The 70,496-nt window shown below is 47.2% G+C and overlaps 2 protein-coding genes and 1 pseudogene across 5 annotated transcripts; 2 read left to right on the top strand and 1 right to left on the bottom strand.

Moving 5' to 3' along the window:
* The first annotated feature begins 7,976 nt into the window (after window positions 1-7,976).
* On the top strand, window positions 7,977-12,675 carry GOT1L1 (glutamic-oxaloacetic transaminase 1 like 1). Its single transcript, XM_068532279.1, has 9 exons — window positions 7,977-8,082; window positions 8,741-8,922; window positions 9,660-9,771; window positions 10,030-10,139; window positions 10,351-10,443; window positions 10,537-10,687; window positions 11,175-11,340; window positions 12,132-12,274; window positions 12,524-12,675. The coding sequence occupies exons 1-9, from the start codon at window positions 7,977-7,979 to the stop codon at window positions 12,673-12,675; spliced, it is 1,215 nt and encodes a 404-aa protein (XP_068388380.1).
* A 3,885-nt stretch (window positions 12,676-16,560) lies between these two features.
* Window positions 16,561-23,116, bottom strand: LOC137755875 (translation machinery-associated protein 16 pseudogene; annotated as a pseudogene).
* A 16,642-nt stretch (window positions 23,117-39,758) lies between these two features.
* On the top strand, window positions 39,759-70,290 carry RAB11FIP1 (RAB11 family interacting protein 1). Of its 4 annotated transcripts, XM_068532081.1 has the most exons (7): window positions 39,759-40,201; window positions 54,320-54,765; window positions 55,647-56,436; window positions 57,455-59,251; window positions 60,022-60,130; window positions 67,133-67,381; window positions 68,409-70,290. In XM_068532081.1, exons 1-6 carry the CDS (start codon window positions 39,825-39,827, stop codon window positions 67,349-67,351), a joined length of 3,738 nt encoding a protein of 1,245 aa, XP_068388182.1. In that variant the 5' UTR covers window positions 39,759-39,824; the 3' UTR covers window positions 67,352-67,381; window positions 68,409-70,290. The 4 variants fall into 4 exon arrangements, with proteins under 4 accessions (XP_068388182.1, XP_068388181.1, XP_068388184.1 ...); XM_068532080.1 differs by having other exon boundaries at window positions 67,133-70,290; XM_068532082.1 differs by lacking the exon at window positions 39,759-40,201 and adding an exon at window positions 40,917-40,940 and having other exon boundaries at window positions 67,133-70,290.
* The last annotated feature ends 206 nt before the right edge of the window (window positions 70,291-70,496 follow it).

The following is a 70,496-nucleotide window of genomic DNA, read 5'->3' as shown; positions in this document are numbered from 1 at the left end:
TCCGCTCATCCACCCACCCATCCCTTCCAGCAATAGGTGATAATTTTAAAGCGAACAGATTCTAAATATGTTACAAAGTAAAACTGACAGGGTTTGCTGATGGCTTGGAGGTAGGGTATAAGAGAAAGAGAGAGAAATCCGGGATGAGACGAAGAGTTCTGGGCTGAGAACCTGGCAGAAGGGACATGCCACTTACTAAAATGGGGAGAAATGACGGGAGGATATGAAACTATGTGTTAGTTTTTGGATACAGTAAATTTGAAACGTCTATGAATGATTTATTGGAATATTATGTAGGCATTTGGATTTCCAAGTCGGAAGTTAGGAAAGAAGCTGGAGTCGGATATATAAGTGTATGGTCAGGCCACCCAAGATGGCTGTTGTCTTGCTTTCTGTACATCCCCTGCTGGGCCAGTCTCTGCCTCACCTACACCCTACTCACCTGACTGACCTTCCCTCTTAATCATAGAGCCTCATCAGTAAATGCCTATGTACTTACCCCAGCCCTAGCTAGTGATTGTTCTAATCTTTAGATCAGAACTATTTCAACTTTGATAGTTTATCAAAGGGGCCATGAGGGGTGCACCCCTTTGCTGGTTTCCCTGTTAACTGATGAGCCAACCTGACGTCAAGCCCCCTATAACTGGTAATCTATTACCCCGGGAGCGAAGACTACTGCCTTGTCCTGTCTGCTGTCTGCCACACACAGTGGGGTGTCGCTCCAAGACCTTGCTTCAGACATGTAAGATCCCTCGCCTCCATTACACCATTGATGTCTCTGTTGCTGACTCTGGGCTCTTGAGACTGGACAAGTACATGGCTTGCAGGCCTGTGGGTGCAGCTCAACAATAAGTTTGACAGATTGATTCCAGCAGTGAAAAGCTGGAAGAAGAGCCTCAATCCTTGTCTTCTTTGAAGAAAGAATTCAGCAAAGAGACCAAGTTTGTGAAAAAGATAAAAGTGTTTATTAGAAGCAAAGTACGTGGGACTTCCCTGGTGGCGCAGTGGCTAAGAATCCGCCTGCCAATGCAGGGGACATGGGTTTGAGCCCTGGTCCAGGAAGATCCCACATGCTGCGGAACAACTAAGCCCGTGTGCTACAACTACTGAGCCTGCGCTCTAGAGCCCGCGAGCCACAACTACTGAAGCCTGCGTACCTGGAGCCCGTGCTCCACAACAAGAGAAGCCACCGCAATGAGAAGCCTGTGCACCTCAACGAAGATTAGCCCTTGCTCACTGCAACTAGAGAAAGCCCACACCCAGCAACGAAGACCCAATGCAGCCAAAAATAAATAAATAAATAAATATATAAAAAATAAAATTCAGTTGATTGGTTCTTACAACTGCAAAAATAATATCCATTTATTACGCTTTATTTAGTTATTTCCCTCATGAACAGTGAGATTGTCTCCATTTCCACCAACATGAACAGCAATAAAATGAACATCTTTCAGTGTGTTCTTTTATAGGAAACCAAATAGGCTGTGTAATATAAACATGGGTGGCTTTGCTTTCTCATAAAATTTAATAATACTTAATTTGTTAACATCGGCAGCTTTCAAAAATTGTGTATACCAGTTTATATTCCTATTAGCACTTTCTGTCCAACACTTGATTTTATGCAACTTTCTAATGTTCCATCATTAGGCGTGAACAGTGATATCACATCTTTTTAAAAGTTAGAATTTACCTAATCACTACTTTATTTAAGGATCATTTAATTCTCTTCTAGTTAATTCAGTCTTCTCTCCTATTCATAGAATTTGTTCACTTTCTTCCAATTACTTCTACTGTCTCCGGGAAAAGAAGTAAAATCAGTAAGTGAGACTACCGGGAGGCAGTGTGGGATATTTAAAGAGAGAGGAGGGACTTCCCTGGTGGCCCAGTGGCAAAGAATCCGCCTTCCAATGCAGGGGTTCGATCCCTCGGGTTCGATCCCTGGTCAGGGAACTAAGATCCCACATGCCACGGGGCAACTAAGCCCATGTGCCACAACTACTGAGCTCGTGCGCCTCAACTACAGAGCCCATGCGCCCTGGAGCCCACGCACCACAACTAGAGAAGAGAAAACTGGCACGCCACAACTAGAGAGAAGCCCTCGCCCCAACAAAGAGCCCGCACGCCGCAATGAGGGATCCCACATGCCTCAACTAAGACCCGATGCAGCCAAAAATTAAATAAAATTTAAAATAAAATAAATTTTAAAAATTAGAGAAGAGAAGGTGTGATATAACTGTGAAAATGTGTCCTTTTCGGCTGCCTCTTTCTAAGGTTTGGAGAATTCTCCATTTTCTGAGTCTTGGGCAGGAGGCAGAGCCCACCTCTCATGACTGAAGCTGAAAGGAACAGACTTTCACTCCTTCCACCTCTTGGTTAAAGCATGGGGCGGGGCCAGTGTGTCACGTGAGTGGGCTCAGCCAATCAGAACAGCCTCCTAGTCTGTGCTTCGGGAACACTTGAAATTAGGAAGGAAGGATGGTGGCAGCCAAGACCCATCTGTGAGACCTGCAGGGGCAGCGGGGCCAGCAGAGGAACGTGAGGGTGGAGCTAGTCACAACGTTGTCTGTTGTTCCTCTATTTCATCCTCACCTGCCTCCCTCTGTGGTCTGATCGTGGTCGTGCTCCTGCCCCAGAATCTCCAGCCTCCGCATCAAGTATGCGAGCTACCAGATATCCTTTCCATAAATCCCTCTGATGCGTCCATCAGTCAGAGTCAGTTTCTGTTGCTTGAAACCAAAAATCCAAACTGATATGACAGGACCTAGAGGTTGGAGTCCGCCAACGGTCTTCTTCCCTCATGCAGTTGGCAGCATTTTTCAGTGTTTCCCATATGTCAGGGGCCAGTAGGTTCTGCAAGCTTTGGGGTCATTTCCTGAGAACTCCATGACTAGAGGGTAATGAAGGGCTATTCTCTGCCAGTTCCAACAGGACTCCAACAGGCCAGGCTCAGCCACATGCCTCTTCTCAGAGCAAGCCCTGTGACTCCGGATTCGGGAACCGAGGCTGGGGAGCTGGGTGGGATTTGTTACCAGAAGGAGTAGGAAAGGGGGTTCTGGGCGGACTTTGTGACGCACCACCACCTTCTACCTCTTGGCACTCACCATCCCATGTTCTTTTCCCCAAACATGTAATTCCAGGAATTGTCTCACCTAACATGATGCAATTTTTCCATGACAAAAAACTCACACCCTCCTCCCCAAAGGGAACAACCTAAAGTTGCATCCAATATCCAACTCAAAGTTGGATCGCTAGGTGAGGTGCCTTTTCTTCATCTGAAAGTGGCTACTAATGATACTGCAGCTTATGGACTCAAAATGAGTTTACCCACTCCCCAGGACACCTAATGTTCAATGCTGGGAGGAAAACTGCTAAAAAGGCCCCATTTAGAAAAGCGGGGAAGGGAAGTGACCAACAGTAGTCACTGGTCAAGAGCACACACCACATCTATGTGGACACGGACATAAGGTGCAACCATTTTTGGATTCTCGTTCCTAGCAGTGGAGTGAGCTCTTTGGATCAGTTAATGAGGGTATCCTTCTCCTCCAACCTCCCATCAGGAATTTCCTTTATCCTTTGTCCTTCTTGGCTGAGCCTGAGATGGGCTATGGGAAGATAGCCTGGTGGGGCTATTCCACTTTAGCACCTAGCTTCTGTGAATATAGTTACTGGAACCTGGAGATTGTAGGTGGGCCTGCAATTTTCTGGGGGAAAACGTTAAAGCCCTAGTTTGTTCAAATGTCCATCTTATTTCAGGAGCCCTCCCAAAAATGCTATACCATAAACTCTATAATCAAAAATTCTTGCATGTAGACCGTAATTTTGTAGTTCTTCTTTCTTTGTAATGGCCCATTTCCATAATAAACTTCACTCAATTCTATAATGTTTGCTATTCCCATTTAAAAATACTTACACTGAGATGGAGAGATTTTACGTGACTTAAATAAGGCCATGTAGGGGAGGACCTGAAACAGAAGCCTAGGACCAAAGACCCTCCTCTGTCCAAACACCATGAAGCTCTAGTTAGGGGTCTCAATGTTGTGGCCAAGAGGGGAGATAGGTAAAAACCAAAGGAACTAGTTTCAGGGGACGCAGAGGGTGACAGGTATGTGCTGGCTGCTTTGGTAGGTGCGAGTTTGTGGCTTTAGAGGCTTCAGAAGGATGAACCCTTGGCATCCACACTGATGTTGTGTGGATATCAGCATGGTTGCCAGTACCTGTGGCAGTGCAGAAATGCTGGACCCAATGACATCCTGAGAAACAGGTGTCAGTGAGGGGCTAAGACTGGATGAACGTAAGAGTGTTAGCCCCAGAGTCATGCAAGAACACCCCAGGAATGGTCAGAACTTGGGGCCACAAACACTCCATCCCCAGTTATTGGCTGATCAGCTTCCAGGCAGAGCCTCAGGCACAAGCCGACCGCCCCCTCCGTTACTCCCCACATGCTGTCACTCTCCGTAGCCTGGGGTAGACCAGAAAGGAGCCTTCCCTGCTTCCCTCTGCTGCTGAGACAGCAATGGGGACCGTGGATGTTTAACAGGTTTGGAAGCACAAAACCAACACTCATAAAAATAGCCATTAAAGATGGTGGTCCTTGGGGACTTCCCTGGTGGTCCAGTGGTTAAGAATCCACCTTCCAGTGCAGGGGACGTGAGTTAGATCCCTGGGGAACTAAGATCCCACATGCTGTGGGGCAACTAAGCCCGCGCTGCAACAAGAAGACCCCGTGAGGCCAAAATTTAAAAAAAAAAAAAAAAAAAAAAAGATGGTGGTTCTTAAGCCTTGGGAATGGATGATTCAGCGAACACTCTCTGACTGCCTTCCCAGCATCCCTTCTCCCCTCTCCCATTTCTGAGAACACCTGGCATCTCTTTCAGGGAATGCTTCTGTCCATTCTTAGCTGTGCAGTTTGGGAGGGATGAACACCCTCCCTCAGCTCTAGGTGACTGGTTTACACTCACCAGAGTATCCCATCCTTGGTCAGGGATGGCCCAGTGACCCACTGCAGCCAGAGAAAGGAGGCCGGGGGCTTCGAGGAAGGAAACTTCCTCGTTCTTGCAAGGAGCCAAGAGAAGAGACGCTTTCTCTTCTCCTGGATAGTGAAGATGTAATGTCTGGAAAGGCTGCAGCCATTGTTTGAAAACATAAACACATTTTTTTTTTTTTATATGAGATAACCTAGCAGTGTTCTTTTTTTTTTTTTTTAAAGGATTTTATTGTAATTCATTATGTATGGTTTCTTTTTTTTTTTTTTTTTAATTCTATTTATTTATTTATTTATTTTTGGCTGTGTTGGGTCTTCGTTTCTGTGCCAGGGCTTTCTCTAGTTGCGGCAAGCGGGGGCCACTCTTCATCGCGGTGCGCGGGCCTCTCACTATCGCGGCCTCTCTTGTTGCGGAGCACAGGCTCCAGACGCGCAGGCTCAGTAATTGTGGCTCACGGGCCTAGTTGCTCCGCGGCATGTGGGATCTTCCCAGACCAGGGCTCGAACCCGTGTCCCCTGCATTGGCAGGCAGATTCTCAACCACTGCGCCACCAGGGGAGCCCATAAACACTTTTTAAATGAGAAATCATATGCAGGTGGTCTAACATTTCCAAGGGACAAAGTGGTCTCCAGTGGAAAGCAAGTCAGGGTTATTCCCTGCCCTTGTCCACCAGCCAGCCTGTTCCACTTTGCAGAGGTGATCACAGTTACCTGCTTCTCATGCACCCTTCCAGAGATTTTCTATGCATATACATGCAAATGCATCTTTTATTGATATATCCCCCCAAATATTCCCCACTTTGCTATCTATTTGTACCTCCTTTGTTCTTACCTAATGATGTGTCTTGAATATTTTTATACATTTGTACATGTAAGGCTGCCTTTAACATCTGCATGGAATTCCATTATATGGATATCCCATTATTAATGTAAACATTCCTTCAGTAATTGGCATTTAGTTTATTTGCAAATAGAGCTGCAATGTAAATTCCTCAAATGCGTTTCCTCTGCACATGTGCTACATTGGCATTTGCTCCCATGCCCAGAGTCAGCACGAGAACAAAGGAGAAACATCCAGAAGAGCAGAGCCAAGGGAACCACAGAAAATGGAGCTGGAACACTGACAACTCATAACGCTCTGGCTTGAACGATGAGTGAAGTCAGATGTACCCTGGGCTGCCCCGTTATAGAGCCAAGAAATTCCTTCTCTTTCTCAAGCTAGTTTAGGTTGGGTTTTTTATTACGTGCTGCATGAAAAGTTCTCATTGGCACAGATGTTAAAATTCTCACAACTGAAATGTGTAGTGAAAAAAAGTATGATGAAAAATGACACGGCAATTTTGGTCTCCATAATCTTTTTTTTTTTTTTTTTGGCTGCGTTGGGTCTTCCTTGCTGCACGCGGGCTTTCTCTAGTTGCGGCGAGTGGGGGCTACTCTTCCTCGCGGTGCGCGGGCTTCTCTTGTTGCGAAGCACAGGCTCTAGGTGTGCAGGTTTCAGTAGTTGTGGCACAAAGGTTCAGTAGTTGTGGCTCGTGGACTCTAGAGCACAGGCTCAGTAGTTATGGCGCACGGACTTAGTTACTCCACAGCATGTGGGATCTTCCCAGACCAGGGATCGAACCCGTGTTTCCTGCCTTGGCAGGCGGATTCTTAACCACTGCGCCACCAGGGAAGTCCCAATAACCATCATCTTAAAATATAAACATCTTAGAGAAGAAACCAGAGAGGGGTACACCAAAATGTTAACTGTGGTTGTGGATTGATTGTAGGACATTGGTGTTCTTTGTTATTGTTTTTTGAAGTTTTAAAGTTTTCTACAATAATAAGGATAACTTGCACTCTCATTGTCTCAAGGCAGATTACCTGGAAGCACAGGCTGAGACAGAGATCTGGGGCACATGATTTTCAGAGGGAGTGCCCTGTAGGAGGAACCTGTAAGGAAGTGAGGGAAGCAGGATTGTGAAGGGGAGGGGGCCATGCAAGGATGGGGGCCTTGGCCTGATTGGGAGATGGACCCTGAAGTGCAAATTGAGCCACATGCATCCTCCAAGGCAAGAGGGCTGGCTTTTTGTATGCCAGAATCAGGCAGTCCTGGGGGTGTAAGTGATGCTGATGGAGGTGTAACCTGCCAGGTGGTTTCCTGTTGCCAAGGACAATCTGGAAGGTAGATCCGAAAGATAAGCCTTATCCACCAACAGGGCTGGCAAAGGTATTTGAGCGAGACACCAACAACGTCTGCAAGGATCACAAAGTCATTTGGAAAAAAGAAAGAAAGCAAAATGCAAGACTGATCCTGCAGGGGCCAACGCTTTCCGCCTTTGACCTCTGCCTTCGACACTTGCTGCTCGGCCACCACTGAAACAGTTTGCAAATGTAGAAGTCTTGACTGTAAATAACAGAGAAACAGGACTGGCTTAGAGAGTTGCAAATTATACCGTTCTAAACATAGGACTCTTTATGAAAATAACTGTAGAAGAAAACAGTGATTTCTTTCTATTTAAAAAAAAAAGATCTGGAGCCCTGAGCAAAATGAAAGTAGAAGCTTTTAAAATGTTATCCCTCGACTCATGTTACTGCTAGGTCAGAGATTTTCCCATCTGCAGGAGGAGCCCTCACCGGGCTCACGGCTGCCTGCGTTGCCCCATCTTCTAAGGGGCTGACTTGTTATTTTGGATTAGGTGACTAGAGGAGCCAGTGAGTTAGGGAGAGGTGCCTGGGAATTCCAGGTCCTCCCTACGCCCTCCCCCGGCCCCCTCTCTCAGAGGGTTCTCCCCAGTTGTCTTGCAGTATTCCCGTAGCCCTGGAGGATGGCTACCGCGGAGACAGTGAGTGGCGGGGTTCTGTTGCTCTGGTGACCAGTTGTCCAGAGTCTCTGCGTTGGAGTTGCCAAGGTTCTGGGAAGAGGCTGGTCTGTCGGGTCCAGACTTGGAGGAATGCTGCAGAGCAGAAGCCTTCGAGAGCGGAAGCATAGCCTTGGCTCTACTTTCCCTCGACGATGTCTGTGTTCATGGATGTGCCCCTAGCCCAGAAGCTAGAAGGCAGCTTGCTGAAAACCTACAAACAAGATGACCACCCTAACAAGATGTTCCTGGCCTATAAAGGTAGGTGCCTTGTAGTTTTGGAGTGTGAGACCTAGTCTACCATCATTGCCTCTAGGAGGGCCATATCGGGAGAGAGCCCAAGCCTCCCCAGACAGACAGCTCTGCTCCTGTTAACAGAATTGCCCAGTGGGTAAAAGAGCAGAAAACCTCCTGGGTCATTCTGTGCCCTCTGCCCTTCTCTGCGGGTTTCCCGGGATTTGGTAAGAGCTGTATCCTCTCCCCCAGCTCTACGCTTGGGGCATGCGTGGACACTGTACTTTCTTAAGCCTCTTCATTCTACCCACTCCCTCCTCCGCTCCTGAACTGAGAATGGCTCCTAAAATGGACTGTTCGGGGAAGCAGCCAGCCCTTGCCGTGGTGAAAGTCAGTGTCACCTTTGTTCAGTCTCATGTACCTACAACTCTCAAGTTGTCTATCATTTTTGTCCTTTAAATGGCATAGGTTTCTGTTGCCTTTTTTAAAAAGATGAAAATTAGATACATTCACTAACAATACATTGTTTTTATAAAAGGGGGAAAAGAAAAGGAAAGTTGTCTTTTCCTAGGTGACTTCCCAAAGCCCCAAGAGAGGCAGGACAGATCTGTGGGCTTTCTGAAGAGCCCAAACTCACAGATGCTGAGGTGGGCATTAAGAGCCCCCTCTTCCCTTACCCTCACAGTCTGCATGACCAGCCAAGGCCAACCCTGGGTGTCCTCTGTCGTGCGCAAGACCCGAACGCAGATCGCCCAGGATCCCTCCCTGAACTTTGAGTACACGCCAGTGATGGGCATGAAATCATTCATCCAGGCCTCCTTGAACCTCCTCTTTGGAAAGAACAGCCAAGTCATTATGGAGAACAGGGTGAGAAGCAGGGCCCTTTCCTTACTCACCGAGACACAAGGAGTGGAGATTGGGGATCGGGGATGTACAATCATAAACCTGAAAGAGACTTTGGAGGGGCCCCTTGAGGCTCAAAGAGTCCCAAGCTTGGTCACTGGAGGGCAGAGCCAGCATCAGGACCCAAAACCAGGGCTCTCGCACCAGCCCACATGATCATGTGCAAGCTCTTTTAAGAAGGGGATGATCTGAATCTGAAGTGGGGCTGGTATCACCATCACTCTTTTTTTTTTTTAATGGTTGAAAATCAAAGAGGGATAATATTTTGGGACACATGAAAATTATATGAAATTCAAATTTCAGTGTCCAGAAAATGTTATTGGAGCATGGCCATCATCATTTGCTTGCCTTGTCGAGAGCTGCCTTCTGCTATAAAGGCAGAGTTGAATAGTTATACGGCCTGAAAGCCTAAAACATTGACTACTTGGCCCTTTGTAGACAAAGGCTGCCCATGCCTGGTATGGACGTGAGCACCACGGGGGTGGAGGGTGTTCTTTTTGTTCCCTTATGCATCCCAAGTGCCTACTACAGTGTCTGGCACATAGTAGGTGCTCGGTAAATCTGGTTGAATGCGTCAACGGAGGTGTATGTGTTGGAGCATGTTGCTTTGACCTCCATGAGGAAGTGACCCTCCTTCCCCAACTTTTTCTGGGAAACACCAGTGCCTGCAGGTGCTACTTCTGCTTCTGTTTTGCTGGCAGGCAGGGGGTGTGCACACGGTAGGTGACAGCGGTGCTTTCCAACTGGGGGCCCAGTTCCTCAAAACTTGGCGTCGGGATTCTCAAATAGTTTACATCATTTCTTCTCAAAAAGGTGAGTGTTAGGCAAGTGAGGGCGACAGCAGACCCCCGTCCCCTGTTCCTGATTCCTACCCCATTTGCAATCGTCACTGTTGTCCTCCTCACTCTCTGTCATGAGGAACATGGTGGACGAGCCAAGGTATGCTTGTCCCTCTCCTATTATTGCCCTACCTTCGGCCACTGACCCTCCCCCTCAGGCTCACTCTCTGGTGTGTCTGCTTCCATCTTTCCACTTGCCGGGTACCAGCTGGTGGGGGATGTCTTCCCACAGAACCGCATGGACTCGTCTTCCAGGACATGGGCTTTACAGTTTATGAACACACCTTCTGGGACTCCGCACGGCTGTGCTTGGACCCCAGCATGCTCCTCGATGTGGTGGAGGTAGATGTGCCCGCTCAGAAGCAACCCCCGAGACTTAATTCACAGTTTTCCTTTCCTTTCCCGCCCCCTTCAATCACCAAGGCCTTTCCTAGGCTTGGATTCGTAGCCCTTTAGTAGGAACCAACACAGAGGACCACGTCTCCTCCCAATGTCCCGGTGCCACGACTTACGTGGTCAAGGAAGTGCCTGACGAGACAGTCTCTACCCGCAGCGGGCCCCGCACGGCTGTATCTTTGTGATCGGGAACATCAGCAACTGCAAGCTGACACATGGTCAGTGGACACAGTTGATGGTCCTCATGAAGGTGAGCCCACCCTCCTACCTGGCTCCCCTCCCTCTCACCACTTCCCACGCCTCCATCAGTCCCTTCCTTTTCTCATTCTCCTTTCTCCTACAGAGCAAGCAGATATTTCCATTTTTTGACATTCCCTATCAAGGTTTAGCTACTGGTGACCTGGAAGAAGATTCTAGATTCTTACAATACTTTGTGTCTCAAGGCTTTGAGTTCTTCTGCAGCCAGTCTCTGTCCAAGAATTTTGGTATTTACGGTATGACGTGGGCTGGAGGAGAAGGGAAGGCCTGGTGGTGCCCCACCCTGGGCACGAGCGACCCGTTTGACATCTCCTACCCTCTGGAGAGAGCCCAGGCCTCCAGAGGGGGCACCGGTGGCAGAAGGGAAGGGCACTGAGCTACCAGTCAGGTTCTGTGGCATGGTCTCAGCTCAGCTGCTAAAACTGACTCTAGCTGACTCATTTCACGCCTCTCAGGCTTCTGCTTGCTCCACTATAAGACGAGGGGTGGGAGTTAGTGATCTTTCAAGTCCCTTCCACCTTTAAGGCTCTTACCTGTGGCTACTTTTTCCTGCAAGAGGAGCCTGTGGCAGCTTCCCGGGGTGTGGATGCCAGCTTGGCTGGGCTGGGTGGCGGGCGCCGCAGTCCATCCCTCTCTTCAGCAAGGCAAGAGGCAGAGACTGCGGGCACGGCCCTGGAATGGCAGGGGGGGCGCTGAGACAGGCTGTCTGTCCCAATGCTGCAGACGAAGGAGTGGGGATCCTCGCGGTGGTGGCACTCAATAACCAGCTCCTGCTCCGCGTCCTCTCGCAGCTGATGAACTTCGCGTGGACCCTGTGGCTAAACCCTCCTACCACGGGTGCTCGCATTATCACCTCTGTCCTCTGTAACCCGGCTATGCAGGGAGAATGGTAAGGGGGAGGGGTGGGGCAGGAAGGGTGGGCAGAGCCTCTGGATACCCACAGACTTGCTGACTCACAGGATGCAGTGGCTGCTTCTCTTCCTGCCCACATTGCTTCTTTTTTTTTTTTTTTAATAAGTTTATTTATTTATTTTTAGCTGTGTTGGGTCTTCGTTTCTGTGCGAGGGCTTTCTCCAGTTGCGGCGAGCGGGGGCCACTCTTCATCGCAGTGCGCAGGCCTCTCACTATCGCGGCCTCTCTTGTTGCGGAGCACAGGCTCCGGACGCGCAGGCTCAGTAGTTGTGGCTCACGGGCCCAGTTGCTCCGCGGCATGTGGGATCTTCCCAGACCAGGGCTCGAACCCATGTCCCCTGCATTGGCAGGCAGATTCTCAACCACTGCGCCACCAGGGAAGCCCCCACATTGCTTCTTTACTCTTTACTGAGGACCCACTGTGTACCAGTGGCAGCGGCTATGCTGAGGGTTGCCCAGCCTTGGGACAATGGGTAGTAGGATGCTCTTTTTGGACACAGGTCAAATTATTATTGAAATATTTGAGCATTCCCAGATTGCAGGAGGAGATGAGGAAGCACCAAGGGCCTGCTACTCTGGCAGTCTGCCTGAGAGTCTGCTTCGCTTGCTTACATTAATATGGGCTGAAACCCCCTCCCATTTATAACCATCCCAGGTGGATGCCTGGCTCCACCACTTTTGAAGGGAGAAGAGGGGAAAGGCAATGAGGAGGTTGAGAGCGTGGGGAGACCTTATACTCTTAATTTCTTGATGTCCTTCCCTTGGCAGGAAACAGAGTCTGGAAGGGGTTGTAGAGAACGTCATGATGACCAAGGAAAAAGTGAAGGAGAAGCTCCGGCTCCTGGGAACCCCAGGCTCCTGGGATCACATCACTGAGCAGAAGGGGTCCCATAGCTATCTTGGACTCAACTGTAAGTGTCTAGGAAGGGACAGCTCCCCCCTTTCTGACCTTGTATTTGAGCATAAACTTCATGGACTAGGTGACCAGTCCCTAGCTTCACCCCAGATTTTGATCCTTTCCTGAGGAAAGTAGAGCTGCTTTAAAGATTCTTCTGGATCCCCAGAAAGGCTGACACTCCCTGTCCTCCATAATTCACCCTAGGCTAGAGGGGAGCTAGAGGTGGCCACCTCAGCATCTGAGACCCTATGGTCATCACCAGCCCAACAGGTGGAATACTTGGTCAAGAAAAAGCATATCTACATCCCCAAGAATGGGCGGATCAACTTCACCTGTATCAATTCCTACAACATAGATTACATCACTGAGAGCATCACTGAGGCTGTCCTCTTCACAAAGGACTCAGAGAAATAGCTTCCAAAAGTAAATGACTCCTGATTGGAATAAAAGCTTTGGTCTTTAAAAAAATCCTGTGCTGATTATTCATTGCTGCAATTCATTTCTCTGCAAAACACTCTCTGTCTCTCTCTCTCTCCATCAATTTATGAAGCATTGGTCTGGCCTCAGCAAAGAGACCCAGAGAAAAAGGGAATGTTTACGTTCATTGACCATCTCATATTTGTTGAGCACCTACCATATTAAGGCCCTGATCTGGTGTCTTAGTGCATTTGGTCTGCTATAACAAAATATCATAGACTGGGTGTCTTATAAACAACAGAAATTCGTTAAGATTCTTAGAGTTCTGGAAGCTGGGAAGTCCAAGATCAAGTCACCAACAGATTCAGTGCCTAGTGAAAGCCCACCTCCTGGTTCATAAACAGCACCTCTGCCTGTAACCTCACATGGTAGAAGGAGTGAGGGATCTCTGAGTCATCTTTCATAAGGGCACTAATCCCATCCATGAGGGCTCCACGTTCATGACCTAATGACATCCCAATACCATCACATTGGTGATGCATATGCATCTTGAGGGGACACAAACATATGCATCTTGAGGGGACACAACATATGCATCTTGAGGGGACACAAACATATGCATCTTGAGGGGACACAACATATGCATCTTGAGGGGACACAAACATTCAGACCATAACATCTGGGCATCAAAAGGTATGCAAAAAACAGGCACAGTCCAGTTCTTTTTCTCTGGAAGTTTATAGTCTAGTTGGAAGATGAGCCTTAATCACATGAAACAGAAGTGACTATTTGGTGTCTGTTAATATATGGAACTCTGCAAGCCCCCGGGATACTAAAAGGTATGAGACACTGTTGCTGCTCTTATGATGTCCTCCACCCCAGCTGGGGAAATACAACTCACTTGGTAAAAAAGAAGTTAATCATAAAAGGTGGCACGTAATAAGTGCTAAGTAAGTTTCAGGAAAAGGTTAACACAGCAGGACTTAGTTGCCCAAACTCTATACATTCCAAGGGGCTTCAGGACTGGCCCTTGACCAGTTACTGGGAAATGAAGTCTGAGCCCCTGGAGTTTCCTGCCTGACAAGAGTGGTTTTTATGATGGAGCCCTTGGGTCATGCTGTGTCAGTTTGAAGTCTAGGGGCTGGAGACTGAGTAGTTAAGGTGAGTTATGCAGGCACTGCATGCCCATGTGATTAACCCCCAATAAAAACTTTGGATATCAAAGTCCTGGTGTGCCTCGTTGGCAACACCTCACACATGTTGTCACACGTTGGTGCTGAGAAAATTGAGCACTGTCTGTGCAACTGGAACAGGACAACTGGACAGGAAACTGGAAGCTTGTGCTTGGTATCTCCTGCACTCCACCCTATCTGCCTTTTTCCTTTGCTGATTTCAGCTGTATCCTTTCACTGTAATAAACTGTAACCATGAATGTAACAGCTTTACTGGGTCCTGTGAGTCCTTCTAAAGAATCATTGAACCTTGGGGACTCCTGAAACACACATTAAATTAGGTACAGAGCTGCATTTTTTTTTTTTTGGCTGCATCGGGTCTTAGTTGTGGCATGCGGGCTCTCTAGTTGCTTGTCCCACCACATATGGGATCTTAGTTCCCCCATCAGGGATCGAACCAATGTCCCCTGCATTGCAAGATGGATTCTCAACCACTGGACCACCAGGGAAGTCCCAGAGCTGCATATAGCACAAGGATTTAGGCAAGTCCATTCTCAGCTTCCTTGCATTCCCTGAAGATTGTTCTTACAGGGAGTGCAGACAAGTGAGCAGCCTCATGGGGTTGGGCTTAAGATACCCAAACCTGTCTATCAAGGCTGGTGGCTCCTTCCTGGAAAATAATAATACCTTTTCCATAAATTGTAATTCTTATGAGAGGAAGCAGAGGTTCTGTCTACGGGTCTCATAATTGAGGAGGATTGCAAGCAAGCTCATGGAGCAAATGAGGCCATCTCCTTTGGTTTCCTGATGCTTAGAGGTGAATTTATCTTGAGTTCCTGTGTTTACCCACAGGCGAAGATTCTTATTTCAGGTCTTCTGAAGAGTCTCTTGTCCCCAGATTCTAAGGGCTTCTAGCCTCAATGTCAGAAGATCTCTAGAGGAACCCTCAGTGCCTGTGGGTAGCATTTTCAACCATTCTCAAGCATGAGGATAGAATTTATTCAGCCAGGTTCTCTCCAACCTCCTGAGCCTAATAAAATAATTCTAGTGACTTTCAGTTTATGTAGATAAGAAAGCTTTGAACAAGCAAAGCTTGGAACTGCCCGTGACCTCTCCTACTAGCTTATATGAGATATGTGGGCTTTTGGTACCCCCAGCCCAGAATCCCAGCAGGATTTGGGAAGAGAATATCTTTTCACCCTTTGTTGCTAGTTGGCTTCAGGTCTCCGTTTTACATCTCTTTGATGTTCATTTAAGACTTCCTTGAAACTAGTTTCTGCCTTGATCACCTCTTTTTAATTTTTTAATAGAAATAAGTTTTATTTTTAATTTTCCAAAGTAAAAAAGCTGTTAACAAGACTTAGTTGATATCTAGTTACCTCATACAGCTTTTTTTTCTTTCTTGAAAATACTAAAATACACTTGCACTGCATTCTTTAGAGATTAGTCTAGGGCCTTCCCTGGTGGCGCAGTGGTTAAGAATCTGCCTGCCAATGCAGGGGACACGGGTTCAAGCCCTGGTCCGGGAAGATCCCACATGCCACAGAGCAACTAAGCCCGTGTGCCACAACTACTGAACCTGTGCTCTAGAGCCTGCAAGCCACAACTACTGAGCCTGCGCCCCACAACTACTGAAGCCCGTGCACCTAGAGTGTGCTCTGCAACAAGAGAAGCCACCGCAATGAGAAGCCCGCGCACCACAACAAAGAGTAACCCCCACTCGCCGCAATTAGAGAAAGCCCACATGCAGCAATGAAGACACAACACGGCCAAAAATAAAAATAAATTAAATAAATTTAAAAAAAAAGAAATTAGACTAGAAGATACTTGCATTTAGCAAGTTCTGTGAAGAACATTCTATCACATCCATGTTTTTTGTGATACTGGAAATACTGAATGATATTACATATCAATTGAACCTATCTCTTAGAAGAAAAACTAACACAATTGAAATAACTAGTTCTCTAATCTTTGGTTCTGTTTCCACAAATAAAACCTATCACTTTTCACAGTGTGAAAGCAAAACATAATACACAAACCAAAAGATCTAACCTGAAATCATTTATCCCCTTTATCAAGATAACAGGTTAAGTGCAGGAGATCAACGTAACAAGAATAGTTACTGGGTTTTCTTTAACCATTTAACTAACTCTGGTTCAAAGGTAATAAATAACAGCAATGTACAATCCATAAGAGTATATAAATTCTGTATCGCATGTTCCCTATTTTATAAGGAAAGAAAATAGGTTTCATGTGTAAGAGGAAGAAGAGTGAAACATATTACTAAAAGACAATTTTGCTATCATCACAGGTTACTGTGGGTTGAAGAAGTACCCACAGTAACCTTCTAGCAAACAGTTGCTGCCCATGCCCCAAAATGTGAGATTAGGTGATTCTAAGTAAACACAAGGAAAAAAATTACAACATTTTTTTGTCCTCATTCATATTGCTCTCCTAGCCCCAGAGATTCAGATTAAACGGATTTTGCTGATCACTTCTCTCTATTCTAACAACTTAATGTAAATGAAAAGCAACACTCATTTTTAAGTAAAAATCATAGCACTGTTTTTGAAACTGCAAATGGGATTCTCATCATATAAGAGAATAAGCTAAAGAGCAAATTCTTGTATCTAGACAATTATTTACCATAATCAATTCAAGTGTAACTTGAAGTTCTTAAATTATTTATTTTCAACTCAAGTAAAGACAATTAGGCCACTGCAGTCATTTCCTTGTCCGTGTCACCTGATTCATCTTTCAGTTCCAATTCCCCTAAATCTCTATCTACAGCCGTAACAGTTTTCTTCTTGCACTTCTTAGGCATTGCAGCATTGCATCATTAGCACAGATTTTTCTCATTTCAATGTTTGGCACCTTCTTCAGATCAAAATCCTATTCCCTAAGAGTTTTCAGATTACGTGCATTTAAAATGTCTGGAATCTCAGGCCGTATCCTTCATACTGAGGCCCATCTCGCTCCATGGTCTGCTTGATGACCGTTTCCCAGGAACAGTGCTGCCTTCCTGGCCTGTCCTTTATGCTGTTATGTAACTCAGTCTGCTCCAGTTCACTGCTGAATCGAGTTAAATACCTTTCAGTTAATGCGCAAGCATCTCTCTTTGAATATCCTACTTTTTGGGGATCAAGATGATTTTGAAACCACTGCAGTTTTTCACCAATAAGGTTGAGACGCAACACCTTTTCATTCTTCAGTTTTTACATTTTTTCTTGCTTGTGGGTCTCTCTCGTAATTTGAGCCGCTTTTCTTCTATACAGATGGATGACTTTTTTCTTGTCCTGCACTTTTCTGTTCGGTACTTCTGGTATGGCGAAATCCTCGCGGTCCCGGGCCTCCAACCCCACACAGCCGGCAAATCTCCGGCCCAACACACGAGGGGCGCGATCACCTCTTAAGTTAGTTTCAGATGGCTGATTGCTCTTTGTTTAAAGTATTGATGAATTTAAACTGTTTATTACAAACATTTTCAAACATAGTAGGTAGAATTATATAACGAATCCCCTTGCACCCAATGATTAAAGCACGGCCAATCTTGTTACTTCTATATCTCCATGCACTCCACCAAATTACTTTGAAGCAAATCGCCATATATTTTCATCTGTAAATATTTTAGTGTATATTTCTAAAAGACAAGGCCTCCCCTTTTAAAATAACCACAATACCATCATCACACACCTCCAAACCAACAATTACTTAATGTCATCATACGTTCAATGTCATATGTCTATATATGTAGTATCATTTATCTACATTGCTCTGATCGTCCTAATTGTTCTTTTTTTTAATGTTTTTTTTTTGTAGTTAGTTATTGTGGTGGATTTTAAATTTTTTTCTGAAAATTCCTTGATGCTCTTCCCATCAAAATGTAAAATTGAATTCTCCTTGCCTTGGGAGAATTTCTAACAAATAGAGTACAACAGAAGTGATGTTACGTGACTTCTGTGGCTGTCATAGAAGGTGGTACAGCTTCCACTGGCCATCTATCTATCTATCTAACTATCTATCTATCTATCTATCTATCTACCTACCTACCTACCTACCTACCTCTTAGGGCTCTGGCTCTTGGAACTCAGCAGTCGGGCTGCAGGCAAGACATGGGTGGGTGGTCTGGCTCTAGACCTAGAGGAGGTCCCAGGGGACAGCCAGAATCAACCGTTAGACGTGTACTGATTCCAGCCCCCAACCTTCAAGCCATCCCAGTTAAGTGAGCGGAGCAGAGATGAATTGTCCTGCTGAGCCCTTCCCAAACTACAGATTCATGAGCAAATGTAATGTTGTCATTGTTTGAAGACACTAATTTTGGAGTGATTTGTTATGCTAGTAAAGATAGCTGGAACAATTATTTTGTCATGTATGTCTCTTTTAATCTGTAGTTTTCTCTTCCATCTTTTTCTTTTCCCTTGCATCCTTTTTTTAAAAACTGAAGAACTGGGTTTTTTTGTCCTGTAAGGTTTCTCACAGACTGAACTTTGCTAATTTCATCCCTCTGGTATTATTTAACATGTTCTTCTTCGCCCTGTATTTTTGAAAATAAGAATTTAAATTTAGAGGCTTGATCAGAGTAAGCTTTTTTTTTTTTTTTTTTTTTTGTCTTGGCAAGGCCACATCACAGATGGTATGTTGTGTTTTATCAGGAAGCAGGTGATGCTAGTTGTTTTACTGTGATGTTAGCAGTCATAGAGGATCATTGCCGAGCTCCATTAACTCAGTGTTGAAGAATGGTGATACAGGTATTCTAATTCTAACATCATTTATTCATTAGCTGGAATACTTTTATGAATAGAAATTTCCCCTCACTGTGATTTGTTTAATGTGAGGTATATTTTCTATAGGAAAGGCAGAATTAGTTTTGATTCTTTCCCTTCCTTTACCAGTTATTAAATTAATGAAATGGTATACTAGCAATCCCCAAAGGTGGCTGATAAGGTGTGTTTTTAATCTTTATGAATTTATGGATTTAAAACGATTTGTGTTGTAGTCTACTGTGACCATCATCCTTATTGATGTTAAAAATGTCCCATCTTTGACCTGTCAGAGCCAATTCAAATTAGTTTCCAAGATCTTTGATAGAATCCTAGCAGTTTTTGAGAGCTTCTTTAAGCCTTAATCTTAAATCTTCTTTAAGATTTTTGAGAGCTTCTAGCACGACAAGACATTCCAGGAAAATTTGAACATTTTCTGCCCCAGACCTGGAATCAGTCTTTTCTCAAAGGAGCCCTAATCATTTTTAGCAGATAAAAGTATTTATACACCACAATCTGAGCTCTTAAGGTTCTCATTGCTATTGATTAGTCATTATTTCCAAGTGTTTTCAGTAAACTAAAATATATTGAATGAAAAATTTAACTCAAAATGAATCATAGGCCTACATGTATAACCTAAAACCATAAAACTTCTAGAAGGAAGCAAAGGAGACTATCTCTGTGACCTTGGGTTAGGCAAAGTTTTCTTAGATACAACATCACAGCATGATCCATAAAGGAAAGAACAGATGAATTCGAATTCATCAAAATTAAACATTTCTGTTATTTAAAGTCATTGTTAAGAGAACTGAAAATCAAGCCACAGACTGGGAAAAATATTTGCAAATCATAGAGCTGGTAGAGGACTGGTATCTAGAATATACAAATAGCTCTAAAAAAGTAACAAGAAAACAAACAATACAATTTTTTAAATGTGCAAAAGATTTGAACAGATACTTCACACACACCCCAAAGCTATATGAATGTCAAATAAAGCATATGAAAAGATATTCAACATCAGTAGTCAAAAAGGAAATACAAATTAGAAGATTGACCATACTAAAGTGTTGGTGAGAAAGTAGAGGAACTGAAACTCTCATACACTGCTGCTGGGAACATATAATTATCATGTCATCCAGCTATTCCATTGCTAGGTATTTACCCAAGAGTAAAGGAAATATATGTCTATACAGAATCTTATACATGAATGTTCATAGTAGTTTTATTTGTAATAGCCAGATGTTCATAAACAGGTGAATGGATTTGAATGGGTTAACAAATTGTGATATATTTGTACCGTGGGGCACTACTCAACAATAAAAATGAAAGAACTACTGATATATAGGGACTTCCCCGGCAGTCCAGTGGTTAAGACTCTGCGCTTCCACTGCAGGGGACGCGGGTTCCATCCTTGGTGGGGGAAATAAAATCCCACATGCTGCTCAGTGTGGCCAAAAAATTAAAAAAAAAAAGAACTACCGATATACACAACATGAATGAATCTCAAAATAATTATGCTGAGTAAAAGAAGCTAGACAAAACAGTACATACTCTATGATTCCATTTGTATAATATACTAGAAAATGCAAACAAATCTTTACTGACAAAAAGATCAGTGGGGGGCTTCCCTGGTGGCGCAGTGGTTGAGAATCTGCCTGCTAATGCAGGGGACACGGGTTCGAGCCCTGGTCCGGGAAGATCCCACATGCCGCGGAGCAACTAGGCCCGTGAGCCACAACTACTGAGCCTGCGCGTCTGGAGCCTGTGCTCCACAACAAGAGAGGCCACGAGAGTGAGAGGCCCGCGCACCGCGATGAAGAGTGGCCCCCACTTGCCACAACTAGAGAAAGCCCTCGCACAGAAACGAAGACCCAACAGAGCCAAAAATGAAAAAAGAAATAAATTTTTTAAAAAAAAGTAAAAAAAAAAAAAAAGATCAGTGGTTGCCTGAGAGGGAGGGATTACCAAGGGTCACAAGGAAACTTTTGCAGGTGGTAGATACGTTCACCATCTTGATTGTGGTGGTGATTTCACAGGTGAATACAGATGTCAAAGCTTCTCAAATTGCACGTTTTAAATATGTGCAGTTTATTGTTATGTCAATTATACCTCAATTTTTACAAAAGATATGAAAGGAGTGATAATGAAAAAGCCATGGGGGCTAGTGAATTAGAGGTCTTGAAATCAGAGAAGTATAGAAGGTGATGGTCTGCGGGCAGGAAGTATGAAGTCAGTGTCTCAGTCGCAGTGCATTTTCTGGTAATGCAGTGACTTGGGTGTGACCATGTGAGTGGGTGGCCAGGTGAAATGAGAATATTGCTGTACAGGAGGACTATTCGCTCACTTCTTAAGCAGAAGTCTTGCTTTATGTTCTGAAAAAGGGAGGTTTTCCTTGCCACCCTGCCTAAATAGATTACTCTGTGATCCAGCAATTCCATTTCTCAGAGTTTATTCTAAGGGAATAAAAAAGTGCCCAAGAATGTGTGTACAAATATGTTTATTATCAAAGTTTTGTATGATCAAAAATTGATATCTAAGTGTTAAACAAGAGGATTGGTTAAATAAATTATATCTATTCTTCTGAATTCTATGCACTCATTAAGAATGAGAAGGTAAATGTCAGTTTAGTGACCTGCAAAGTGAGGCAGAAGCATAAGGTGGGGTTAAGTACGTGGACCCTGCCACTTCTTACATGTGTGGCCTTTGGCAAGTCACTTAACGTTCCTAGGATTGAGCTTCCTCATCTGTAAAATGGGATATCAATCAAGTGTTACCTCATTGAGCTATTATGAGGATTAAATGAGTTAACATATGTAAAACACTTTAGAATAGGGCTTGGTACATAGTAAGCACCATATTAAGAGTTAGCTATTATTATAATATTTATGATGCCTTAAGTGAAAATTAGGTTACAAAACAGTATGTACCGTAGGACTCCATTTTTCTAAGCAAATTACATTAAAAATTAATATAGGGGCTTCCCTGGTGGCACAGTGGTTGAGAATCTGCCTGCCAATGCGGGGGACACGGGTTCGAGCCCTGGTCTGGGAAGATCCCACATGCCGCGGAGCAGCTGGGCCCGTGAGCCACAATTGCTGAGCCTGCGCGTCTGGAGCCTGTGCTCCTCAACAAGAGAGGCCGCGATGGTGAGAGGCCCGCGCACTGCGATGAAGAGTGGTCCCCGCATGCAGCAACTAGAGAAAGCCCTCGCACAGAGGCGAGGACCCAACACAGCCATAAGTAAATAAATAAATATTAAAAAAAAAAATTAATATATATTTATATTCAGAAAAGTCTGGAAGGATATGCTTCTAAGACATCTCTGAGTGATGGGATTACAAATAACATTCATTTTTTATTTGTATATTTTAACTTTTTATTACTTTCATATAAAAAACTACTTTTATTTAAAGAATATGCATTAGGTGGTTCTCAGTGATCGGATTTGCATAGCTTTTGGAGAAATAAACTTTAAAAGAAAAATATTAAAATAAATCATTGTTAACTTTTATTTTAAAAGTTTTATTAACGAAGATTACATAGCAGCATTATCTAATGAAAATTTGTGAACATCTTAAGAGTCCAACAATAAGGGAATCATATCAATTTAGTGGAATATTATGATCCATTAAAATGATTGTTATTAATACCAATACCAAGTAGTATACTTATGCAACCAGGGAAATACTTATATAATAAGTGATAAAAGAACACAAAATTCCATGCATGTAAGCCAGGGATAATATGAAAGACTGAAAATAGTGATTTTTTAGGAATGGTAGGAGGTGGGCAATTTTGGATTTCTTCATACTGGGATGGCAATAACATGGGAAGGAATACTTTTTCATTTTTTGTTCCTAGGATCCTGTCTTCCTTTGCCTAGGACCCTGGAGACATGGGAGCTTCGATTGAGTACATTGTCAGTAAACGCATCTGGCTCTTCCAAGGAGTCCAGACTGTAACAATGACCATTACTATCACAGCTAATGGTTGTGGCATGCTACCTGGAACTGTACTATTCTAAGCACTTTATGTCTATCTTGTCATTTAATCCTCATAACAATGCAAACAGGTAGGTTATTTTTATTTTATTTTATTTTTTATTATCATTATCACCTTCGTTTACAGTCTCGGTGAGCATCAGTAACCTGCCCAGCCCAGGGCACACAGCTGATAAGGGCTGCAGGGGTCCATGTGCTCGGTGCCTTGACCCCTGCTGCAGGTGCTGCCTTCCCCCATGCCGGCTGCTCCCATCACCCCTTCATTCTCGTCCCCCAAGGGCTCTGGCCCCCAACCCCGAGGAGGTAATAAGCACCCAGAGCGGGGCCCAGAGGAAGGGAGGCTGCTGGGGCCCAGAGGAGCCCCCAGGGTCCGCGCGCCCGGAGCCAAATGTACCGCCTGCTCCTTGCGGAGAATCAAGAGTTGGAGAACTGCGTCCCCTCCGAGCAGGTAGTCCTCTGCGCAGAGGGGAAAGCTTGCTGCTCACCGTGGGGCCGGTGAGGACATGGAGACGAAGGAACGGGTAGGAGGGAGGGACGGGTTCGCAGGCTTTCTTAGGACCGGAAAGCCCTGCGCGAGGACGCGGGCGCCACCAGCCGCTCAAGAGCAGTCGCGACCGGCGAGGCTGCGGGGAGGCCAGGTCCCAGGCCCCGGGTCCGGCGGTTCTGCACCGACACTGCGGCCTCGCCTTTCCTGGTGCCGGGCAGGTTCCTCCTGGGCATCGCTGACGCCGCCGGGGACCTGGCTGGTCCAGGCTTCTTCAAGTATCTGATGTGTGCGTGTTGGGGAGGAGGGCGCCGGGGAGGCAGTATTTCCAAAGTGCAGTCATCTCCGCCCCCCGACCTGCTGTCGGGGATCTTGGTCTTCAAGTGAATCCGCCTCTGTCGGTGGCCCGCGACTCCAAGGTTATCCAAGCCTGGGCAAGCTGGGATTCCAGAGGGTTCCAGAGGATCCCGGGGAAAGGCGTCCCCGTGTTTCTACTCACAGGTGCGGGCGCCGAGCCCAGCAGTTTGTAGTGCGCGCACTGAGCTTTCTGGGGCTGCCTTCTCCCCTTTTCCATCAGCTGTGGGTCCCAGCAAGACCTCGTAGTAAAAGAAAATTTGCGAGGTTGCTCCGGATCTTCCCTGGTCGGCAAGTGGCTGCAGACGCACGAGGAGAAGCCTGGGCCCTGGGCGCATCTTCCAGGAAACCCCGTTCTCCGCAGGCAGAGATGGCCCCAGGCTCGGCTCCAAATCCCTTGTGTGTTTGTGTGTGTGTGTGTGTGTGTGTGTGTGTGTGTGTGCGCGCGCGCGCGCGTGTTGGAGGGCCCAGGGTTGGAAGGACGCCCAACTCGAGCTGGGGAAAGTCGCGAATGGGGTTCCACGGTGGGGCAAGCGCGCAGCCTCCCGGACGGAGCGGACCTAGGAGAGCCGGGCGGTACCCGGGGCCGAGCATCCGACCGCGAGCGGCGGGGTCACCTGGCCAAGCACCAGCCAGCGGGTAGAGGGGAACCCAGAGGTGGGAGAAAGGCGTTCTTTACCTAGGAGTCGGCCTGAGTCCCTGGACTAAGGCTGGGGCTCCGGTCCCTGGGCAAGGCCTGGAGGGCTGACCCGCTGTGGGATGCGGGGTAGGGGCCCTGGTGGAGGATGGACTCGGAACTGCTCCTGAGCGCCCCCAGCAGGCCTTCGCCTTCGCTCGCGATTCCACTCCTGCCCGGGCTCTAGGGCCTTCCCGGCGAAGCCAAATTCTTGGCTCGCCTACTCCTCTCCCGTGGACTTGTAACAGGGACCCTCGCTCCACACCGTGATTTGGGAGTTAAGCGCCATTCTCTCGCTTGCTCACCACCCTCCAGCCACACCGGTCTTCTTCCAGTTCCTCCAATATAAACAGGTCTTCCAGTCTCAGGGCCTTTGCACAGTCTCTACTGCCCAGTAACGCCGTCTCTGCTTTTTGCAAGGTCAGTTCTTTGTCATCGTGTGTGTCGCAGATCTCAGCTTAAATGTCGCCCCCCTGCCAAAGACTTGTATGCAACCATCCTACAAAGTAAGGTCTCCCTTCCCTCCCCCCCTTTCCTTCTTGTTTCCTTTATGCTTCTGGCCGCACTTTGTATTTATTTTGCTTTATTCTCTGACTTCGCCAGTTTAACGTAAAATAGCACAAAGAACATATTTGTCTTGTCAAGTGGGCACATAAAAAGATCACAAATATTTGTGGTAGCATTTTTTAAAAAATAAATTTATTTATTTATTTTTGGCTGCATTGGGTCTTTGTTGCTGCGGGCTTTCTCTAGTTGAGGTGAGCGGGGGCTACTCTTCGTGGCCATGCACGGGCTTCTTATTGCGGTGGCTTCTCTTGTCGCCAAGCACGGGCTCTAGACGAACGGGCTTCAGTAGTTGTGGCACGTGGGCTCAGTAATTGCGGTGCACGGGCTTAGTTGTTCCGTGGCATGTGGGATCTTCCCAGACCAGGGATCGAACCCGTGTCCCCTGCATTGGCAGGTCGATTCTTAACCACTGCGCCACCAGGGAAGTCCCTGTGATAGCATTTTTATTAACTAATCGCCTCCTTGCTCCATAGAACATTAGAACCAGAATACGCCTCCTGGACAGGGCAGTTCTGCAGAAATCTGTGCTACTTGCAGCAGCCCCAATCTGTCAAGGTAGTGGATTGGCATCTAAGTGTGATCTTCGTTCCCTGAATCCTCCCTTAGAGCCAAAGACAGGTACCTCTGCCGGGCAGGATTCCCGGGCCCTCATACAGGGTTTTATGGTATCAGTGAAAAAAATGCAAATGGCAATCAAGAAGAACTTGAGCTATGAGACAGAGAAGAGAAGGTTAGAACTGGGGGGAGAATGGGGTTGAAAATGGTACTGGGGTCAAGATGAAAAGAGCTCGTTTGGTTGCATGAGAATGCTAATGTCCTTAGCGCTACTGGACCGTACAACTTAAACCATGTAAACTTTATACGGTATAGCACAGGGAACTCTTCTCAATACTCTGTAATGACCTATAGGGGAAAATAAAAACAAGTGGATATATGTATATGTATAACTGATTCACTTTCCTGTACAGCAGAAGCCAACATAACATTGTAAATCAACTATACTCCAATAAAAATTTCTTTAAAACATGTAAATTTTATACTATGTGTGTTTTACCACTACCGAAAAAAAAAAAGTTACCGGGCAACAACACATCATCCATGAGAACTTCTAGGGGGTCTACCCTATCAGACCCTGAGCCGCTAACCTCCCCTTCCTACCAGGAAGTGCAGAAGCTCAATGACAGAATTTGTGTTTAGGACCTGTCTTATCAATGGTATGTTGGTGTCTGAGGGATTGTTGATGTGGTGCTGGGGATGGAATTAGCATAAAGCTATGGGAAATTGGTGGGTTTTGGTGGAGGAGAGGTTGGAGTGGGGTAGGCAGGGAGGAGAAGGTGTAAAGCTGGCCTGTGGGATGTCCTTCTCTGCCTCTGCTTTTCCCCGAGGGTCTCAGGGGCGCAGTGGGAGGGAAACTCATTCTACTCTATCAACAGCATGCTGCGAGGCTCACCCACATCGGCTCTCTCCCGTTTCCTGACGTTTGAGACAGTAGGTGGTGCTGTTTAGCAAACTTGGGAGCAGGGAAGAAGAACCCTGAATTTTAAACTTGAGAAGTTGGGCAGCTCTGGCCTGGTAACTCTCTCCTTCCACCTGCCAGCACAGAGGAGGGTGGGGGAGATGGGAATCTTCTTCCTCTTTGACCTCTAAAGAACTCCTCAGCCGGCCCCAGGGAGGAGGAGGCCTGCGATCTGCTCTCAGGTGTACTTCCCACGTGTATCGGCATCCCAGATGTCTTTGGAACGCGGTTCAGGTGAAGTCCTGGGTGGTGGCCACCTGCAGCTTGTCTGGGAGGGGTAAGGAAATTCAGAGGTGTTCTCACACCCCCCTCCACCAGCCAGGCCGACTCACCCTCTACCCAGCTTAGGGGTAGCCTCGATGGTTCTGCCTGCTCCCCCTGGCCCTAGGAGCCCCCCCTTTTCATAGGAAGTTCAAACTGCTCTGAGGATTCTGCAACGCTGCAGTAAAACAGAGCAAACACTCGAAAGCCATCTCCTTAAATGTATTTTTAAATGTCGGGCTTTGGTCCAGTGAGTGCAGGTTCCAGAAAGCATGCACAGGGACCGGTCGGTGAACTGCAGTGCTTTCCACGTGGGTTAGGGCATCGGATTAGGTAAGAGGTCTCCTTCTGTCCTGGGAATCCGGATTTGATTGTTTCACTGGGCTTTGTCCCCAACAATGACAGGATTCTGGGGAATGAAAACAACACTGGTTTGACAGCTTCAGCAAGTTTTAAAAAGCCCAACAGGACAGAGCCCCGTGTGCCTTTGGGGCTCCGTGGGCTGCCGCTCACTCTTAGCACACTTTCATGCCCTCACCCTTGTTTCTCCTCTGCCTCGCCTTTCCCCTGCTCTTCTAATTTATGTTCTTTAACTCCTTTATGTGGTTTTGTAAGCGGCCTTAAATCCTTTTGGAAACAGGGCAGGGTACAAATAAATAGAAAAACACGGCTCTAAAAGGTTAGATGTTCTGATATTGGCTGAACCTTGTGCTAATATAAGAAAATGACTCCAGGGCTTCCCTGGTGGTGCAGTGGTTAAGAATCCGCCTGCCAATGCAGGGTTCGAGCCCTGGTCCGGGAAGATCCCACATGCCGCGGAGCAACTAAACCCGTGCGCCACAACTACTGAGCCTGCACTGTAGAGCCTGCGAGCCACAACTACTGAGCCCACGTGCCACAACTACTGAAGCCCACGCGCCTAGAGCCCGTGCTCCACAACAAGAGAAGCCACAATGAGAAGCCCACACACCACAACGAAGAGTAGCCCCCGCTCGCCGCAACTAGAGAAAGCCCGTGCACAGCAACGAAGACCCAACGCAGCCAAAAATAAATAAATACATAAATAAATAAAAAAGAAAGATTCATAAAAAAAAAAAAAAGAAAATGACTCCATCCCTTAATCACCATAACATCCAGAATCTTCTACTGACTGACAGCAGAGAGAGGATCTCCTTATGAAAAAAGGCGATAGAAATGCACAGCCTTGACTTTGACCCCTGGCGTTCCTGAGGCCTCCCCCTGGCATCTTTCTAGGGCTGCTGCTGTTACCGTCTAGCGTTAGGGTAGGGTGGAGCCTGGGGATGCTGGGTCCTGTTAACCATTTTGCTGCTGTGGACTCATGACCTTTCCCTTAGAGCTCCCTGCAGAGCTTCTAAAGCTCTAAACCCAGAAGGTCGGAACACTTGAAATGACTTCTGAAAACACTATGGGATAAGCAAAATGGAAGCAGAAAATTACAGGAAACTAGGTCATCCAAGTGACGGCTGCGAATTTTTATTTCATTTTCCATTAGAGGGGTCCCTCTTCCCTACTCTCTAGTCTGCCTCAAGACAGTGCTACCATCTTAGGATATACGCACACACCTCTTCCGAGTCTAAAGCTAAGAGAGCAAGGTCTAGACAGAAAGAGGGAATTTCCTTGTCCCCAACCCTCTCCTGGTTCTATTTTCTGTCTGAGCATCCGCTTCCCTTGACACTTGGAATGACCCCCTTTCAGGGCTGTTCCTATCAAAGTGAGGCACCGCACGATGGCCTCAACTTTCATACAAAAGCCGATCAGGGCAGCAGTTGTTTTCTTATACTAGTGACAAACCTAAGCAATTCTCAAACTGCAGGACCTACCATCTCCTTCCTCAACAGGTGGTCCTTACCTTCCTAGGATCACTTTCAAACTGGCTGATGTTTCGGAACCTCCAGCACCAACCCTGGCTTTCAGTTTTAACCCACACTTTCCCCTCCAGTCTTAAAAGATGAATGTAGCCATACCAAATACTTAGATGTAGTTCCCTGCCTTCTCTGAGGTGTTTCTCCCAAAGGCCTGTGGTCAGGGGCATCTCAGTGTTGAAAAGTCATTTTTACCATCCAACTGGATTTCAAAGAATTTTAGAGACGTAAGATCATAGAGATCATTTAATACCATCCTTGCAGAGTACTGAGGCTGGAAGTGGTTAGATGACTTGCTGAAGGTCCCAGAGCTAAAGTGTCTACACTAAGATTGGTGCCTGTTGATTCCCAGACCACCCCTTTTCTCACCTCACCACAAATATTGACCTCTTTCACGTCTAAACAGAAGTGTAACTGTACCTGGAATTTTCTTTACAGAAGCAGATGATATATATATACGTACAGACACATAATACATATATACACATGCAAGATAATAGAATTAGGAATTAAAGTAATAGAGGAATGATTCTTTGTGTTACGTATACAATTTTAGCTGTTGGTCATGGGTGTCTTAAGGTATGTATGGAAGCAAATCCGACCGCTAGTAGATGGAATGAATGAATGTGTCTTAAGGGAGAAGAAATGTAAGTCCATCCATGCATTGAATGCAGAATTAGGGGAAACAGTGAAATTTAGATGTGGTCCTACCCTTTATTTATCTTTTTTTTTTTTCCGGCTGCACCGTGCAGCTTGTGGAATCTTACTTCCCCCACCAGGGATTGAACCCAGGCCATGGCAGTGAAAGCACCGAATCCTAACCGGATGCTAGGGAATTGCTGGTCCTACCCTTTAGAAGTTCATGAAGGGTAGACATGGTTAAATAATTCTAATATAAAGCAGACTTTGATCAACATTGTTACAATTTAAAAAGGAGTTCAGGATCACTATGTGTGAAAAAATAATAGTAACACAAATAAGGAAAGTTATCAGTAAATACAAGCAAATTACATGTATACAGGTATATAGCGGGTATGTATATACACGTGTGTAGATATGTAGCAGCTGCCCATTCACATACATGCCATTTTTTCCACTGTATTCCAAGTATCCAGTAGACAAAGATGATGTTATTTGGGATGAATTCTTGTAATACTTTCAGCTTTTTTTTCCAGCAATATATATATTTTAAAGTATACACTACAAACAAATGGAGTTTATTCCAGTGGTGTAAGGCTTGTTCAATAGTTGAAAATCCATGAAGATAATCCATCATATTAACAGAGTAAAAATAATCACATTGTATTCATTATATCAATTGGTATGTATTTCGGGTAGAATTTCAAGGAAGTATAGAGCGTTCATGACAGTGTTTACAGGTAGCAAAGTGTTCTCAGATTTATAAAGGGCCTGGGGAGGGGGAATTAAATATATGGTGCTGTCATGAAAATGCAGCCTCAGGGTAAAGATGAAGCCAACTTTCATCTTTTCTGTGAAAGAGCAGGGCTTTTAAGAATTTTAAAGTCATTTTTTTCCACAGTAGCCCCATAGGGAACCCTTGGCTTGATTCTACGTCTGATGAAGGAAATACATTTCCAGTCCAGACCTCTCCCTTGAGCTCCAGACCCATATATCCACCAGTCTGTTTACCATCCTCTTGGGTGTCTCAAATGTACCCAGAGCTCAACATGTCCAAAATGGAAACCTGTCCTTCTTCCAGTGTTCCCTAGCTCAGTTAACGGCAACATCGCCCACACAGTTATGCAAGCCAGGAACCTAGAGCCAGATTATAATCTCCCTGAGGGCGGGCACCTGGCCTGTCTTGTTTTCTGCTGTATCTTCAAGCCCTAGAACAGTGCACGGCACAGAGTAGGTATTTAATTACTGCCTGCAGTCTCTAGACTGCATTCACTTCCCTCCTTCTCCACCATTACTACTCAGTCCACCTGCCATAACTTCTCACTGGCACGAATGAAATAGCCTTCTAACTAGCCTCCCTTGACCCATGCTCAGCCCTACCTCTATCTGTCTTCCACTCTAGTCAGTGATCTTTTCAAAACACAGATCTGACCCTAAGAAAAGCATTCTTGCCATGGCCTCTGAGGCTGTGCACGGTGTGTATCTTAGCACTCTTCCAGCCTCCTCTCACACCATGATTGCCCTTGCTCTTTAGATCCAGTCAAGTTAGCCTTTTTTACAATGCCTCCCATCACTTGCTCCCTCCTGCCACAGGGCCTTTGCACATATTGCTTTCTCTGCTTGGACCATTCTTCACCCACTTAACTTCTACTCATCCTCCAGATGTTACTCTCAGAGAAATTTAGAGTATTAGGTCCTGTAGGTGCTGAGGAGACAGACTGTATTTGATGGAGAAGTGATAGTCAAAACCACTTGAAAAATGCTGACAAGAGATATCTCCACAGCACCGATTGTGGTTTCATTTTTACATTTGTTTGTAAATTATTTTCTACACAAAGTTTTTCACAACTTGTAAGAAGTTTTTGCTTGTCTTCCTATATGAGACCAAAGCTCTAGTCAAGGACCATTGACACATGTAACAATTTCTCCCTTTCTTTATGAATTTTTGGAAAGTATCATCAAATATGTTTACCTGTATTTTTTTTCTCTTGGATATAAATTCTCAGAAGAAGATCTTACTCTGTTTTTGGATTAACCTTTATAAAGATCATTCCCAGTACAATATGAATGTTTAATTATGCTTAATAAAAATATCTCATGATGATAGACCTTGAGGTCCTCCTTACTTTATAAATGCTCTGTAGGATGGTTTAAGTGTAGTTCAGCCTATTCATTGTTTGGAAGATTCAGTATTGTAAAGATGTCAAATTTCCCCAAAATTAATCTACAAACTCAATGCAATCTCAATCAAAATTTGAGTTTGTTTGTTTTTTTAAGAAATGAACCGTGGATTCTAAAATGTTGTGAAAATGCAAAGGGCCAAGAATAACCAAGAAATCTAACCAAAGGAAGGACAAAGCTGAAGGCTTTACATTACTAGATACCTAGATGTATTATAAAGCTATGATAATTAAGATGGTGTGGCATTGATTCAAGAAGAGACTAATAATGCCCTCTAAGTCCATCCATGTTGCTGCAAATAGCATTATGCTAAGTGAAATAAGTCAGACAGAGAGCGACAAATACTGTATGATATCACTTATATGTGGAATCTAAAAAATACAACAAACTAGTGAATAAAACAAAAAAGAAGCAGACTCACAGATATAGAGGGCAAAGTAGTAGTTACCAGTGGGGAGAGGGAAGCAGGGAGGGGCAACATAAGGGTAGGGGATTTAAAAAAGGGTTATTACGAGATTATATGAAATCACGTGTGTGAAACTTTGGAAAATTGTAAAGCACTGTAGAATTTAAAGAATCTTTCATTCAATAAAAAAGTAAAATAAATAAATAAAAATATTCAAAAAATTAAAAAAAGAATAGATTAATAAACCAATGGAACAGAACAGAGTTCAGAAGCAAATCCACACATCACAGGGACACTGTAGAGCTGGTGGGGGAAAGCTGAGTTTTTTTAATAAATGGCACTGGATCTGTGTGATATACTTACAAAAAAAAAAAAAAAAAAGAATCTTGACCTCTATCTGATACTATATTGTAGGGAAAATTTTCTGCTTCAGGGAAAACTGCATTTTCTGTAGCATCTCCTCTGATTTTGAGTTTATGGCAGCTATTTTATAACTCTGCAACTTGTAGGGAGTTCCTTGGAGGCCCAGTGTTTAGGACTCAGCATTTTCACTGCTGTGGCCCAGGTTCAATCCCGCATGCCATGCTGCGGAGCCAAAAAACCCCCCCTACACACACACACACACACAAAACCTCTGTAACTTGTAGATAACTGATAGCAGTGCCAAGCTCATAAAAATAAATTCTGTCTGGTGGAGGAACACACCCCCAACCATGGAAAAACCAGTTTTGCCTCAGTTTGCACATTTATTTCAATATTCCTTTTTTAAAAAAATTTATTTATTTGGTTGCACCGGGTCTTAGTTGCAGCAGGCAGACTCCTTAGTTGTGACATCCGAACTCTTAGTTGTGGCATGCACATGGGATCTAGTTCCCTGACCAGGGCTCCAACCTGGGCCCCCAGCATTGGGAGCAGGGAGTCTTCTCCACTGCACCACCAGGGAGGTCCCTATTTCAATATTCCTGATCTATACATGTGTCTATTCTTTGGATTCACCTTGGAACAGGCTGAAACACCTTACCACTTTTCCTTCTTAATAAGTTAAATAAAAATTTAACATGTGTTCATTTTTATATCTATATGAGTCATGGTTTTATCTTATTTTGGAGGATTATCTTTTCACAATAAAGTTAATCCCAGATGGATTGCTAACCTAAATGTGAAAGTAAAGCAGTACAGCTGCTAGAGGATTATAAAGGAGACTATATTTATGACTTTGAGGCAGGAAAGTTTTCTTAAACAGGACACAAAAGCACTAACCATAAAAAATTGATAACTCAGATTTCATTAAATGTAAGAATTTCTTTTCACCCAAAAACACCACTAAGAGAGTGAAGAGGCAAGCCACAGAGTGGGAGAGGATATTTGCATGAGATTTTTTTGGACAAAGGTATAATATACGCATATATATTATATGTATGCTATGAATCAATAAGACAGACAACTGAAAAGAAAAATGGGCAAAAGAAATGAACAGGCATATCACAAAAGACCATATCCTGATGGCCAATAAACAAGTACACAAGCCCCTTAGTCATCAGGGAAATACAAATTAAAACCACTTCGCAGCCACCAGAAGAACAAAATAGGAAAGATTGACAATACCAACGTTGACAAAGATGTGGAGAAACAGGATCTCTCAGACATTGTGGATGGAAGGATAAATTGGTATCACTACTTTGGAAAATGATATGGTGCTCTCTCAGTGCTAAACGTATATCCACCCTGTGACCCAGCAATTCCATTCTTAGGTGTGTGTGTATGTTTATGCATATGTACCAAAAGACATATGAGAAGGTACAGCAAATTTATTCCTAATAGGCCTCAGTTTCCAGTGGCTGCCATACTTGGTGGTTTAAAGCAACAGGAATTTATTCTCTCGTTGTCAGTTCTGGAGGCCAGGAGTTCAACTGTAGAATGAAAAATAGGTTGTGGTATAGTCCCACTGTGGAATACTACAAAACAATAAAGATCAATACATTACTGCTGCACGAACACCATTGGTGAATTTCCTAAACATAACATATTGAGTGAAAGAAGCCAGACCCTGGGGAATTTCCTGGCGGCCCAGTGGTTAGGACTCTGCACTTCCTTTGCAGGGGACACGGGTTTGATCCCTGATCGGGGAACTACGATCCTGCATGCTGCACAGCACAGCTGAAAAAAAGTAAAGATGCCAGACCCCAAATAAATACCTAATATATGATTCATTTACATAATGTTCAAAAATAACAAGACTAATCTTTGGGGATAAAAGTCAAGGTAGTGGTTACCTTTCGAAAGGAGGGGAGCCTAGTGACCGGTGGTGAACCAAGGGGAAATTTCCGCAGGTGCTTATCCTGTTCTATTTCTTGATCTGGATGGTGAAAGTTCACCAGGCTGGTAACTTTTGTGCACTTTTCTGCATATAATGTTTACAGTACATTTTCCTTTCCTTGATTATAGCCATGCTGTAATGCTATAATAAAGTTTGTTTTAAAAAATCTGTTCCTATGTTATGTAAACACTTTTCTTCCTTTTTTTTTTTTTTTTTTTGGCTGTGACGCTCGGCATGTGGGATCTTAGTTCCCCAACCAGGGATCAAACCCATTCTCCCTGCAGTGGAAGGAAGGGCTTTATTCTGGTGCTCCCCCTTGGACCTTGCAAAGCATCAAGCGCTGGGGTTGGCTTGAAGCTTCCAGGTCTACATCACAATTCCTCAGGGTGTCAAAAGTCCACGTAGCCATCAGCCCTGTGCCATGTGTTGTGGCATCAAAAGGGAAGAGGAGTGAAGGGTTGATGGGGCTGTTTACATCCTCCTCTTGGCCGGCTCTGCTGTGGTGGGGTCCGCAGTGTTCCGGGGGGGCGGGGCAGTTGAGAAAGTGGAGGCTCATGGCTTCTCGGAGAGATGCCAGGAAGAGAACAAGATCCTGAGGGGCAGCTTCCAATGAGAGAATTCAAAGAGGAGTAAACACTCAAAACCTCTACTTTGCCCCTACGTGCCGTGAAGTTGATTCTGGAAAGGTGGAAAATGGCTCCTATGATGAACATGTATTTTTTTATACTCAGAAAGTGTAAACCTTATAATTTATTTAATTAATTAATTAATTAATTTTTGGCTGCGTTGGGTCTTCATTGCTGCGCACAGGCTTTTCTCTAGTTGTGGCGAGCGGGGGATACTCTTCGTTGTGGTGCGCAGGCATCTCATTGCGGTGGCTTCTCTTGTTGCAGAGCACGGGCTCTAGGCACACAGGCTTCAGTAGTTGCGGCCCATGGGCTCAGTAGTTGTGGCTCGCAGGCTCTAGAGTGCAGCAGGCTCAGTAGTTGTGGTGCGTGGGCTCAGTTGCTCTGTGGCATGTGGGATCTTCCCGCACCAGGGCTCGAACCCGTATCTCCTGCATTGGCAGGCGGATTCTTAACCACTGCACCACCAGGGAAGTCCTAAACCTTATATTTTAAAAAGACAGTTATACAGGACAGTGTTGGAGGTGGCGGTAGCAGGGATTAAATGGACTAATGCTGAAGGTTCAAGAGTCCTTTATGTCTCTTCTACTTAACTTGAGCTGCCTTCCATTGGCAAGGAATTGGGAGATGGTTAAGGCAAAGGTGAGGACCACATTTTTCCTGCCTTCGAGCTGCTGGCAAGTGAGTAAAACCAGTGCTGACTCCGAGTACAAGAAATAAGCTAGGGGGAATTCCCTGGTGGTCCAGTGGTTAAGGCTCCGCGCTTCCACTACAGGGGGCACGGGCTCGATCCCTGGTGGAGGAACTAAGATCCTGCATACGACCTGGTCACTGCCCCCTCCGTGTCTCCCTCCCCTGAAAAAAAAATAGCTAGGAAAAGGCAGCAGTTCTGAATGGGAGCGGCGGGAGGGAAAGCTTTGGGCAGAAAGTGGGAAGGTGAGGGCTGCACATTCCCTAGAGCTTTTCAGCTGTGGGATTCAGGGGCCTTCTCCGAAGGGACCTGACAAGTTGCAAAGGCAATACGTTTGCGTAATCCGTGAGGCAAGCTTCATTAAACAAAGTTGTACTGTCACCAAGATTGTAGGGAGATGGCTGAGTCATCTGCTTGCTGAGACCCTCCTCTGTCCGCTGGGCCATGGTTTCAACTTCTCACTGCCACGGCCCCTGGGGCACAGGAAAGAGCCTGGTGCTGGGCTCACTGACTCCACGAAGAAGCAGGAAGCCCTTGCTCCTTGGAGGGAATCTTGGTCAACCGAGTGGGCAGGAGGAGGCAGAGGCAGCTGGACCCGGAGCAGCCAGAGGGCTGTTTAGGCAGAGCTCCAGTGAATGAGTCATGTGTGTGGAAGGTTGTCGCTACCCCCAGGGACTGAGGCGAAGGCGAACACGCTGACAGGCAGCCCTATCAGGCCCTTTCTCTTCCTCCCTCGGGGGAGCACGTGGGCCCCTCCAGAGTCGCCAGGATGACCTCTGAGGTCGTGCGCCTGCAGCTGGGGGATGTCGAGGAGCCGTAGGGAGGCCGGCCGCTGGCGGGGCAGTGACGCCACCCCTCCACAGGCCCTGTCTCCCATCTAGCCTGGCTCTGCACCTTGTCTTAGAGGGGAAACCTTCCCAGACGAGCCTAGGAGCGGATCTGTGCTACAGACCCCACCGCGAGGCCCAGCGCCGCCCGGCGAGAGGCCGGAGCCCAGGCGCTCTCCGCCCTGCTGCTTTGGGAGCAGGACAGGTGGCTGACCCTTCCGGTCGAACCTGCCAGGCGCCTTGTCTGCTGAAACTCCTTTCTCTCCCAGTCAGAGCCCGAGGCGGGGCGGGGTAAGAGGGGAGAGCCGTCATCCCTCCGCACCCTGGCCATGAGAGGTGTTTACAAACACTCCTGGAATTCAGGGAGCCAGCCAGGGGTCAGCGGGCCCAGCGCCAGCCTTGCCCGCGTCGTTGGGCCTGCTCCACCCATCCCCCCCACCCCCGGCCCCACGTGGCCTGAGGGTCTGTCTACAAAGCTGGAAGAAGACAGCCTCTTGGACTCTGGGCGGTCCGTAGGTAGGCCTTGAGGGACAGCGTGCTCCAGCTGGGGAGGGGAGAAAGCCACCCCGATGCGTGTGGTGGGCGATCAGCCAGCTCCCAAGCACGCCCTGTGCTGGACCTCCTGGCATCTCTCCACTGACAAGTTTCCCATTCCCGCCTCCAGTGAGCCCCAGTCCTCTGAGGTAACCCCTGCCCGTGTCCAGTGTCTGGAGAGAAGGATGGGGACCGGGATTCCTCGGAGGTGGAGAGGCTGCCCTGTCCTCCCCCAACCTCTCACTTCCGCTTCAACCACGGAGCCTATCTGTGTCTGACAGAGACCCAAACACATGAGGTCACCAGGTGATCCTATTTTCTCCTCCCCTCCCACACCTCTCCCTGTCCTCATATCCTTTCCATGAGTGGCGGGGCGGCTCCGTGTCATACTCAGCCTGTGGGGCTGTGCTTCTGGGTTTCATTCCTGGCTCTGTCTCCCCCGGGGAACCGTGTGTGGGGGGGAGAGGAGGTGAGGCTGGAGATGAAAAACTTTACTCCTAGGATCAGTTTGGATGGCAAATCTCTGACTTTGTCCGGCTGGGAGGCAGTGGAGCAGTGTAACCAAGAGGGGAGTATGGTACAGCCTTATTTATTGTAGTATCAACTTAGAATAGTCACCAAGGATGGGTCAGGGGTGGGGCGGAACGGGGCCCGAGGCAGACAGTCTCCGGGTGAACATGAAGGCGGGTCTCTGGCTGTGACCTACCGTGCTATTGGCTGCTGGGCTGCTTCTGCTCATACCTGCCTTACGACCTGATCACACCACTGCTCAAAGTCCTCTGGAGGCGGGCTCACCTGGTCCAGAACTCTGTATACACACCATGGCCTGGTGTCCATGGTCTGTGTGATCTGGCCCGGCCTACCTGGGCTGTCTTATCTCCACCACCTACCCCCAACGCCCTCCTGAAGTATCCCACGGTCTAGCCCCACTGGGCTACTCTGACCTCCACACTTCTGCTTTAGCTGTTCTGTTCTCTCCTGAAAGGCTCTTCTTCCACACCGCCTTCTCTGCCTTTCAAATCTGGCATATCCTTTAGGGCCCAGCTCAATGCCATGTCCTTCATAAAAATCCACCTGCTTAAGATGTTAGCTATTTTATAGAGAATGGATAAACAACAAGGTCCTACTGTGTAGCACAGGGAACTATATTCAATATCCTATGGTAAACCACAATGGAAAAGAATATAAAAAAAGAATGTATATATATGTATAACTGAGCCACTTTGCTGTACAGCAGAAATTAACATTGTAAAACAACTATACTTCAATTTAAAAAAAATTTTTTTTAAAAATCCACCAGCTTAGAGAAATTGCTCTATCCTCAAAACACCCAAAGCATTTTATTGGTACAGGACTCCCTTTACAGCATTTGTCAGGGCATGCCTTGGGACTGGGTCTCATTCAAAGGGTTTTGTGCCCTCGGTCTGTAGCACCTAGCACACACTGGGCACCAGGTCAGTTCTCAATATATCTTTACAGTAGTGAATGGAGCCATAAGGTTGAATGAGGTTAACAGATCATCAAACAGAGAAATGGCACCAAAACAGCAGAGTTCTGCTAGGCTTTCCTGCCGCTTACAGGTCTCGTACCTCCTTTCCTTTCCCCTTCCGATCACCGTTAAACATTTCAAGGCCTAGTAAATAGGCCTTTCCCACACTGCAGCCATCCTCAGTTGCAAACCTGAGGCATAATGTCTGTCTTGTAATTTCTTATGTGGTAAAAGGAAACACTATGTATTCACGGTTGGCTGGGATAACCTGCCAACTCTTCAGTTCCGTAGCACTTCCTGAGTACCCACTGGGTGCCCAGGTTTCTTCTGGGGGCTCTGGAGGAGACAAGTCACCACCCGGTCCTGCCCTGTAGAGGGCTATCAGAAGCCAAACCCTGGAGAAATCTGAGTGAAGCCTTGCAGTGGATAGAACGTGGGTTGGCAGAGGTGGGCAGGGCCGCCATGGGCCAGCCAAATGAGTACATGCCTGAGGTGGGAAGATTATCTGGGCTACAGTTTGTTCAGGAGATAGAGGAGAGTGAATCAGGGTGGGGTCCAGATAGGAATGCCTTGAGCCATCCAAGATTGGGGTTCTGAGGATCTGGAAGAAGCAAAGGATGCAGCAGAAACACTGGATGGGAGTCAGGACACCTGGGTTCTAGTCCTGGCTCTGTTGCAGGATCTTGAACGAATCACTTCTCTGCTTCTCTGGGCCTTTCCTTAACCCTAAAACCTAAAAACCTTCAAAGTGACCTTTGCAATCTGATGATCAATAGATATTTGAGTCTTTGAAGTAGCATATTGGGAATGAAGAGAATCTGCCACTCTAATGGAAACTGGGAACGAGGAAGTGCCTGACTGGGAGCTCAGAGATAAAGAGCGAGGAGAGACTGCAGAGGGTCCAGCCAGGGAGAAAAGGGGAACTGCGGGGAAGGGCCCCGTTGGGCAATCCCCTTTTCAGTTCCTCCTTTCGTCCCCTTCCCTGACTTCGCCTCTTGGCCTCACCTTATTTGGTGAGGGCGGGGCAAAACAGAACACTCCCACGCCGCCTCAGGCGCTCCCTGCCTTTCCCTTCCCGTTTTCGGGCCCTCAAAAGATCCTTCTCGTTCTTCCCTCACCTGGCACCTTCCCCGAACCCACTTTCCTCCATAGCAACGCCCCCAGCGGCCAAAGTAGGAAGAGCAACGAATTTGGGAACGCATTCATAATCACCCTCGTAGCTACCGTTTATTGGGAACTCACCCTGTGCCAGGTAACATTATTTTTTTACAGCAATTCTATGAGGTGATTGTTACGTCATTTTACAGATAAAGAAAATGAGACCCAAAGATATTAAGTAATCTGTGCAAGGCCACACACCTGCCGCTTGGCAAGGCCAGATTGGAAGTGAGGTCTGGCTCCCCAGCAGCTGCTCTGGCCACTTCCGGTTGGGCCGGGAGACCTATGGCAGTCGGAGACCCCTGCCCTCCCTCACCTACCACCTCTCAGACCCGACTTCTTCAAGCCCCGCCCCGACCCGCGCCGCGCCGCGCCGCGCCGCGCCCGCCCAGCCCTCTGCGCCCTGGAGCCCCGCCCGGCCTGCGCGGCGGAGGCGGGCCCGGCACCCGCAGGTGGGGCGGGTGGCGGGGCGGGGCCGGGAGGGGGCGTGGCACAGAGGGGGCGTGGCCGGAAACCTTAAAGAGGCCGGCGCGGCGGGGCGGGACGTAGGGGCCGCGGGTCGCGGCGAACTTCTCAGTTTCGGTTGGACCGCAGCGCAGCCACCATGTCCCTGGCGGCCTCGGCGGGCAGGGGCCCGGGGGCCGTGTGGTCCCCAACGCACGTGCAGGTGACGGTGCTCCAGGCGCGGGGCCTGCGGGCCAAGGGCCCCGGGGGCACGAGCGACGCGTACGCGGTGATCCAGGTGGGCAAGGAGAAGTACGCCACCTCCGTGTCGGAGCGCAGCCTGGGCGCGCCCGTGTGGCGGGAGGAGGCCACCTTCGAGCTGCCGCCGTTGCTGTCGGCCGAGGCAGCGTCCGCCGCCGCCGCCACCCTGCAGCTCACCGTGCTGCACCGCGCGCTGCTCGGCCTCGACAAGTTCCTGGGCGGCGCCGAGGTGGACCTCCGGGAGCTGCACCGGGACCAGGGCCACAGGAAGACCCAGTGAGTGCGGGCCGGGGGCGAGGACGCGTGATTCGGGCGCCGAGAGCCTTTTGAGTGTGTCCCCACCAAGGGGACGAACGGAGCGAGGCCTTTCTAGAGGGACCCCCTCGGCCAGTACTAGTATTCTCAACCTAGCTTCACCTTCTTGGGCTCTCCCAAGTGTGTGGCTTCGGGGACCTGGAGCGTTTTTGAATCTGCAGGACGGCGCTCGGCGTCGGGAACTTAGTAATCACTTAATGAATTTTCGACGAATTGAAACTACCTGTGGGCTGACGAATTACTCTTATTTAGTTGAGTAGCGTGTATATTTGATGTACGCATTAGCCTCCGTGGAAAGCCTCCTGGGTATTTCATTGTACTGGACACTGAGCTGAGAATGGCTGGGCCAGGGCACAGGGAGGACCCACTGGAGCACTGAAAGCCGCTGACACTAGGGCCCTAGAGGCTCGCCCAGGGGCCGAGGTGGGACGTTTACAGCGCGGGGCGGACTGGGGAACGGGGAATGCGGGCTGCCTGGGGAGGGCTATCCCCCAACCCCACCTCACTGCCGCCTAAGGGGTTGGTCTAGAGAATTTGCCCCGCCCTCCTCTCCGCCCCTCCCTCAAGAATGCTAGAACAGTTTGGTCTTCGCTTTCAGACCGAAAAGTACTAACCGTGTTTGCCCCGGGCCCCAAAGGAGTAAGGATTTCCCATTGATGGCTGGAGCCAGGGCCTGCCCTTGGCCGAGCTGAACTGAAAAGTAAGCATTGTTTCTGTCTGGAGTTTGTCAAGTTCTCTCTGGTCCTACTGGGTAGGGGGGAGGGGATGGCTGCTCACCTGTAGCCACCGCCCCTCCCCCCGCCCCCAAGACTTCTCTTTTACGGTATCACAGTCGTGCAGGGAAAGCAAGGCGAAACCCTGTGCACTCCAAAGTGTTACCGATTTATTTGTTCTCTTTCGCAGGTGTTTGGAATGGAACATCTGATTATGCTCATCTAGTGTACCGACAAGTAGCCTCGCTTAGCTTAATTGGTTACTTTGCTGGACCTTAAATATGCAAGGCAGTCATGTTATCACCTAAGTCCTGTGGTTTACGAAGCACTCTGATTCATGTTGTGTGTTTTAGATATAAATGGTATTTCAACCTCCCCTTGTGAAGGAGACAGGAAGAGCCAGAGGATTTGAAGTTACCAGACTCCCCTTTCTGTAGGGTGCTTGCAAATGTTATACCCGCTTCCCTTATCTGGCCAAAGATGAACAGGCATTTCTGAACTCAAATCAGATGAAAAGAGAGAGCCTTGAGGTGAGGATGGATGGGGTATCTTTGTGGCATCAGCTTACAAGCCATAAGGCGAGCAGCAGCGTCTTTGCTGAGCTGGGGCTGAAGCAATGCTAATTTTCCGTTTGATTAAATGACATTTGGGGCCTTGGGTTGGCTTCCTTTCCAGCTTCAACTAGGCACCATTGGCCATCCTTTGTCTTGTCCCATCCCAAGATGTGTGGATATTATCGTTTGTCTCTGCCATCTGTTTTCTTCTGTGAACGTTTTATTCCCGTGAAAGGAATAAAAAGATAGAAGATAGAAGAAGATAGATAGCATCTCCCTGCCAGAGATGGGGATTCCAGATTCCTGGCTCTGGTGCCCACTCTCGCCCTGACTCATTTCTGGGCTTCAGACTGCTCGGTCTCTAAATATCCAAGTTTCCCTATGCATAAATGGAGCTTGTGGCCAGACTTAATTGATGTTTATAAGATGTTTCCAGCTTGCTGGATTAATGGAGCCCCGTGTATAGATTCAAAAGGTTCTGTTACTGCTTTGGGAGGAATGAAAACCTCCTCAAGTTCCCTATTTCAGGAAGGGTACAGTCTCCGCATCTCCATTTTTCTCATCCTCTCTGATGTAATTCTAAACTTAGCTGATTACTCCTGTCTCTATCATATGAGCTTGTGACCACTTAGTCAGAATATCAGCTTATAGGAAAATGGTGCTTAGTTGATGGATTTTTAATAACTGCAAAGGAAGCCTTCTTTGCTCTGCCAGCAGTAGGTGAAATTGCAAGCTTTCCACCTGTCACTTCCTGGGACTTTCCAAGGTGCTGGGGAAACCCAGTTAAACTAAGCCTGTCTGATGTCCTGGTACATCACTTGGGTGCCCAAGGTAGCTGTGATTTGGAGCATGAGATACACGCTGAGAGGTGGAAATTCAACAGAAAGAAACTGGTTGGGCTAGGAAGATCATTTGAACTAGCTATTAATGGTTTGACTCCACCTTAGACATTAAAACCAAAACCAAAACCAAAGCTGAAATCTTGGTCTGTAGTTTTGTGTGTGTGTGTTAATGTGTGCATGTGTGTTCATCTCTACAGAGAACAGTTGCTCCTCTAGAGTATGATTTTTCCCCCCCACCATGGGTCCAGAAGCTAAAACTCAAGGCATTAAGAGCTAACCGTGCTGATATTTTCATTTGTTCTCTTAATAAGCCCCCGTGTATCATATATTTGGAGTCAAGAGAATATGCTTTTTGTAGTGGCTCAGATTTTGCAGACCTCAAATTTAGCGTGATGATCCGTATCTTTAAAGCACTAAACAGAGGCTGACGTACAGATAGGATCCATTTAACAGGGAAGAGTGGCCCCTTTAGTTAAGAAAAAATGGAAATGAATTGATTTTGCACTCATACAACTGTCCCTCATATCCGAGGGTGATTGGTTCCAGGACCTCCACCGCACCCGGGATACCAAAATCTGCGAAGGCTGAAGTCCCTTATATAAAATGGCTTAATATTTGCATATAACCTCTGCATATCCTCCTGTATACTTTAAATAATCTCTAGATTAGTTGTAATACCTGATACGATGTAAATGCTCTGTAAATAGTTGTAAATACAGTGTAAATGCTATATAAATAGTTGCTAATGCATGAATCCAAGCTTTGCTTTTTGGAACTTTCTGGAATGTTTTTTTCGAATATTTTTGATCTGAGGTTGGTTGAATCCGACATGTGGAACCTGTGGATACAGAGGGCCGACTCGTGTGTACTTATCTGGGGTATCAGCTGGGCCCCGGTTAAATGGGAATCAGTTAAGTCCCGTGATCATAAAACTGACGTGAATCTGAGAGGAGGCAGAATCAGGTGACCAGCATGTGGATTTCTCTGCTGTCCGGTCTCATGTAGTTTGGGGTCCTAGATTGAAAACAAAACAAAACAAAACAAAACATCTTTTTAGGACACTAAGAGCAATAAAAATGGGGGAAATAATCTCTTAAAGACAGATTAAAATAAATATTCAGGCTGGTGCCTGGAAGGCCATTGTGTAACTAAATAAGGTGAAACTTGATACTGTGATAGCCTTCCAGATATGAAGACTGATGGAGGGTCATTTTCTCATATTTCTTGAAGATTCACGAGAAAATTTGGTTGCATGTGAAAAGATCTGGATACTGATAAAGGTTAGACATTTTGAAGAACTGTAAGTATAGTAAGAAAGAGTGACAAGCTGTCAAAGGAAATTCAGGTGATTAAGGAGGGCTAGACAGTTCTTCTTCTGGGAGAGGTGGAGGCATAGAAGTGACAGATGAGCACAGAGGTCTCGAATTCACAAATCTGAGCCGGCAGTGTTTGCGCTTATACCTCTGGGTTTCCTAAGCACATTTCGGCTTTTTGTAACAGACTGGAAAATTCGAGCAATGCTGTTACTGCTTAAGTTTTTCTTTTCTTGGGATTCCCCCTAAAGATGACATTGGACGTTACTGGAAACCCTCCCACCCAGCGTAGGAACCTGATAGCTCGCGTCCAGGACGGGGATGTGCGGGTTCTGGGATAAATAACCCCAACCTGTTCACAGCAGGGGAACGGAGTGACTAAGAAGGGGGAGGGTGGCTCAAAGTCACAGTTCCATCGATGTGAAAGATGTTCCCTCCTGTTTTTCGTGATACGATTTGATGATGATTTCATTTAGAAGACAGTTAGCATGGGGAAAGTTCTAACTGCCTTTTTTCCCCTTGTTTTTAACGTTCATCCATACTTTTAGTCATTATTTTTTGATGCCTACTATGTGCGAGGCACTTGGTATACAGTGTAAACAGTGATGAACATAACACACATGATCCCCGCTTTCAGAAAGCTGAGAGCCTTGTGGGGGAGATAGCCAGTAAACAAATGAACACATAAATGAACAATCCTGTATTGGGATGAGTGCGGTGGAGGAAGAGAACAGGGTGTCATAAGAGAAAACAGCAGGAGATTGCAGGTAGCCTCTCTGAGGCAGAGACATGAAGGATAAAGAGGAATTTTCCCAGGGAAAAGTACAGGAAGGGGGAGCAGCCTGTGCAAAGGCCCTGAGGCAGGAATGCCTGGGAAGCTGGAGAGGTTGCATCCATTGAGGCTGAAGAGGAAGGCAAGGCTTCGTTGAAGAGCAGTGGAAGCCACTGAGTGTTGAAAGCAGAGGGGTGATGTGATGCAGTTCGTGAAAGATCACTGTGGCTGTTGGGTGGAGAGCAGATTTGGAGCAGGCCTAGCCTGGAATCAGACAGGTGAAGTGGGAGGCTCTGGCAGGAATCTAGGCAACCAGTTATGGTGCTTGGACTCGGGTGACAGGCATGGTCACGGACAGAGGTAGGTGGATTTCAGAAGTATTCCGGAGGTTCAGTTGGCCTGACTGGTGATGGATTGGGTATGGGTGGGGGTGAGTGAGAGGAAGTGATAAGAATGAACAAACAAAATAAGGAGAACTTGCTGTTGAAAATGAACCAGGAAATGGTGGCTGATTCTTCCCCTGGCAGTCACCGTGACACAAGAGTGAGGTCACCATTACAAAGACAACACCGGCAGTGATACCTGTGCGCTGAGTGAATGAGCAGGAAACACCATTGAAACCAGGGTGTGTATATGTGTGTCTTCAAGTGTTTACAGTTTCAACACAGGCCAAGCCTTTGTTTTGTAATGACGTAACCGATGTGACCTCACTGGTTGCCCCAACATGCTGGTAGAGTCACTGCTGCGAGGACTACAGGACTAAGAAAAGGAAAAATAATAAATAACACGAGGGAAAATAAACCTGTAAATGAAAACTACGCCTCTGGAGGCAAGTCAGTCAACCATTTAAAGGTTTCTCACATCAGGGAAGGTGAGCGCACAAAAGAGCCTTGTTTTGCTTAACTTCCTTTCGATTACAAAGACTTCTGTTGTATTTCCACAACTACCATCAGAGGAAGGCTTTTATAAATAGCATCTCTGTCATTTTAATTGTAGTTATTAACTAAAAAATGTTATGATTACATTAAGAACAATACATGTGCTTATTAAACTGTCATCAACTCCAACATGCATTTGCTGACATCACTCTTCCTCCCCCTGGACGATAATCTTAGGTATCCATTTGGCCGCTCCAATTTTAATTGCCATACGTCCGAGAAAACTGTGCTTCTCACCCTATACTTTTGGAGGGACGCTCACTCTGGCCTAGCTCCAGAGGATTAAGATGCCCTTGCCCAAACGTGGGAACAATAGAAGGGCATTTAAGACTTTCTCTCCATCTCAGAGCCATGCCCTGGGTGGCCTTTGGTTCTGGGCCTGGTGTGGATCTCTAAGCCTCAGGGCCTTTGGGGTTTTTTTTTTTTTTTTTTTTTTTTTTGGCCACAGTGTGTGGGATCTTAGTTCCTTGAGCAGGGATCGAACCCGCACCCCCCTGCATTGGAAGCACGCACTCTTAACCACAGGACCGCCAGGGAAGTCCCCCTCAGGGCCTTTGAATTCCAACAAAATTAACACCCAGACACTTGTATCGGCCTCTGAAGAAAGGCAACATCCACTGTGTGGAAAAAACTTGGTGAGCGGGCTGTGCTCCCCTTAAGGGGTCCTGGGTCAGATCTCATGCCACAGCTGGCTCGGCAGGAGACCAGGCCAGTTCCCCCGCTTTCCCCTTGGCCAGGGACCACTTCCATCTCGTTGTTTGCTGTGTGACCCAGCCTAGGTGCGCAGATGTCTCTGAGTGTGGTCCCTGTAGACACAAGGCAGGCGGTCGTTTGCCCGTGTGGGCGTGGAGAAGTGTTTAATCTTACATTTAGCCCAGTGGATTAAAGACTAGGGGTGGCCTCGGTATGAGGTCAAAGCCCCGCTTCTCTCCGTTTCCCAGTGTGCGGTCTGGCTTGCTCGTCAGCACCCCTGCTCAACACTGGAGAAGCAGGTCACCTGCAGCTTGGGGCTTACGGTGCCTTTGGTAAAGGAGCCGCTTTTAGCCACTAATGAGACGAGAAATTCCTTTCCTGCTGGGACAGGTCTGGGGATGATCTGTTAGAGAAAAATCAAGGGCTTTCGTCTCCAGGGTGTCCCTGAGGGACACATTTAGGAATGTGCCCGTGGGGAGAAAAAAGGCAGCTGTAATTAAGTGTCTTTTCCTGAGTGCTGGCCCCTGAGTGGAGCAGAGGGAAGGCATTTATAGGAAATCCCAGAAAAACCCTTTTCTAGAGGTGTGACCGCTGCACACTTCACTTTTAAAATTCTTGTTTATTAAAAAGGACATGGCTAACTGAGGGAGAACAACCAAGGCTTCCAGAAAGCCTGGTCTGAAAAGGCCTCTTGTGATCCTGAAGAACAGCTGTCCTGTGTGAGGGGCACCAGTGGCAGGCGGGCCCCGAGCTATTTCTTCAAGAGTGTCACCGCCTACAGCACCAGTCCTGTGGGGTTTCCTTTTACGCTAATGGAACTTTTCGTTTTTACTGATCATTTGTCATGAGAACAGGATTTTGAAATGCTCTTGGTATGGGGTTTTCTCCTCCTCCTTGGGACTTATCTGATTACCAGACAAATCAGATGCTCTGCTTCCCTGCCGGGTGCTCCCACAGAAAGGAGTGTGAGTCTGCCTGTGGGGTAGAGTGGACTGAATGTTCTTTGATGTCTGTCATGCTGAAGTTGTTTTCTTTTGTCCTGGCCGAGAGGTGGTGAACCAAACCATCACATTTTCTTTCCCCATCCTTAACGTCTCTTTGCATGAGTGACAAAGGACCCCACGGAGACTGTTCTTTGGCAGATCACGTAGACTACATCAGTGGCATTTACTTTTGGGCAAGAGGCGAGATACCTGATCTGATGTTAGAATATTAACATTTGTGGCTTTTTGAGATATGGTCAAGTAAAAACTTGGTAACTAGATGATGGCAGGAGTGGTAGACTTACATGCTTACAAATGTGTTAATTTTTCTAATTCTTAGAGAATCTTAAAATACTGGTGCTTGGTTTTTCCTTTCGTCTTTACCTACAAGGAGTTTGGTATTGCTTTCAACTTAGAAAATATGTCTTGATCTGCAGTCAGTTACGCCATCCTGGCATATGTCGGAAATAGTTTGGGGGCCTCTGTTTCTTGTCTCTCCCACCTACTTAGAAATCCTGCAGAGTTCTGAGGATCATTAAATCTCATGATAAGTTGTAGAAATTATACACCGATCGTGGTATTTTAAAAAATGGTATGTACTTTTTAATTTTGGAAATTGTATCATACAATTTTTTTTTAAATTAATTTATTTATTTGTTTTTATTTTTGGCTGTGTTGGGTCCTCGTTCTGTGCACGGGCTTTCTCTAGTTGCAGCGAGTGGTGCGCAGGCTTCTCACTGTCGTGGCTTCTCTTGTTGCAGAGCATGGGCTCCAGAGCGCAGGCTCAGTAGTTGTGGCACACGGGCCCAGTTGCTCCACGGCATGTGGGAATCTTCCCCGGCCAGGGATCGAACCCGTGTCCCCTGCACTGGCAGGTAGATTCCCACCCACTGCGCCACCAGGGAAGCCCACAATTTTTAAAAATTATTTATTTATTTATTTTTGGCTGTGTTGGGTCTTCGTTGCTGCGTGCGGGCTTTTTCTCTAGTTGCGGTGAGCGGGGGCTACTCTTCGATGTGGTGCGTGGGCCTCTCATTGCGGTGGCTTCTCTGGTTGCGGATTACGGGCTCTAGCCGTGAGGGCTCAGTAGTTGTGGCTCACGGGCGCTAGAGTGCAGGCTCAGTAGTTGTGGCGCACGGGCTTAGTTGCTCCGGGGCATGTGGGATCTTCCCGGACCAGGGCTCGAACCCGTGTCTCCTGCATTGGCAGGCGGATTCTTAACCACTGTGCCACCAGGGAAGTCCCACAAACTAATTTTATAATTGAGTCTTCTCCCACTCCCTTCAAATGCAAATCATTGTTATTTGTGTTTGATGGCTTAAGATTGGATCCTTAGGAATACAGTCAGTCAGAACTGTTGATATCTTAAATTCCCATTTGAGAACCATGGGTGAACGATGGTATAAATGCACTTCACAGAACACCATACAACCGTTAAAAATGGTGGGTATGGAGACTGTAAGACAATTATATTTAAAAACACGCTACAAATAGAATTGCACGTGTACTCTGGTTACTACCAAGTCATAATCATAGCGAACGCTTACTGAGTGTAAGTGCCAGGCACTGTTCCAAGCTCTTTACATATATTAAGCCATTTAATCTTCATTACATCCTTATGAGGTAGGTGCTTTTAACCCTGTTCCATAGACAAGTTAAGTAACTTGTCTGAAGCCTCTCAGCTAGTAATCATTGAACTATGCGGGAAAAAGACTTCAAGAAAATACATCAAAAGGGAATGTTTGAATTAGCACGAGGGAAAGTCAATTTTTAAAAAATATTTAAAAAAATTTTCTATAGGCTGTTTTAATTACTTTCTAAGGGAATTTCTGTAGAGCAAATAGTATAGGAAGATCAAAAGCGTTTTCAACCTGCTTTTTCTGTGATCTCTCCTTTACCGTGTCATTTACTGGCTTTTTAGGATTGAATTTGGTGACTACAGATAGCTTTTCAGTGCTGCCAGAATGTCTGTTTTAGGGATTAGGGTAAACAAGGAGCCATTTGCAACCCTCATGATTTACCACCAAGAAGTTGATGATGGGCAGAGGGGAAGGTCCACCTCGGGAGGCAAGGCTGGCTGGTCGGTGATTCTGTATTCACAGTTAGGTAGTTAGGACTAGCTACCTTGGCCAATGACAAAACCTGTTAAACCACTTAGCTTCTGTAGGGTACACACCGCAAACCTTTTATAGGTCATAAACATCTCTGTCCCTGTTTGCTGTGCATTGCCTCTAGGCTACCAAGAGAAAAGTCTGGACATTTTACCCATGTGGAATCAGTCCTTTTCAGAACCCCTTTTAGATGTCCTCCTCTGCTACCCTCACGTGATTTTTATTATTTATTTTTATTCCCTGGGGAAGACGGTGAATAAACTGCTTTTTAAAATTTCTCCGTCTAAGAAAGATCCAGTGCGTCCTCCATCTCAAACATTAGACTCAGGTGCTATTCTGGTCTTCCTGCTTCTTTCCTCACTTGAGGCCATACTCCCCTGTGTCATGAAGTTTAGTTACCATGGGGGATGATTAATGCTATAACTCACAGTTGAGTTTTTGCGCAGGAAGGGAAGTAGGCAGTCCACCATTGACCCTGAGTCCACATCAGACCCATAGACAAGGACCCCTTGAAATGAATACTAACCCATTAAAATGAAGTGACTTGTGGGGCTGGTGGTCTTCCTTTGCCTTGCCTTTCCTGGAGCCTCCTGTGTCTAATGGGAGGGTGCAGTATTAATTCATTTTGCCGAGTCCCTAAGTAGGTGGTTCTTTTAACCCCTTGGGATTTCAATTAGCTGAGACCCTTCTTTGTGTGTGAGAGTCCTTGTTTGTGATGAAATTGTATAACTTAGCGGGAATTTCTTTTCATGTCTAATTATTTTCTCACACTTCATAGTCAGAAAGAAAAGGCAGCAGTTTTTTCAGTGTAATAAACGCTTTGTGATGTTTGGTGAGCCAGCTCTCTACTGGTGGGTAAGCTTTTCAGCGAAGAATCTGGCCTCTTCGTTTTGTGTTTCCAGTGCCTGCCGTGCAAAAACATGAACCGAACCGAATCTTTGAAGCCATCGTTTCTCTGTGTCTTGAATCTTTGAAGCCATCATTTTTTCTGTCTGTATCTACCCCTCTGGAATGTTTTAAAGGAAAAACGTGTTTGCTTCAGCTGCAGACAGGTTATTTTTGAGGCGTACCAGTCAGTCCTTTACACGTGTAATCCCGCACGTCTGCAGGGATGCACTGTGAGACCTTTCATTTCCCAAGAGCAGGAACCACACTGCCCCCACGCCCCCTGGGACCAGCTTTCCTTGTATTGAGAAACCTACGTTCTGAGGCAAACCAGCCCTGAGAATTGGGCATGGTTGGGTGGTTTTAGCTGTTCTCAAAATGAGTGTTTAAAAAGCCCAGGAGGACTTCCCTGGTGGCACAGTGGTTAAGAATCTGCCTGCTGATGCAGGGGACACAGGTTTGAGCCCTGGTCCGGGAAGATCTCACATGCCACGGAGCAATTAAGCCTGTGCTTAATTACTGAGCCCACAATTACTGGGCTCAATTACTGAGCCTGAATTACTGAGCCCACAATTACTGAGCCCACGTGTCACAACTACTGAAGCCCGCGCGCGTAGAGCCCATGCTCCGCAACAAGAGAAGCCACCGCAATGAGAAGCCCGCGCACCGCAACGAAGAGTAGCCCCCGCTCACCGCAACTAGAGAAAGCCGGTGCACAGCAACGAAGACCCAACGCAGCCAGAAATAAATAAATAAAATAAATAAATGTATTAAAAATAAATAAATAAAAAGCCCAGGAGATTTGACAATGCGGGTCCAGACACTGGTTCCCCAGCCGGGCGACTCGGGAAGCAGACCCTGTGTCCTGCATCCTGTATATTTTCCTTCCTGTACCCAGTTCATGCTTTTTTACTTTTATTCATTCTTTCCCTTGCTGCTGTTAATAAGGCATCTTTCTGAAAGTGTAGAAGACTTAAATGAATTTTTCTATATTTTTAGCTGTTGCCTTGTCTTGTGTTTGACCAAGAAAACCCCAAACCAAAAAACTCCCAAACAGTAGGGCAGCCTGTTTGGATAATACGCATTTTTGCCTGTATGTTTATTCCCAAGATCCTCACTTGACTGAGGGGCATGGAGATTAAAGTTTTCGTTCTGTACCACTTTGTATGATTTGAATTGTTATCCTATGCGTGTTATTACTTTAAAATACAGTTTACATACATTTCTCGTCACTTTCTGTGTATTCAGAGATCCTTTTAGTTTTGGAAGAACTAAGTTTTAATTATAAGTAAAAATGACTATTTGCTTATAGAAGGGATCCTTTTATGTTTCATTTTTTGGATAGGTTGCAGGATTTTTTAGAATATGGGCCTAAAGATAAACTTTCTGCACTGGGATTATGACTTTCTCTCTGTACTCTGCCCTTTGTACTGGGAAAACCCAGCCCTGATTTCTGAGATAAGTCAGGCTTTCTGGGCCTTCATGAATGGTGGTTCTGGGACACAGCCACCCTGCCGTCACATGCTGCGTGGCCGCGCTGGGACCTGATTATATGTGAACTACTTCCGTGAGGTGCTGGAATTAAGTGCACCGAAAATCAAACGGACAGAAACACTGATAAATTGAACCAATGCTTAAATGTTGGTTTCATGAACTATCAAGTTATACTTGTGTCAAAGATCCCTTGCTTAAGCTGTGTGAATTTAACGATCTGGATAATATTGCTAGAAGAATGCCTGTCTTCCTTTCCAGCTTTAATAAATCCAGCAGGCTCACAGGGGTTACTTACCTGCCTACAATTCAGTCTGCTTTTCACCTCCTTAAATAGCCCTGTGGCTGTTCTTGGCTACCTGGTCTTTGGTTTTAGGTTTGCGTGTGAAAATAAATGACAGGAACAGTTGAAGTGCCTGTTCATACCTCCTAGTGGTGTTAGAAGTTTCCAAAATAAATCCCACTCTACTGCCCAGGGCCTGAACCTGGGCATCAGGTGATAATAGGCCCTCAGGGAGGATCCTAGAGTTGGTTGCAGCTTCGCTCAAAATAAACAGACTTGGGCGCTGATACTTTGGGGAAGGCGGCCCCGTTCAGGGAGCTGGCAAGTGGTATTCTTTGAAGGTCGGGAGCCTTTGCATCCCCTGGGAGGGTGAATAGAGAGGTGGAAGAGCTGGGAGAAGGCCCTGGGTGGAGAGGTGAGGCTCTCTGCTTGTGGCTGGTGTGGTCATCTGAGCCTCCACACCCAGCTCTCAGCAACTTCCCCTTTTCAGGTGCCTACCCTTGGTATTTACAAAAGCTAACCACCCCTCATCACCAAGGCTACCACTTAGCACATGACTGTCAGAAGAGAAAGATACAAATAATCCTCTCAACATCTACATGACAAATATGCAAACTGTTCCCAGCCTGCTGTGGAAAATGTGCTGGGAAGACACTCGGCTGGCTGGCAGGGTGAGGCTGTCTGTAAAGACCTTGCGTCTCCCTCCTCCTCCAGCTGTGGACTGTAGTCTTAAAAATCATAAAAGATTTCTCCTAAAGGTCCAAAATCGTAGCTCATGTCATTTTCCCAGATCTTGGCTGTATTTTGTAAATCCAGTGTAAGTCCTTCTCGATGGCGTTGTATCTGAACTTTATGTGCAGCCCTATGATTTATGGCTGATGCCGGCTATGGGGGCTTTCCAAACCCTTCTCTTCTTTCATCTCAGGACATTTAAATTGGAAGCTTAAGCCATCCTCAAAAAGAATTTAAATTTCAGCCCTCTTTTCTATGTGTTGTTAAAGACGGCCCAGCAAAGATGAGTTCAGAGGGAGTGCCGACCCGGAATCTTGGTGTAAGAGAAAGCTTTGGGGAAATTGTAGAGCTGGTTCAGAGTCCTGACTGTGCCTTTTAGCAGTTGCAAGGCCTTGTACCAGTTACCTAACTTGTGAGCCTCAATTTCCTTATCTGTAAAGTGGGTATGCTGTCCACTTCATGTCATTCTCGTGAGACTTAGAGGAGGACGTTTCTAAGTGTGTTTCTGCTTCCCTCTGCCCCTTTAAGTGTAGAATGAGCTAAGATAGTGGGGGGCGCGGATCTGCCCTGGGGGCAGGACAGGCCGAAGGTGAAAGAGGAAATTGTGTTTATTTGGGCAAAACCCATCATTTCCTTAAAGTCCACAGCCCTCAGCTCTTAAACAGGTCACCGAAAAGAACATCAGAGTGTGGTTCTCGGCATGTGAGGGTGACCCCGGGGGCAGCTGTGGGTCAGCCCTGTATTTGGAGTTGTTTGTTCTGCAGAGCTCGCGCCACTCACCGGGCTCACATTCTTGCGGTTCACCCGATGGAAAAAGCCGAGGGGAGGTTTCCTTTCTCTGCAGTTCGTCTTTCAATGGAGTCGGGCTGATATAATATCATTTGCCATATCGTGAAGTAGTTTGCAAATGACCAAGTGAAATTCTTGAATCATGCTTGAAATATTCCTTTTTCTGATTATTAAGCTGGGGATGAATGCCTCCTCTCAGTTTCTCGTTCTTTCTCATTGTGGTAAAATACTTATAACAAAGGTGACCATTTTAACCATTTTGAAGCGCACAGTTCTGTGGCATTAAGTACTTTCACATTTTTATGCAACCATCACCACCGCCCAACTCCAAAACTTTTATTTTCCCAACTGACACTCCCAGGTCACCCCGCCCCACCCAGCCCCTGGCGGCCACCATTCTCCTTTCTGTCTCTGAACTTGGCTCCTCTAGGGGCCTGACGTCAGTGGAATCATACAATATTTGTCACTTTGTGACTGGCTTATTTCGCTCTTTTTTTTTTCTTTCTTTAACAAATCTCTTTTACTCTGTCTTACAGTTTCCATTACTCCCTGCCAGGGACTATTCTACAAACCCTTGCTTTTCTCTGAGATTCTCTTGCAAATTTGCACTCTACCTACCTAACTGTTTGTATATGATCTTTGCATTTTTACCCCGTTGAAGGAAAAAACCAGTCACAGGAAGCGATTTGATGGAATGTTTATTTTATTCTTAGAAATAGCTCTTTACCGAATCAAGATTTTAGGTGACCTTACCCTAAGTACAGAATCAGATCCTATCTTTGCCTAGAAGGTGTCTTCTCAGAAATAAAACTTCAAGTTCTGCCCTCCCCCGCTGCACCCCTCACTGCCCCAAAGAAGAGAACACAGGATTTGTATACGAGGCTGGTGATAGCAGAGAGGGGAGGCCAGGTAACGGGCACTGTGAACATCGTTTTAGGCGCTTGCATTCCAAGGTAACCTCTCAGCCTTTCTCCTCGTAGGTGGTATACCTTGAAATCCAAACCGGGGAAGAAGAATAAAGAACGAGGAGAAATTGAGGTTGACATCCAGTTTATGAGAAACAACATGACCGCTAGCATGTTTGACCTTTCCATGAAAGACAAGTCCCGGAATCCATTTGGGAAACTGAAGGACAAGATCAAGGGGAAGAATAGGGACAGCGCATCGGATACCGTGTCCGCCATCATCCCCAGCGTGACGCCCTCGGCTGACAGCGATGACGAGTCTCCTTCGAAAGACAAGAAGAAGAAGTCGAAGCTCAAGACCTTGTTTTCCAGGTCCAATCTGCAGAGAACACCACTTTCCCAGTCCATGTCTGTCCTGCCGACTGCCAAGTCAGACAAGGTGCTGCTGCGTCCTGGAGACTTTCAGTCCCAGTGGGAGGACGAGGAAAATGACGAGGACAAGTCCTCCTCTGCCTCGGACGGTGAGTTTCCTTCTCCTCCTTCTCGCTCGGCCCTTCTCCCTCGGCTGAGCCTACTTTGCTTTGGGAGAGAGGAAACGAACAAATCTTAGGAGAAAGATTTCAATTCAGCTCCTCAGTCATTACAGTGATGGTGACGCTGGTGGAGGGGATGGCGGGGGCGGTGGTGATGGTGCTTTTACTGGTGGTGCTGGCGCGGGAGCTGCTCACGACGGTCACGGTAGTGGTGGTGACGATGATAGGTAACCTTGGTTAGGAAGCCTTCTCTATTTCTAAGCCCTCTGGTTTCTAGGAACGTGCGAATCCCTTTTCCGTAACGTCTGGCTCTATGACTGACGTACGTTAGTACAAGCTTTTGGGGCTCACGGAATGAATGCATGCAGAGTTTCTTTTTCTAATTAAGGATAAAACCATGGACCCTTACACTAATTCTGATATTTCATTAATTCGTTGGGTACTTATACTGAGCTCTCATGGAATACATTCCTAATGAAAGCCGAGGAATCCAGTTCCATTAACTCTGAATTAACTCGGTATTTTGAAATTCAGTCTCAGTGACCAGATCCCTATTATTGGCCAGATTCTGCACCTCTACCAAGAGCGCTGCCCTTTTCCTTGCTTCCATGCACGGTTTCTCAACCTCAGCACCACTGACAGTTTGGGAGGATAGTTGTTTGTTGTGGGAGCCTCCCTGTACTCTGTAAGATCTTTAGCAGCATCCTGGCCTCCACCTGCTGGATGCCGGCAGCACACCCCACCCAGCTGTGACAACCAGAAATGCACTCAGATGCGTGAGGACAAAAGCCCCGCTCCCGCCGCCCCGCTGCGTTGCGAACCGTTCCCGTAGCTTCTCACTCCCTTGGTTCTCGGTTCTTCTCCCACAGCCTTGTCTCACAAGGGAACGGCAAGTGTGGATCCTAAGCAACTGAACCAGATCAACTTCAACCCCCCCAAGAAGGAAGGACTCTCCTTCCTGGGAGGCCTTCGGTCTAAGAATGACATCCTGTCCCGCTCGAATGTTTGTATCAACGGGAACCATGTCTATGTGGAGCAGCCCGAAGCCAAGAGCGAGACCAAGGACAGCTCCCCGTCCTCCACGCCGTCCCCCCAGGGCCTCAGGAAGAAGCATTTGTTCTCATCTACAGAAAACCTGGCCTCTCGACCTTTGAAGGAGCCTGGGGAAGGAGGTGCAGTGCCTTCCGAGTCTTCCACAAAGGACTCTCTCAAGTCCATGTCCCTGCCATCCTACCAGCCGCGGGTCAGCGGGGGGGACCTTCGGGAGAACGCGGTTTTGGTGACCTTGGAGGCTGCAAAGGAAACCAAAGAGAACAAGAAACAAGAGAACAAGAAGTCCTCTCTGCTCTCCCTGGTGACCGGGAAGAAGGACACGGCCAAGGGCAGTGAAGGTGAAAGCCCGCCGGCTGCCCCCGGGAAGGAGAGGGAAGGCACACCCGTGGTGGTCAAAGCCAGGGAGGACCAGGCGGGGCCTCTCGACGACCGTGTGAAGAGATCGGACAAAGAGACTGCGGCCATCGTCTCCGGACGGGGCAGAGCCCCGAACCCCTTTGAAGACGTGCAGATCCCAGAACGAGAAGCTGACCCAGAGCCCAAGGCTGCACCAGCACCACCTGTTCCCTCACCCAGGGCTCCCCAGACCAGAGCCGTGAAACCCCGGTGAGTCTCGGCCCCTCCCCGGGGCCCAGCAGCCAGGCCTACGTTAGAGCAGACCTTGCTTGTTGGTCCGTGGTGGTCCCTGTAGAAATTGATTTTGGCCAGTCCCTACCACTGGCCTGGCCCGCCTGCAGAGACCGCAGTGATGTGCCCCAGCCCGGGGCCACTGCCAGCAGGCGCGGTCTGCCCCTTGCCCGACATTTTCCCTGCAGGCACCTTTGCCGCAAGCGTTTTCTCTGCACACATTTTTGCTTCTGGCGAAAGTACCTAGAACTGGTCTGTCCATCTCAGTGAGATAAGCAGAGCACAGTGGAATGCCCTGGTGTTGTATCAGATTCTGAATGTCGTGGTCTGGGAGCAATACCAGGTTTCGGTGGTGGTACCTGCAGACCGGGGTTTAGTAGGTTCTTCCCGAGAGTTCCCTTTGAGGCAGGTGTAATCTCTCCTCCTTGCACTTTGGTGTGGGTTTACTGGCACGAGAGACCCTTGGTCCACTGTCAAGTGTGCCTGGGAGGGTCCTCTGAGTGTTTCCTCTGCGTGTTGTCTCATGAGCCGGGTGTTCTGCTTCTCAGCATGACTCACATACACAGTCTCGATATTCCTGTGGGCTGGGGTGGGAGAGACTTTTTTTTGAGATTCTGCCTACTTTGATTTCACAGACACACACACACACACACACAGTATTCCTCTTCAAAATCTGCCTCTTGCTTTGTGGTGCACCTTTTATGGCTTTGCACTTTTTAGGTGCTTTCTCTTTATCACCAAAAGAGACTGCAGGCTGTTGCTCTACCTGGATCTTTCTGTTTCTATTGCAACAGTCCTTTCTGTGGCAGATGTACTTGGTGATAAAATTGTGCCTTTTGTGGATTAAGTATTGGTGTTCCTTCTTTAACTTCTCAAGGTACTGCCCCCAATATAAAAAAGAGTTCTCGCCTTTGGAAAGACTGTATTTTTACATGTCTTTTGCCTCTCTTGCTGCATCTGCAACTGACCTGCAGATTTTATTGTGTCCTTTTTGCAGGCTGGAAGTGTCTCCAGAGGCTCAGCCCGCACCCAGGCTCCCCCCTTCCACTCGCTCTCCTCTCGTTTTCTCTGCTCTCCCTTCCAGTTCTGGTCAGACACCCGTCCCTTCTAAACTGGGGCGTGATTCAGAGACACAGTCCTCTGAATCTCCTCCTGGCTCCTTCTCTTTCCCCTCTCCTGAAGCGGCCCCCATTTCCACATCCACTCCCATTGAACACTGGCCTTCCGCAGACATGGGTGAGGCCAGTCCTAAAGAACCGCCTTCGCTCCTTGAACCAGAGCTAGAACAGGAGAGTCTGACACAAGTTCCAAGTACTGTTCCTTGTGCTGTGGGCTTGCTTTCCAAGCAGACACCCGTTCCAGTGGGGAAAGGGACGGAAGGCTCTCCAGTGGGGAAGACCGGCGCTGATGACCCAGGACAGTCTCTCCGGACGCAGCCTGAGGTGGGGCGAGAAGAAGAAGAGCTTCTGGGGTCTCCCCCCAGAAAACAACAAGGCGCCATCCCTTCATCTGTCGAGGCCCGAGAAGTAACACCCGCCACTGCGCTCGCAAGAGGCGGGATGGACAGCCCTGCCGGGAAGCCCCCGCGGCGGGGAGCCTCAGGCTCTGCGGGTCCATCTAGGTCTCCCGTGGGGGATGCAGATGGGGGTGGCGGGATGAGTCCTGCAGTTAAGGAAGCGGTGCCCCCCGTTCCCGTGGGCGAGTCGGTGCCTCCACTTGACTCTGCGATGCAGAGCCACGAAGAGATGGGTCCGGATGCCTGTGAGGGCAGAAAGGAAATCCAGGAGCAGGTGTTGTTATCCGAGCAGCTCTCTACGGAAGGGGCGGGGGAGAAGGCCCCTGTGCTGGTCCGCGGGGACAGAGGTGACCCGCAGGAGCTGACGCCGCAAGGGGCCGCCCCCGGAAATGCGTGGGACACGGGAGACTCCCAGGAGGGGGCGGCTGTGGCTGGACCCCGGCCCGCTGCCCCGGCGGCTCGCCCTCCCCGCCCGTCCTCCAAGGGGAGCTGCTCGGGGGGGCCCGCGCATGCGGCCAGCTCGGGGAGAGACGGTCCCCTTCTCGGCAGTCAGGGAGACGACGCCCGGATGGCGCGGAACCAGAGCAAAGCCAGTGACCACGAGGGTCTGCTGTCTGACCCCCTGCACGGCCTTCAGTCCGCCAGCGAGGCAAAGCCCCCAGCCCTGGCCCATCTGGACTTGACCCTGCCTTCCATCCCCGAAGTTGCTTCAGAAGACGAGAGAGGAGATCAGCTTGAAGATGACAGAGGGGTGGCCCCGGTGGCAGCTCTGGGAGGAGGGGCTTCTTCCCCGAGCACGTGGCCCGCCCGTGCTGAGCGGGAGAGGGCGCCCAGCGGGGAGGCCGGCGGGTCAGCAGGGGGCCTGCGCGACCCCAGGCCGGGAGCGCCCAGAGCACCCGCCCCCGCTTCTGCAGAGCAGACCACAGCCTTGGTGGTTCAGGAACCACAGTCGCCGGGCCCCGGTGACAGCGGGGAGGCAAAACCAGTGGGAGATGGGAGGCCGGGCCAGCCTCCAGCCGCAGCCCTGGATTCCCTTGTGTCCACTCCCCCCTTTTCTGAGCCCTTTCCTGCCACACGCTCTTTTCCCACCTCTGCACGCTCTGACACCCACCACACCAGTACAGCAGAATCTCAAAAAAAAGCAGCAGTCGAGGGCTCCGCGGGTAAAGTGGAAAATTCTGGCAAGAGGAAGCCGCTTCTTCAGGCCTGGGTCTCACCCTCAGACACACAGGCAGTCTCGGCTCAGCCAAGCACTGGAAGCGGGTCGGCCAAGCACAGGTGAGAGCCGGGGGACGACTGTCCTCGTGCGTGTAAGCCGTGCCCCCTCTGCTTCTTGTCTCCAGACGCCAGGGCTTGCTCACCGCACAGCTGTTCTGACGGTGCGTCCGCCTGTGTTGCCGGAAGGGCTGTGTCCTGGGCCGGGAGCAGCGCAGGCACCCCTGCATTTGTAGCAAGAACAGAGTAGCAGCGGTCCTCAGAGATAGATTCGGAATTGTTCTGCATGGTCTGATTTGGAGCTGTCCTTGCAGAGAAACACCGGGAGCCATATCTTATTTCCTAGTCTCGGAGACCAGCTGAGATGCAGCAGTAGGACCCAGCAGTGCGGACAGCTTACTTTAAGCAGTGCCCGATGGGAAGCTGGCTTGTTTGTTCTGAGCTCTTTCCTCCCTCTTGGGGCACAGAGGGCTCTGCGGGGACTCCCACAGTGGAGTCCTAGGCTGCAGCTGCCTCTGAGAATAGGAGACCGTCTTTAGTGTTCTCCTGACGTTGATAACGAGGCCAAGCGTCCTGTGAGAAGGTCAGGACACGTGGCCGGAAGTGGTGCCTTGTTGGCTTGCGCGTGGCTTCCTCGCGCTGACCGCTTTCCTTTCCTTTTCCACACGTTGGCACGTGTGGGACTGCAGGTGTGAGCACGCATGTCCCCCCCACTCCCCCGTCACCTCTCATTGGCGGCCACGTCTGAGAGAGGCAGTCCCTAGTTCTGCCGGTTCTGCCGTGATGTAAGCGTCTAAGGAAACAGCTAAGTGTCCTTTCCGCCTTCTCTTTAGACTTCATCCCGTGAAGCCGATGAACGCGGCAGCCACCAAGGTCGCTCTCTCCAGCTCGGGAACTGCCACCGTCATCAGTGAGAACTTGGTCAACGAAGCCATGATGAAGGTATGTCTTCTCCAGAAGGAGGCAGGTTAGTTAGGGATCTAGAAAACCCGCTGTCAGAGTCACCATGACATACATCTCCCAGGGCAGCAGGTAACGCCAGGGGTGACTTAACCACACGTCTCGGTCTTTGGATGATCTTTGGAAGCCCCTACACTTTCCATGGGATACTTACTTTTCCCCTCATAGTTCTTGGGCTGTCGTTGAATTTTGTTGTGTGTCAAGCAACATGATTGACACCAGTACTCTTTTTAATGAGAAGAAAATGTCACCCACCCTCCAGCCCATGCAAATCAGATATTCTCATTTTTCCCACGTGTCCTTTCTTATCTTTTGGCAAGAATATAAAATTCTCGCAGTTGTCATCATTGCGCAGATAGACTTTTTTGTAACTTTATTCTGAAGTAATTTCAAACTTTAAAAAAGTTGCAAGAATAGCACAAAGAGCTCCTGTATACTTTCATCCCAATTCACCAACCGTTGACATTTCACCAGATTTGCTTTATCACCCTCACCCTCTCCTACTCCGTTCTCTCTTTGTAGCTACGTATGTATTTTTTTCTGAATTATTTGAGAGTAAGCTGCACACGTCACGCTCCTTTTACCCCTAAATACTTAAGTGCGTAATTCCTAAGAATGAAGGCGTTTATCAAAATGAAGAAATTGAACATGGATGCCTCGCTACTTTCTCATCTGCGGTCCGTATTTCACCTTCACCAGTTTTCCCAGTAGTGCCCTTTCTTGTCTGTCTGTTCTCCGGTCCAGGGTCACTCAGTGCCTCGTCTCGGGAGTCTCCCTTATTCTGGCATAGTTCCTTGGCCTCTTTTGTCTTTCAAGACATTGACCTTTTTCAGAGTTTCAGTCAGTCGTTGGGTAGAACTTTCCTCAGTTTGGATTTGTCTGATGTCTCCCTGCGGTTTGGTCGAGGCTGGGCATTCTCGGCAGGAATTAACTAGAGGGATAACGTGCCCTTTCCAGTGCGTTGTGTAAAGAGCCCGTGACACCGGCCTGTGCTGTTAGTGGGGTGTTAACTCTGATGACTTAGGTTAGGTGGTGTCCACTAGGCTCGCCAGTGCAAAGTTGCTAGTTTTCCCCTTTACAGTTAGTGAGAAATGTGTGGGGAGTTCGTTTCAGACCGTGTAAGCCTCCTGCCCCTTATCAGCCTTTTGCAGGCCTCAGTTTCCACTGACGAACGTGGTGGAAGCAAAATGATCGTTCTCCAGCTCCATCACCTGCGTGGAAACACTCTGAAATCCTCTTTGTCACTTAGTATCATATCGTAAACACTTTTGCATGTTGCTACTTAATTATTCTTTGAAACGGTTATGCCAGTCTTTACTTACTCACTCCCCGGTTAGTGGATATTTAGCTTGTTTTCAATTTTTTCAATGTGAATAACACTGTCGTCAATAATTTCTCGCATAGAACTTGTCCCTTCTTGCAGGTGATTTCCGTAAGCTAAATTCCCAGGAAGACTATTGCTGGATGAGAAGATCTCTGCTCTTTAAAAAACTTGAGTGGCTAACACTAAAAAAACCCAACTCCTCCCCTTAAAACCAAAACCAATCCCCCCAGATGATCTCTGCTGGAGAGTATCCTCATCCTGCCCTTTCTGATTCTAAAATCAGAGGGATTCAGATGTGTTATGTTTCAGACACGTGGACAGGAATTTCCTAACCCACCCCTAGGGATCGCAGTTGGGAGACATAAACTTTGTTTCTATTTTACTGCAAGCATCTAGAAGTTACATTCAGTCATAGATTTTACGGTCCCAGGGACTCCAGGACGTCAAATAGTTTTTGTGTTTTTAAAATAAAACTTTTGCTCACGTCTCCTTCACTCCTGCAAGCGTTTTGCAAGTGCCAGGCGGTGGCTGATACCTACGGCTCTGTTGCCCCTTCGCCTCCAGGGGCTGCGCTGAAGGTACACTCAAAGCTGGAGATTTTGGGGTCGAGAGACTGAGTAGTAATAACGACCTGCTGCTGAAAACAAGTTAGCATCTTCCGGCCGTCTTGCCTTCTCTTCCCTGTTGTCCGTGCTGACGGGGCATCACTGTTAAGCATCATTCTCAAAATGATCAGCTGTAGCCAGAACTGTGTACCTACGGTGCTTTAGCCCAAAGCCTAAAGGTGGACCCTAACTTCGCCAGCCTAGCCTGGCTGGCTTCTGTGGTTGTGTAGAAGGGGCAGCACTTGTCCTCTTGGAGTTAATGATATTTACCGGGAAACTGGGCAAAAGAACAGCATGGAAGGGACCATCACGAAAACTAGAGTCATTTAGCACCCACCTCGCCCCCGTCCCCTCTTCCGTTTACTGTGGCATGCAGCTTGGCTCCGAAGAGAAGCAAACACCTAGCTTTCGGGAAGTGAGCAAGACCCTCGGTTCCCATTCTGCTTACTCTTTTTTTTTTTTTTTTTAACATCTTTATTGGAGTATAATTGCTTTACAATGGTGTGTTAGTTTCTGCTTTATAACAAAATGAATCAGTTATACATATACATATGTTCCCATATCTCTTCCCTCTTGCGTCTCCCTCCCTCCCACCCTCCCTATCCCACCCCTCTAGGTGGTCACAAAGCACCAAGCTGATCTCCCTGTGCTATGCGGTTGCTTCCCACTAGCTATCTATTTTACGTTTGGTAGTCTATATATGTCCATGCCACTCTCTCACTTTGTCACAGCTTACCCTTCCCCTTCCCTGTGTCCTGAAGTCCATTCTCTAGTAGGTCTGTGTCTTTATTCCCGTCTTGCCCCTAGGTTCTTCATGACCTTTTTTTTTTTTTTCTTAGATTCCATATATATGTGTTAGCATATGGTATTTGTTTTTCTTTCTGACTTACTTCACTCTGTATGACAGACTCTAGGTCCATCCATCTCACTACAAATAACTCAATTTCGTTTCTTTTTATGGCTGAGTAATATTCCATTGTATATATGTGCCACATCTTCTTTATCCATTCATCTGTCGATGGACACTTAGGTTGCTTCCATGCCCTGGCTGTTGTAAATAGAGCTGCAATGAACATTTTGGTACATGACTCTCTTTGAATTATGGTTTTCTCAGGGTATATGCCCAGTAGTGGGATTGCTGGGTCATATGGTAGTTCTATTTTAGTTTTCTAAAGAACCTCCATACTGTTCTCCGTAGTGGCTCTATCAATTTACATTCCCACCAACAGTGCAAGAGTGTTCCCTTTTCTCCACACCCTCTCCAGCATTTATTGTTTCTAGATTTTTTGATGATGGCCATTCTGACCGGTGTGAGATGATATCTCATTGTAGTTTTGATTTGCATTTCTCTAATGATTAATGATGTTGAGCATTCTTTCATGTGTTTGTTGGAAATCTGTATATCTTCTTTGGAGAAATGTCTGTTTAGGTCTTCTGCCCATTTTTGGATTGGGTTGTTTGTTTTTTTGATATTGAGCTGCATGTGCTGCTTGTAAATTTTGGAGATTAATCCTTTGTCAGTTGCTTCATTGGCAAATATTTTCTCCCATTCTGAGGGTTGTCTTTTGGTCTTGTTTATGGTTTCCTTTGGGGTGCAAAAGCTTTTAAGTTTCATTAGGTCCCATTTGTTTAATGTTTACTCTTCAAAGCTCATTTAATCAGGGGCTTATCTCCGGGCCCTGACTGAGAGTAACTTGCCTTAAAACAAAGGCAATGGCTGCTTATTCTACTCATGATTTGTAAGTTCCGCTGCTGCCCCCCTGCCTGGATGCAACAAAGCTGTTGGTCCTGGACCATACCTGGTAACTACTCTGAGTAAACATGGAAAGGTTCCTGGAGACGGCTATTGGCCGACCGTAGAATAGACGCTTTGTACTAAGGCATAAACAATGCTTATAAAAATAACTACGCTTTGGAATGTTGCAAAGTGAGAGAGAGGCTAGGAAAAGAAATTGCATCGCTAAAGTTACGAAAAACCAGCTGAATCATTACTACAATGGCTTTTGTTGTTGTTGTTGTTATTGTTTTAGGGCCGCCATCTTTTATAGATGATTAAAACTAGGAATGTATTATTTATTCAGGTGGCTTCCACACTTCCATTTAAAAATAATACAGCCAACTAGATCCAAAAATCATCTGTCATATTGTATGGGAACAGTTGGATACAAATCTGAATGTACGTCATTATTGGTACAGCTATGCGGGAAAAATCCAATGTAAAAATCCTGGAAGGAAATGTGTGACACTGGGCACTATTGTTTCTTGAATTAATGGGTATTTTCTTTGCACCTCTTCCTCTCCATGGCCATTACTCACTTTCTGTAATTGCTGGATTGCTTTTTAATTTTTTTTAGTCATCACATGAATAGGAGCTTCTAATGATTTCAAAGTCCCGCATAGTTTCCTCTTTAGGTTACAGAATCCACATCGAAGAGCTGTTTGACAGTTTGTAGGAAGTACCTTAAGTGCGCACGCCTCTTCAGTTCTATGCATTTGTCTTAAGGAAACATTTAGGGATGTGACCAAAGATTTATGGTCACGCATTTAAATAAATGTTATTATATAACTGTGAAAATTGAAACCAACCTAAATATCCAGCAACAGAGAGATGGTTAAAATATAATGAAATTTAAAACATCCACCTAGGACTTCCCTGGTGGCGCAGTGGTTAAGAATCTGCCTGCCAATGCAGGCGACACGGGTTCGAGCCCTGGTCCGGGAAGATTGGTCCGCAGAGCAACTAAGCCCCCGCGCCACAATTACTGAGCCTGCGCTCTAGGGCCCGCGAGCCACAACTACTGAAGCCTGCGTGCCTAGAGCCCGTGCTCCACAACAAGAGAAGCCACCGCAGTGAGAAGCCCGCGCACCGCAACAAAAAGTAGCCCCCGCTCGCCGCAACTAGAGAAAGCCCGCGCGCAACAACGCAGACCCAACACAGCCAAAAATAAAATAAAGAAATAAAGAAATAAAATTAAACAAACAAAGAAAATCCATTTAAAAAGCAATTTTTCTAAAGTTTAATGATGGGAAAATGCTCACAAAATAATGATTTTCAAAAGCTATAAAACTGGATTTTGTATGATGCTAAAGTTGTAAAACATATCATAAAGAAAACCCAGGAAGGGAATTCCCTGGCGGTCCAGTGATTAGGACTTGACAGTTTCATTGCCGGGGCCCCGGGTTCAATCCCTGGTCAGGGAACTAAGATCCCACAAGCCGTGCAGTGTGACAAACAAATAAACAAAAACAAATAAACCAAACCAAATAAAAAGCAACAACAACAAAAACCCACAAAACAAAACAAAACAAAAAAACAGGAAGAATAAGAAAGAAAGAGACCCCAGTGTTAGGAGTTGGAGTTATGGGTAATAATTTTTTCCCTCTTCTGGATTTGAGATTTTCTATGATAAGTAAATATTCCTTTTATAATTCAAACCAAAATCCTGTTATTTGGGGGGGAAATTAATTTTAATTCACCTCCAGGGTCTGGTTCAGAGGTTACTCCATCTTTGAAGCTTGTCCTGATCACCCATGTAGCAATGGTCTCTTGTTTGTTCAGCAGCTGGAGCATGTCATATCTCTCTGGACCCCGACACTCAGGTGAAGCCCCAGGTGTGTCAGGCACTGTGGGGACCTGGCCCCTCCTCTCAAGGAGCACCTGCCTGCCCTTCCCTCCAGGTGTCAGCTGCTGCTTCTTTCTATCTCCCAAACTCTCTTGCAGAGCATCTTATGTAATCAATATTTTTGAATAAATATAATCCTTCTGTGACAGAGGTATAATCTAACACCCCTCGAGGATGTATTCTTGGCTGTTGTTTACAAAGACTACTTTTTTCCTTGATAGGATATGTAAACAGACACACCCTATTTGAAAGTGTCAGGCACGTTTCTAAGCTAGTGTTGCCATCATCGAGCTGTTCTTTGTAGCCAGGACAAGACGGACGGGATTTCTTTCGGGATTCTGGCCGGTGTGCAGGCAGCTTGCGTCACTGCACTGAACAGGGCCTTCTCTTGTGTCGTGTCAGGGTTGACCCTGCTCTTGACGTAGCTGCTTCTTGAAGCAGGTGGTTCTGAGCCTTCCTCGGTGAAACCGTTAGACCCTCACGACGGTGAAACCGTGATTACCTCAGAGTTCCACCGGCAAAACTGTCTTGAGGTTGCCCCATGACCTCGTCTCTTTAAACTTATGAATCTGAGCCACAGATTTCAGGAAAAGTTAGCTTTGGGGTTTTTTCCCGTCTCACCGGAGACTTGGTACAGCGTGTTGCTTTATGTAATCCTTATCTTGCGTTTCCTCGTGGCTGGGGCCTGGGCAGTTTGCAGTCAGCCGCCAGTCATCCCAGATTGTAAACGTAACTGCGCGGGGCTCCCGCTCTGGTCAGGACGGGGCCGCTCAGCCACTGTGCCCAGAGGGGGTGCCATCGATGGCTGTGATGGTGGCCCTTGGCTTTGACTCTGCATAGTTGTGGGGAATGACTTACAGTGGGGTCTCCCAGTGCACCCTCCTAATCACCAGATCTCCTGAGCACAGCCGAGGCAGTAGCAGGCCTTCTGGGATGAACGGCCACGTGTTGTCTTGGGAGGACATTGTCGCCTCCTGCACCGTCTGCCACTAGGGTTTCTTCACAGGTCACCTTAGCTTGGCGCTCAGCTCCACTTGGATATCTGGTTGTGCCAGCTCCAGGGTTCACAGGCCACCACCAGTCATGACATCACTAAACCCCAAGCCCAGAGTCTAGTCCGGAGGTCTGCAGCCTGTGAGCTGGGTACGGTTTGTACGTTTTTAATAGGTCATAAAACAAAAAACCAAACCAAACCACAAAGACGAACATGCAGCCAAGGCCACCTGTGGCCTGCACAGCCTGAAATACTGACTCTTTGGCCCTTTCACAGAAAAGTTCATCCGTCATCAGTTTTCCACCGAAATCAAAGACGAATTCCCAGGACACTCAGATCACAGACTCAGTCACTAAAAGCTACCTCTTTCTTTTGTAAGATGTTTGACTCCTTGACTGACTTTATCACTTTTCTCCCCCCCACCTCCCCTCTCCAAAGAAATACAAGCCCTCGGAACCCGAGTTTGCTTATGCACAGCTGACCCACGACGAGCTAATCCAGCTGGTCCTCAAACAGAAGGAAGCGATAAGCAAGAAGGAGTGTCAGGTGCGCCAGCTGGAAGACTACATCGACAACCTGCTGGTCAGGGTCATGGAAGAGACCCCCAGCATCCTCCGGGTTCCCTCTCAGGTCGGCAGAAAAGCAGGAAAGATGTGAATCGCTTGCCTCCGGCACTGAGACTTTCGTGTGAGTTTGTTTCCGCCTGCTCCCAAGGCCGAGGACTCGGTGTGCCTGAGAGCCAGGGTCCGGGCTCCAAATCGCTATCTCCCTCGCGCGTTATCTGGCAAGAGTCAGTCCCACCCACAGAAGCCAGGTTAATTATTACAATGAATCTTTTATTGGACATTCCCAGGGTTTTATTTTCAAATGCCACTGTGCCTTTAACCAAGTTGTAAATATTTTATGCCTGACCCGAGACGTGGTCATTAGATCTGATCCTGGCCGAGAGGTTCAGATGGCGCTGGGGGTAATAATGTATTTTTAACATTGGGGTTTTCTTTCTTTAATATTGAGATTTTGAAGTACGTCTCCCCTAGTCATTAAAGCTTAGGGTGAGATGACAAGGACCAGGCAATTGGTGCGGTGCTGCGCATACTTTCTTGGCTTTTGAGTAGCTCAGCTGTGGCGTTTTGGCTGCAGATGCTAAGTTTTGATACTATGTAAACCTACCCAGCTCCTCGGACTTGGTCTTTTGTTTTCGACTGGAGCAGAGGAGCTTAGGGTGCGCCTCTGAGTGTGCCTCTGAGATTTGGGACAAGCTGCCTTTTGCAGACATCAGCCTCCACTACTCTGTAGCCTTCAAGTGTGCTCTTTATCAACCAAGAGGGGCTGTCTGTGGAGGCACGGAAAGTAGACCAGGGGAACTAGAATCACTTTGCACTGGGGCAGTTGGTCAAAATCCCTCCTCTTGTGACCGCAGGGTCCCTGCTGGCTGGAGTGACCGAGCCAGTGCCTTGATTAGGGATCGGGTGACCCAAGCACTTGCTAAAACAGTCCCACCAGGTACAGAGCAGCTGCAGTGGCATCCACTGGCCCTCCCCCATGTGCCGTCGCTCGGCTCCCTGGCTCCCTCGGCAGCTCTTCTTGGCATTTCCCTCCCCCACCCCTTGTTATAAAATTGCAAAGAGCAAGATGATACCTATTTTTAGACGGCTGTATGTTTAAAACTAGATTAACGTACTTGTTTTTTTTGTTTTTTGTTTTTTTAAACTAGGACACTTGCCCCCTTCTCAACTAATAGCACCAGTTCAGAGTCTTCAGGTAATTTCGTTGTTAGTAACCTGATATTGGAATTGGAATGTTTTCTGTATTACTCATTTTATTCTCCCAGTTGTGACAGCATCTCATCAAATCCCATCATCTCTCCTGGGGGAAGAATGTCACAGGCCAAGTGGGTGGGCAGGGGTTGAGATGAGAGCGGTTACTAAATGGAACTCTCTTCTATGTTCATTCTTGTTATACTGAAGTTGAGGCAAGATGATTGGCAGTGGAATCCCTTTTCAGGATCACGTTTGCTGCCGCGTTAGTTAATATCAGAGCACTTTAATCTGAAGGATGATACTGTAACTTGATTTAGCTAATTTGCTTTTAATTACCGATAGCTCTTTTATTTAATACCCTCCTACAGTACTGGGGACCACTGGAAACTTCTCAGATGACTTGTATTTTTGTAGTGCTATGAGATTTATGTACATCCCTATCAAGAGAACTGGATATTCGCTTGAACTCTGCAGATGCACGTGTATATATTTGTTCTGCAATGTTTTTTACTTGATGTCAATGTACTTTGACGGTGATAACCCACGTGCACTGGGTGGCGGGAGCGCTGAGTGGTTTCTCCTCGGAAGAGCTGCTGTGGAGACCCGCATTCTTCCCGAGAGCTGGTTGTTGTGGAAAGATCTGCTGCTAGGACCTCGGGGATGGGACCCGGTCTCTGTTTGAGAGGAACGTCCGGGTGGAGGAGCAAATTCCTCTGCTCTGTATGCCACTCGAGAACTCTGGAGAACGAAGGACAATCTACTTCAAGGGTGTCTGGTTTCTACCACTGCTGGGAAAAAAATTCCCCAGGTAGCATTCCTGCACCTCTCAGGGTCACTGTTTAACACCTGTCCTTGAGGACTCCACTGTGAGGGAGAGCTCAGCTAGGAGAGCTGGAGCCTGCTCTGAGCTGTTCACAGGGGCAGGTGGACTGGAGGGCTGGAGCTCCTGCAGCCGGCGTGGGTCTGAGGGCTTACACCCAGCCGTCTATACCAGGAGAGCCTGAATTAGCCTCTAGCTGCTGAAAATGCTCACCAAACTGATGGGCCCTAGGAGGAGGCCGTGCTCTGCAGAAGCAGGAGCAGCTCTTTCTTGGCCTTGCCTGGCTGACCCCCTAGAAGACCAGTCAGTACTTCAGGGAAGCATCCGATGAAATACCAAACACCTTGCAGTGAACTTCAGTTGGAGGTCAGCGTCTGGAAAAAAATGTCAACCCTTTGCCCGGGTGTTTCATATCATCTCAGTCCTTGGCCTTTGACAGATGTCCTGCCCAACCCTTTTATTTCCTGTGTGTCGGCCTCCCCGGGTAACAGAATGGAGGAGCAGGAAAGTCTGTCCTTTGCCACACAAACAGCGTTGACCCTGAGTGGAGGGTGCGTGCATGGTGAGTGGGATACGTGTATGGTTGCCAGCTCTGCTAACAGTGGGGGCTCGGAAGGGCACAGAGGGAGGAGGGTCCACGACACTCAGCCACCTGCCGGATTGAAGGCCAGAGGCAACCTGATGTTAAATTAGGCACGATCTTCCCTCCCTGTGCCCCTTCGTTTTTAGAACTGCTAACTAATGGTCCCTCAAGGCTGAAGGATCGGTTGCCTTAGGTGGGCGGAGAGCTTAGCCTCCAGTTAAGCTTAACCTCCACACCAACCTCAACCCTGTGGTTTCTCAGTATCTATCGTGTGAGCTGCTAACTTGACCTCTTCCTCCCTCTGACTGAAAGTTCACCCAGCATCTTTGGATTATAGAATTCTTATTTCCTGCTTTGTTACTTCGGGAATTTTGAATTTCTTTGCTTTTGTTTTTAAGAAGTAACCTAAAATTTCCTACAACACTAAATAAAATGGCACACTACCTTTCAAAGATTTGTGTCTGTGGTGTCGTACGAGTGCAATAAGAATTTCTTCTGTCTTCTTGGAAAACCTTTCTTGGGGGTGTGACCGGCGTTTCTCACCCCATGAGGGTCTCTTGCCTGGATTCCTGCGGCTGCCACACTGTCTGGTGCCCAGGGGCCCCAATGCCCTTTCTCCTTTGGAGGTAGGGACATCTC

The sequence above is a fragment of the Eschrichtius robustus genome, chromosome 21, assembly GCF_028021215.1.
Source record: "Eschrichtius robustus isolate mEscRob2 chromosome 21, mEscRob2.pri, whole genome shotgun sequence".
NCBI lineage: Eukaryota > Metazoa > Chordata > Mammalia > Artiodactyla > Eschrichtiidae > Eschrichtius > Eschrichtius robustus.
Note: the sequence above shows the minus strand (reverse complement) of the source record. Positions and strands in the feature narration are given on the sequence as shown.

Excerpts from the sequence above, each read along its gene's own strand:
- RAB11FIP1 (XM_068532081.1), top strand. The coding sequence starts at position 39,825 with ATGTCCCTGGCGGCCTCGGCGGGCAGGGGCCCGGGGGCCGTGTGGTCC. Across the intron at positions 56,437-57,454 it reads ACCAGAGCCGTGAAACCCCG|GCTGGAAGTGTCTCCAGAGG; the intron begins GTGAGTCTCGGC and ends TCCTTTTTGCAG. Across the intron at positions 59,252-60,021 it reads AGCGGGTCGGCCAAGCACAG|ACTTCATCCCGTGAAGCCGA; the intron begins GTGAGAGCCGGG and ends CCTTCTCTTTAG.
- GOT1L1 (XM_068532279.1), top strand. The coding sequence starts at position 7,977 with ATGTCTGTGTTCATGGATGTGCCCCTAGCCCAGAAGCTAGAAGGCAGC. Across the intron at positions 10,140-10,350 it reads TGCTCCTCGATGTGGTGGAG|CGGGCCCCGCACGGCTGTAT; the intron begins GTAGATGTGCCC and ends CTCTACCCGCAG. Across the intron at positions 10,688-11,174 it reads CAAGAATTTTGGTATTTACG|ACGAAGGAGTGGGGATCCTC; the intron begins GTATGACGTGGG and ends CCAATGCTGCAG.